Source organism: Miscanthus floridulus, chromosome 8 (assembly GCF_019320115.1).
Source record: "Miscanthus floridulus cultivar M001 chromosome 8, ASM1932011v1, whole genome shotgun sequence".
In the NCBI taxonomy this organism is placed as follows: Eukaryota; Viridiplantae; Streptophyta; class Magnoliopsida; order Poales; family Poaceae; genus Miscanthus; species Miscanthus floridulus.
In genome coordinates this window covers 218857469-218929557 of record NC_089587.1, presented here as the reverse complement: position 1 = coordinate 218929557, position 72089 = coordinate 218857469, and the positions used below count along the sequence as shown (strand labels likewise).

Genomic DNA, 72089 nt, shown 5'->3' with positions numbered 1-72089 from the left:
GCACTCCTGCTCTAGCTGGAGTCACGCATCCTCGATCTCCCGATGTTGGGCTTTCAGTTTCTCCACTCCGATGCACGGTGGGGCGGCAATGTCCCCCTTGGCCTCATCACCGAGGTTGTTCACCGGGGTAGCCTCCTCCTCGGGGATGCTTTTGACGTGTCCCTCGGGGGTACCCGTCATGAAGTATTCCTGAGAGGGGTGATGGCTCCCCCTACTGGAATGAGAGCCAGAGAGCATCCCTAGTTCCTCTAAGAGGAGGTCATGGAGAGATTCTGTGATGTGTTTGATTATCCCCATGAACTTGTTGTTCATGGGGAACATGATCAAGCGCTGTGCCACAAGGTGGCTAGCGGTCGCCGCGGCGTTGCAGAGACTGGATGGAAACGCTATCAGGGCACTTTGTGTGGGGTGTTCTAGAGAGAGGATGATGCGGCATGGGTCCTCCCTAGATGGCTAGGGTCCAAGGGAGACACCGAGCTAGCGCTCAAGCCTCCCGTAGTTAAGGCCGATGGAAGGGAGAGGTTGGATGGTGGCGTGAGCCAACGCCAACTCTCCTCCCACCATGATGACGAAGTTCAGGTCACCGAAGCACACGTGTGTGCTCGGGACCCAGCTGATTTTGTGCCTAGCCATCCGTGGCCTAATGTTAATGTCGGAACGCGCAAAGGTCCCCTATCTGGTGCACCAACTGTTGGTGTTTCGAGTAAACACCAACTAGTAAATTTGTATTTATTGCGTGTTAGGCCCGAATGGTGTGCTAAAAGACACAAGGTTTATACTGGTTTGGGCAAAATGTTCCTATGTCTAGTTTGCTGGCTGCTGCTCATGTTATTAGCACTGAAAGGTTCATAGTTGGAGGTACAAATGGTCGAGAGAGGGAAAGGTCCCAAGTCTCTGATGGAAAGGTTGAAAGGGCGCTGAGAGCTTGGTTGCTGCTCAGCCATGTGTTATGTGTTGTATGGTGTGTTGAATCGAATCCGTCTCTTTAGTGGGTGCCCTGCCCTCCCTTTTATAGATCAAGGGGGAGAATGGATTATAGATGAGAGAAAGAAGAAAAACTAGAGGCAAAGAAGGTCCTTCGAAGGTGCCAGGTCTTCCTTTTCCTTTGAACCTGCCCTGCTAACATAGGTAGATGGTGCCAGGGATAGCACGTTCGTTGATCCTAATAGGGCCACGCTCTAGCTTCATTTAGTAAGTGGTCATGTCCCATCCCACTCTAACTGGGTGGCGCGACACGCCAGGGTGCCGAGCCACAACCCTGCGAGGAGCAGATGGCATAGAGGCCCCATGTTTGTTACTGTAGATGACATGAGTTTCCTCCTGGACCGTAGTGGTTGTCATATGTTTCCATCAGGATTCATGTCCGAGGGCAAATGCCGGTGCCCAAAACACTGTAGGACAAATGTCGGCGCCCACAATACTGTTTGGGCTCTGACATGCCTGGAAGGGCTTAAAGCGCCCTGTCTGGTCATATCCTAATGGTACTTTGCTGTAGGTGTGCAGGGTATGGTCCTCGGTATTGCGGTTGACTTGAGTGCCCTGCCTTATCTACGCGTGTAGTTATGAAGTAGCAGCGCATAGATGTCGGGCGAGGTGGAGCCTGCCCTCGGACATTAGGCGAGGCAAAGCCAGCCCTTAGACGTCGGGCGAGGCGGAGCCCAGCCCCTGGATTTGGGTGAGGCAGAGCCTGCCCCTAGACATTCGGTGAGGTAGAGCCAGCCTTCCGTCGTCAAGCGAGGCAGAGTTTGCTCCCAAACATCGAGCGAGGTGGAGTCCAGCCCTCAGGGGTCGGGCGAGGCAGAGCCAGCCCTTGGACGTCGGTCAAGGCTGAGTCTGCCCCTAGACGTTGAGCAAGGCGGAGCCAACCTTCAGTCGTTGGGCAAGAAGTGTAGTTGTGTTCTTGTCTATTCGGAAGCATCAACGTTTGATGGTTATTCGCTCCTCCTCTTTGGGTACCCCAGTATTCAGTCCCTGACAAGTACATACCTTAGTTGTCCATAACACTACTACCTGAAGGATTACTGGAGCATTTACAAAACTTGTAGGAGTTGCACAAAATATTTGCAACACCTACAAAAACATGCTCCTTCTAATATTGTAACACCCAAAAATTTCAACTACAAATTAGCAATTAATTTTTGAGTATTTATTTAATTTTCTATGAATTTTTAACCTAGGCTAAACAATAAATTTTGGATAAATAAAATAAACTATAAGGTTTAGAAACATGTTTGTTGCATTCTTGCTGGAGCATTTTATTTTTGATTGAGTGTAGGGCTAGATGGTTTGAAGATAAATTCAAATTTCATTTGAATTTGGCTTAGTTTTGAAAATTAGAAATAGAAAAGAATTTGTTTTTGAAAAAAAATCACCTTTCTTCCTTTTGAGCCCAACCCAGGAACCAGCCTGACCCTTTCTCCTTCTTCCCTTCTAGGCTCGGCCTACATGGTGGCCCAGCAGCCCTACCCTTTTCTTCCCTTCTCCTTCCCATTTTCCCCCACGCGCTCACCGCACTCTTGTGGCCTGCTTTGGCACCGCACGGCCCAGCTCGGCTTGCCCCGCACACCCCGGCCCATAGCGCCCACCAGCCACCCGCCCACAAGCGCTCCCATCTTTCTCTCGCTGCACCGGTAGCCCTGCATGTCAGCGCCCACCTCCTCCCTTTCCTTTCTTCTCCTCGGCGCCTTTCCTTTATTCACCGCTCGCCGATGGCGCTGCCCGACATGGCAAGCTGCCGCCGTGCCGCATGCAAGGCTGGGGGCCAATCCCGCCTAAGCTGCTCCGCTCTCTTTCCATCCACCTGAACCCCCGCCTAGCCTATAAAGCTCCGAGCCGACGCCCTCCTTCTCCCCTTCCTCTACTCACACTCACCAGTCATCGTCGTCGCCGTCAATTCATCTCTTCCGTGCCTCGGACCCCGACGCCGATGACTCGCCGAGCTCCGCCGAGTTCTCCCACAGCCATACGTAATGTCGATTTCATGTTTTGGTCATGGAATGCTCAGAGTCACCCTAACCGTGCTGTGGTTCTCTCTCCAGCCACCGCCGCCATCGATGACCCACCATCGGGAACCCGTACCGGATGCCACGACCACCTTCAATAGACTCACAGTGAGCTCCCCATCCTTCCCGTGCTTTCCATTCGCCATCTTGCACACTAGAACGTCCGTACCAGTGACCTCTAGACCCTGCTGGACATGGTGCCACCGTAGAAACGACTCACCAGCATGTACTCCTACCTCGGAATTGCATCTATCATGTTCGCGAGGTCCGTAGATCGTTTAGGTGTGCTTGGGTTGTCTCGAGATGGCCAAAACCACCGTACCAGTGTTCGCCGCTATTCCCACCTCGTCGCTGGCCATGGCGTGCTCGCTAATGTTACTATACAGCAGCGTAGGTCATCCCATGCCTCTTGTGTCGTCGGATCAGTTCTGGACGGCCTGAGATCTAATCCGTACCGGTTGGATCATAACCGGTCCACCGTGGACCCATGGACCGACCCACTAGTGCCGCGTCAAAGAGTCTACCACTGCCACGTGGTGCACTGAGCCAGTCCGCCGCACCACATGTCGGTCCAGTCAGCTGACGCGGTCAACATCCAGTCAAGCCATGTGAGTTTTGTAGAAAAGCCCTTCTCTTTTTGGTGAATCAACCCGCAGTCCGTAGCAGTTCAATATAATTACAATTCAGCCCTATTTTTATTCGTTTAGGTCCTTGTATTTTCCAAAATTAGTACACGTAGTCCAGGCACCGTGTATATTCATATTTTTAATTGTTTTAATTTCAAAAATAAGTTCAGTTTATTTACAGAAAAGCTATTACACCTTATTTCATACTGTAACTTTTGCATTTTAAGTCTGATTTGAGTGATTCTTTTGCTCATGTGTTCGTAGCAGTATGGAGAATAGTTTTATAAGCTTTTCAACTTATGTTTCTACTATTTGGTGTATTGTTCTAATAGAAGTATAATTATATGCATGTAATGATTGGAATGATGCTTGATTAGTGATTTGGAACACGATTAGAGGGTGAGCCATTTGAGGTGACTAAGGACCCACAGTAGGACCAATAGTACTTCTAGGACAACTTTGAAGAAGGCAAGTGTACCAAAGGCCCCTTGTACCTATGAATTATTACACTTCATATTCATGCATGTGTCTAATTTGATATACCTTTAAGGACTTTATCTAGATGAATTCTTGTACCACATATCCTTGTTACCTAGGGTTTGGATATGCATTTTGGATAGATGCTGCAGCGCAAAACATAGAATAATAGTTAAACATGACTAAAGACATTATGAAATGTGATAACTTGAAGCTTTTTAGCAATAGATAGGGGCTAGAGTATGGGGTTGAGTACTCTTGTGCCTCTCCCTAAGGACTTAATCCTAAAGCGGCCACCCGAGAGGTTTCATACAACCTCGAGTGTCATATGGCTCTAACTTTAACCTGATAACTAGATTGAACTAGCTTATCTATAGCTTTTCATAAGGGCTAGAGGGGGGCACTAGTTGGTATGTTTCCTTACCTACTAGGGTGTGTGTACCGTGTCGCGTGCCCACGCATGCCACTCCTAGAGGAGATACACATACGGCTAGATAGCTAAAACCTTAGCAGCTATGACTTGTTAGTGCAACTAGCTAAGGGTTACGTAGTGAAACCTTGCCACACTTCCTAGGTAGAGGTGTAGTGGGTTTTACAAACCTCGGCATTGGGAATCATGGCTCGGTGGGTAAAGTTGTACAATTTCTACAGAAATATTTGACCTGTTATAATAGCCGTGCTCACGGATACGAGCGGTCTGGATCCTTCATGATTAGTGGCTACTGTGGATGGTTAGGGAATTGATATAAACTTGATGATACTTTAATATCACTTGGGATTAGGGATTGTTCACTAAAGTAGTGATTCAGGATGCTAAAACTTGATCAACTAAAATTGCGAAGCGCAGTCAAGCGGTGTCAAGCCTTTGAGCCTCATAGACCCCTTTGTTATACTTGCTAAGCGTGGTGAGCTTACACTTGCTTTACATCCAATGAAAATCCCAAATGGGTAATAGGTAATGGATATGAAGAGTTTCCAGAGGATGTCTTGGATTACTAGAGAGACGTTCACCAGTTGGAGTCCCTATGGTAAATTGGGCTAGAATTTTCCGCTGTGTGCGTAATAATATTTCCATTGAGCAAACTTTGTATTAACATTGTGATGAGATATGAGATGTAATAAGTACTTTACTTTGATGCTATTACAATTTGTGATATATGTGTGTGTTTGGACATCCTGGGCGCACATATATGAGTACTTGGTTTTGATATGCAAAATAGGGTGCGACAAATTGGTATCAAAGCTATAACAGACTCTAGGATGATCAACCTAGTTAGAAGTGGACATTTTTAGGATCACATTATCTTTATTTTACTACCTTTAATTTGCTAATTTTTTTTTGATTATATTCTATTCTTTATCTGTTGCCAAAAATTATTTTATTCTAACACTCAACCTTTTCATTCTTATAGATGGCCCGCACCAAATTGACACCCCACAAGAGGACCATCGTGATGCCCACCAAGAGGACCAGGTTCACATTTGGCAAGCGTGTACCTGCACAACTGGTGGAGGCTTTGAGGAACATGAAAGAGGAGGCACCTATGGAGGTGCCCATGGGGGAACCTCTGGAGGACGTGCTGGAAGATCCCATGGATGAAGAAACAGAAAAGGGGCCCATGTTTGAGGAGCCCATTGAGATAGAGGAGTCTAAAGAGGATCCTATGGAAGAGAATGGATAGGGTGGCAAGGAGGGAGCTGGTGACCCTAATGATGGAGATGATTCTGATGGTTCTCATGGAGGTGATGATGGTGGAGATGGTAATGGTGGTGATGGTGGTGATGATGGAGGAGACGGTGGAAATAGGGGTGATGATCATCATGATGCATTGTTGGCTCAAGGGTGGACCACGAAGATCCACTATGATTTGGAGGGTGATGCCTACTACCACCCCAAGCTTCTCGCACTTGTACATTGCTACCACGTTGGATGCATTGTTCAGTACTGGACGGAGCATTGGACCCACCCTGACTACACCAGCTTCTGGGAGACAGAAGTGTACATTCGTGAAGGGACTCAAGTGTGCTACATCCACCATGCCATCATTGCATGGCTCACACATGCCGCCGCCATCAGAGACGTAGCTTGATAGGCATTGGTGGTCAACCGTGATAGCCACTTCGACGACATCGCTTGGGAGGACGACCGTTATCTTCCCCGCCATCGAAGCGGCTAGTCCATTGCAACATTGCTGCACCACTTGGAGAGGTGAACCTGAGGCTAAGGCCTACCTTGTTATGCTTGGCTCAGACCAACAGTGACTTGGATTAGGCCCTAGATGAGCTCGATGTCATGGGGAAGGTATATCTGCAGCTTGCCCGTGAGAATGCTATACTAAGGCAACATCAAGGAGGTCCAGATGTGGAAGCGTCATGTGTACCTGCTCAGTCGCCCCTGATGAACAGAGGAGAATTTGGAGACCCCAACACTAGCACCAACGTTGACCCGTACCCATAGGAGGAAGTCTTAAAATATGTAATAAACACGCGTAGATGCGCAAGAGAGTGTTTAATTTCTTTCTTGTAATGATTGAACAAGTGTTACTTGCATGGTTGAATGTTTGTCATAATGAACAATGTTGGATTTGGATTTTTGATGTGATTGTGATGACTTGTGGCCATGTCCACGGTCATTTAGTTAAGGTTAAGGTTTAAGGATATTATGAATAAATAGTTGGGTTTCATTTTATCATGCTATCCATTTTGTATCATTCTGAGCAGTCCATATTTATCAGTTCATATATTATGTTCTAGATGTCCAATGGTCATGAAAATTTTATGGAGCAAAGTAGACTTCTACATCTTTCATTTGGCTCTGGAATCACTAAATTCTAGAACAGTACTGCTTGTAGTCTATTTTTTACTAAGTAAACGTCAGAACCTAAAAAAGTGTTCTAAATGAAAGTTGTAGATAATTTTATAAGATTTCTATAAAGGTAAAATGTGCAATAAGATGATAAACAAAGAGTGATATATGCTCATTTTACTACACTACTGTTTGTCCAACTTGCCGGAAAAGTTCAGAACAATTATGTTTTTGTGTACCCTACATATACCTCTTGTCTTGATCTTGTGGCACCTACTCCTGTTAGACCATTATGTTTTAAAGGTTATATGCTTGTACATGTGAGACTTATATGATGCATCTATAGATGGTGAACACCAGGAGGAACAACCAAGGAGGCAAGGACCTGCCACCACCTCCTCCAGTCACTATGGAGCAGTTGATGATGATGTAGACATAGTTGCTTTAGCAGATGGCCCAGAACATGCAGAACATGGGGCATGGGAATGGGAATGCACCCTGTCACATCAGAGATAAGAGGGGAGAGTTTCTGAAAGGACACCCACCTATGTTTAAGCACTCCACTAACCCACTTTAGGCAAATGACTGGCTACGTGCTATTGAGAGGCAACTAGAGATTGCCCAGTGTGATGACAAGGAGAAGGTTCTATATGCTTCTGGATAGTTGCAAGGAGCCACACTAGATTGGTGGGACTTATTCCACTTTGGCCATACTAAAGCTAATCCCATCACGTGGCCTAAGTTTCGTAGTGCCTTCCGCTCTCACCACAAGCCTACTGGACTGATGAAACTGAAGAAGAAGGAGTTCTTGGCTCTCAAGCTGGGGAGCATGATTATTGCTGAATATCGTGACAAGTTCATACAATTGTCATAGTATGCACCTACTAAGGTGGATGAGGATGAGAAGAGGCAGGAGCTGTTTAGGGAGGGTCTGAATGATGGTCTCCACTATCAACTGTTGTCTCATACTTTTGCTAGCTTTCAACTAGTGGATAAGGCCTTGGCGATTGAGAACAAGCGCCGCCAGATGGAGGACAAGAAGAGGAAGTTCCATGGACTACAATCCAGGAGCAACTCTAACTTTGGTGCCAATCCTCAACAAACTCAACCATAGCAGCGCTACCAGGGTCAGTCCGGTCTAGTCAACCACAACCAGCAACCCTAGCATGCACAACAACAACAGCAGCAGTAGCAGTACAAGGCACCAGCTCAGCGCTAGCAGCAATCCAACAATGCTCCCATGGGGAATAATGTCCCCAATGCTCCGTAGAAGAATAGCGCACCAAAGGCGCCAAATGCAGTTAATGATAATAGATGCTTCAATTGTAGAGAGCCAGGACATTTCTCAAATAGATGCCCCAAGAGGATGACTAACATGCAGCAGAATTATCTTAGGGGAAAAGTCAACCATGTGACTGCTGAAATAGCTCAGGAGGCACCGGATGTGGTGATCGGTACGTTTTCGGTCAACTCAAACTCAGCTACAATACTTTTTGATTTTGGTGCTTCGCATTCCTTCATAGCATATACATTCATAAAGAAGCATGGTATTCCAGTATGTGTTATGAAGAAACCCATTTTAGTAAACTCACCCGGAGGGAAAATGAAAGCAATCTGGATATGCTTAGCTGCTTGTCTTAGCATAACGGGGATAGAATTTCAAGCTAACCCTATAGTCATATACTCATCTGGTATTGATGTCATCTTGGGCATGGATTGGTTAAGGTCTAAAAAGGCAATCATTAATTGTGGAAACAGTTCTGTGAATCTTACCACTCCATCCGGAGAGAAAGTCGAGTATGTGGCAACACAGTCAACTATAGAAATCAGTCGGGTTAACCAGTTGGAGGGCACAACCATAGAAGATATATGGATAGTAAATGAGTATCTAGATGTCTTCCCTAAGGAGTTACAAGGTATGACACCTAAACGAGACGTTGAGTTTATAATTGAACTTTTACCTAAAACTATACCCATAGCTAAGAGACCTTATAGAATGGGAGTGAATGAATTAGCAGAACTGAAGAAACAATTAAGGGAATTACTAGATAAGGGTTATGTCCAACCTAGTTCTTTACCTTGGGATGCACTAGTACTATTTGTAGAGAATAAAGATGGTACACAGAGAATGTGCATAGATTATAGATAACTTAATGAGGTCACAATTAAGACCAAGTATCCACTGCCTAGAATCGATGACCTATTTGACCAGTTGAAAGGAGCTTATGTTGTTTTCCAAGATTGACCTCCGATCGGGATACCATTAGTTGCGGATAAGACGTACTGACATCCCCAAAACTACTTTTGTGACCCGATATGGACTATATGAGTTCACATTCATGTCCTTTGGTCTGACAAATCCACCTGCTTACTTCATGTATCTGATGAACAAGGTATTCATGGAGTACCTTGACAAGTTTGTTGTGGTGTTCATCGATGACATATTAGTCTACTCTAAGAATGAAGAAGAACATAAAGAACATTTGAGGTTAGTGTTGTAGAAGCTTAGAGAACATCAACTCTATGCTAAGTTTAGCAAATGTGAGTTCTGACTAAAAGAAGTCTATTTCCTTGGTCACATAATCTCCAATGGAGGAGTAGCAGTAGATCCCAAAAAGGTTAGAGATGTGTTGAGTTGGAAGCCACCTTAGGATGTTAGTGAGATTCAGAGTTTTCTTGTTATGGCTAGGTACTATAGGAGATTCATTGAGGGATTCTCTAAATTAGCCAAGCCCATGACTGCTCTGTTAAAGAAGAATTCTAAGTTTGTATGGTCTAAGCAATGTTAGGATAGTTTTGAGGAGTTGAAGAAGAGAGTGACTTCTGCCCTAGTGCTTGTCTTACTAGATCTTACCAAAAGCTTCTCTATCTATTGTGATGCATCATGGCAAGGTCTAGGCTATGTTCTTATGCAAGAGGGTAGAGTTGTTGCCCATGCATCTAGACAGTTGAGAAAACATGAGTTAAATTATCCGACTCATGATCTAGAGTTAGCAGCTATGGTACATGCTCTCAAGATTTGGAGGCATTACATGATTGGTCATAAGTGTGAGATTTATACGGACCATAAGGGTTTGAAGTATATATTCACATAGTTAGATCTGAATTTGAGGCAGCACAGATGGCTAGAGTTAATCAAGGATTATGATTTGGAGATACACTATCACCCAGGAAAGGCTGACGTGGTAGCAGATGCCTTGAGTAGGAGGAGCTATGTGAACATGGCCTATACAACTCAACTACCTAAAGAGTTGTGTGAGGAGTTTAAATACCTGAATTTGGGTATTGTGGCTAACACCATGGAGTTAGAGGTAGAACCTACTCTAGAACGAGAGATTCATAAGGGATAGCTGAATGATGAGAGGATCAAGGATATTGCTGAATGTATAGTGATTGGTAAAGCCCTAGGATTCCACATGGATGATCAAGGGATAGTATGGTTTGGCAAAAGGATTTGTGTGCTAGAAGTAAAGTATATTAGGGAGTCTATCTTGAGGGAAGCTCATGACTTGGCTTATTCCATACACCTAGGGAGTACTAAAATGTATCTTGATCTTAAAGAGAGAGATTGGTAGTATGGACTAAAAAGAGATGTAGCAGAACATGTGGCCATATGTGATACGTCCCAAAGAGTAAAGGCAAAGCATCAGAGGCCAACAGGTTTGCTATTGCCTATGAAGATACCCAAGTGGAAATGGGAAGAAGTTGGAATGGACTTCATAGTGGGATTACCCTGTACACAGAGAGGATATGACTATATCTGGGTAATTGTAGACCGTCTGATAAAAGTAGCACATTTTATTCTAGTTAAAACAACTTTGTTTTGGTGCAAAGTTGACAGAGCTATACATAGAAAGGATTGTATGTTTACATGGAGTACCAAAGAAGATTATTTTAGATAGGGGTACACAGTTCACATCACATTTTTGGCAGAAATTACATGAGTCCATGGATACGAAGTTGAACTTTAGTTCAGCTTATCATCCTCAGATAGAAGGGCAAACCAAAAGAACAAATCAGATCTTAGAGAATATGCTAAGAGCTTGTGCTCTATAGTATGGGACAAGTTGGGACAAGAGTTTGCCCTATGCCAAACTCTCTTATAATAATAGCTACCAGAAAAGTCTTAAGATGGCACCGTTTGAGGCATTGTATGGTAGAAAGTGCAGAACCCCATTGTTTTGGAATCAAACAGGGGAAAGTCAAGTCTTTGGACCAGATGTTTTGCAACTGGCAGAGAAACAAGTACAAACCATAAGGCAAAACTTGAAGGTTACACAGTCTCGACAGAAAAGCTATGTTGACACGAGAAGAGATTTGGTGTTTGAAATTGGTGACTTTGTTTATCTCAAAGTTTCATCTATGAGAGGAGTTAAAAGATTTCATACCAAGGGAAAGTTGTCACCCAGGTATGTGGGACCATTCAAGATCATCAACAGAAGAGGAGAAGTTGCTTATCAACTGGAATTACCAGAACAGTTCCCATGTGTTCATGATGTCTTTCATGTGTCGTAACTTAAGAAATGTTTGAGAGTACCTAAGGAACAACAACCTTTGGAAGAACTAGATATCCGAGAGGATCTATCATACAAAGAATATCTAGTAAGAATCTTGGAAACAACGGAGAGAATCATAAGAAGCAAGATAATAAGAATGTGCAAGGTTCAGTGGAATAGACACTCTGTGGATGAGGCAACTTGGGAAAGAGAGGAAGATCTGAGATCTGACTATCCCAATCTCTTTGAACCATCCAAATCTCGAGGACGAGATTCATCTTAAGGGGGGTAGGTTTGTAACACCCAAAAATTTCAACTACAAATTAGCAATTAATTTTTGAGCATTTATTTAATGTTCTATGTATTTTAACCTAGGCTACATAATAAATTTTGGATAAATAAAATAAACTATAAGGTTTAGAAACATATTTGTTGCATTCATGTTGGAGCATATTATTTTTGATTGAGTGTAGTACAAGATGGTTTGAAGTTAAATTTAAATTTCATTTAAATTTGGCTTAGTTTTGAAAATTAGAAATAGAAAAGGATTTGTTTTTTAAGAAAATTACCTTTCTTCCTTTTTAGCCTAGCCCAGGAACTAGCCCGGCCCTTTCTCCTTCTTCCCTTCTCGGCTTGGCCTGCCTAGCAGTATAGTAGCCCTCCCCTTTTCTTCCTTTCTCCTTCTCGTTTCTCCCACACGCGCACGAGACGCTCGTAGCCTGCTTCGACACCGCGTGGCCCAGCTCGGCCTGCCCCATACACCCTGGCCCACAGCGTCCGCCAGCCGCCCACCCGTAAGTGCTCCCTTCTTTCTCTCGCTGTGCTACTGGCCCCGCATGTCAGTTCCCACCTCCTCCCTTTCCTTTCTTCTCCCCGGTGCCTTTCCTTTCTTCACCGCCCGTCGATGGAGCTATCCGGCATGACAAGCTGCCATCGTCCCGCATGCAAGGCAGGTGGCCAATCCTGCCTGAGCACTCCGCTCTCTTTCCATCCACCAAACCCCTACCTAGCCTATAAAGCTCTGAGCCGACGCCCTCCTTCTCCCCTCCTCTGCTCATGCTCACCAGTCACCGCCACCACCATTAATTCATCTCTTTCATGCCTCGAACCCCAACGCCGATGACTCCAAGTGCTTCGTCGAGTTCTCCTGTAGCCATAGGTAATGCTGATTTCGTGTTTTGGTCATGGAATGCTCGGATTCACCCTAATCACGTTGTGGTTCTCTCTCCAACCACCGCCGCCGTCGATGACCCCCCTCTAGAACCCGTCCCAGACGCTGCGACCACCTTCAATAGACACATGGTGAACTCCCCATCCTTCCTGTGCTTTCCATTCATCGTCTTGCACACTGGAATGTCGTACCGGTGACCTCCAAACCCCACCGGCCATGGCACCACCGTGGAACCGACCCACGAGCGTGTACCCCACCTTAGAATTGCATCTATCGTGTTCACGTGGTCCCATAGATCATTTAGGTGTGCTTGGGTTGTCTCGGGATGGCCGGAACCACCGTACTAGTGTTCGCCGCTGTTCTCGCCTCGCCGCCGGCCATGGCGTGCTCGCTGGCATTATTGTACAACGGCGTAGGTCCTCCCGTGCCTCCTGGGCCGTTGGATCAGCTTTGGACGGCCGAGATCTAACCGTACCGGTTGGATCATAATCGGCCCACCATGGACCCATGGACCGGCTCCACACAAAGTTAGGTGTTTGTTACTTGAACCCAACACTTTGCTGGGTAAAAATGATAGTTAGCTTAGTACCTTAGTCATTAGAGCTAGCTTAGTAGCTTAGTATGCGTATTCTTATTTCCAGAGTTGTTGTTGCATAAATGCTAAGTGTTGCATCATCATCGCATGCATGTAGAGAACGAGTTGGCGGAGATCGTGACCATCAGCGAACACAAGTTCGAGGAGATCGTCGTGGAGTACAAGGATGAGATTCTCGTGCAGGAGGAAGTCCCGGAGCCGCCACTGACTGACTTAGCTAACACTGCTCCTGCCCAAGGCAAGCCCCGGTCAATAACCCTTATTTTTTATAATCACTAAATATATATATATATGAGATGTGCATTTATGTTATAGAAATTTTATGGAAACCACATGCATAGATATAACTGTCCTATGAGTCCTACTAGTACAGGTCCAAGTAGCTGCTATGCTTAAGTTTTAGGTAGCGTGAGTAACCTGCCGTTACTCATAATAGGTGATTATTATTACTCTCATAATAAAATGATGAAAGGAAAAATGGAGACAGGGCAGGGATATGGTATGGGTATTGGTGGGTGTAACAGGTTGTGTCCCGTGGCCAACAGGGCTTAGCTTGGTTACACTGCTTTCCATGTTTGTGTCGATTAAGGACCGTCCATTGCTGTGAATGATAGTCAGGTCACAGACTTATTATCCTGATCACATACTTACTTATGGGAGCATGAAGGCTCGTTACGCTCTTGTCGTGGGTTCTGGCTCTTTTTGGACCGACAGATTACAGGCGGGGACAAGTGGAGGTCTAAGCACCATACTAAGATCGAGTCTTAAGTGTGGGGGCTTGGAGTCCAAGTTTGGATGGAGACTGGGACCCCGTGACAGGAGTAGAATGGGTTGGTCTTGTTTGTGCCTGGGGTACAAACGAGGCGTGTGTTTCGAGGTACCCAGCTGGGATACATTCGTTCACAAATCACCGTTTTTGTGAGACGGTATGACTTGGCTATGGTCTAGCACTATAGTAAGAACTGGAAGATGAAAGATGGTGACATAGTTCTGATTGATTAACCCTTGCTTGAAAGTAGAACATGTGCTTACCTAGAATGGTTAGCTAATGAAGTAATCATGACAGCTAATAAAACTTGACTGTAAGAATAAACTATTAGTAATGCTTTTCTCAAACAAACAAAACAACAAACCCATATTGCCTATCATACTCCTTGGAGTCAGAAAACTATTCCCACTAGTCGGGTAAATCTTGCGAGTACATTATGTACTCAGGGTTTATTTTACCCCTATTGTAGGTGCAACTTGAGGAGTAGCCCTTGTGTGGAGGATTCTTCTGGTGGGCACAGACAGATTCTTGTATCATTTCCATTAGAGGTTTATTTCCATTCCACTATTTAATTATTGCACTCTGAACTCTAGTATTGTAATAAATAATTTCTAAGAACTCTTGTTGTATGAAATGGACTAAGTATTGTAAGCTCGTACTCATTACTGGATTCTGGATGTAGAATGTGGATCATTTTGAGTTCTCCCTTAGCGTGTGCTCGACAGAACTGTTCGATATAGCTCACTTTTGAGGTGCTTAGTGTCTAGTGGAAGATGAGCGCCTCCAAAAGCATGTTATTTTGGGCTGTTCTGCCACATTCAGTAATCAGTAACTTTGTTTTTAATCACTCGGTCCAGCTCAATGAAACAGAAATACTTGAATTGTCTACATAAGTTATTTGATTAGTGAACCCGAGACCAAGTCCCAGTACAATGCTTTTAATTAGCAGCATGGGAACATTATTGCCTGCAGCACCATACACTGAGGTAGCGATGATTTGTAATTGTAGATGAACCTACACTACTAATTAAGTGCAAGTTAGGAAGCGAGGAACATATGCTGCATATGTGTAAACAAATGTAGCGAATGATTCGTACCTTGGGACTCCATGATGGTTGCAATAGTTACCTCATCCTAAACATGAAAAATCAAAATCTCTGTTGGACAAAGCAATTTACAGCACGGAAATAATTTATCTAGGTACTTGGAAAAAACCCAGCAAACAATGTTTAGGCCACAGGCCGCATTACAAAGATGGAACTTCAACAAATGTTCTCAGCGACACAATACAACTCAACATCAACGTAGTACGAAGTGAAATAACATAGACTGTCATAGTAGGTGGGCTTGTTCGGATAACATCTACTTGGATCAGGTCCTCCTATCCTCCCAGCACATCTGCACAAAGTTGATGCGGCCTTGTTTTGTTTCCATGCCGAGGAAGTTCTTACGGTGTAGTATGTTCATGTAAATAATTAAAGCCTGAGCATAAACAACATCGGACTCTTCCAAACCATCTTTTTTCATAATCTTCACCACTTTGTCCATCTCCTCTTCCTGCTTGCTCATACGGGCCTTCTGGATCTTATGGTCTTTAATGATGTCGGTCAAGTCATTAAGGCACTCATCAATGGAAGCACTCTTCTTACTACGTGGGCTGGTGATAGAGAAATCCCTAGTAGATCTCTTGGAGAACTGACCAACACTCTGGATACCTATGGGGTCCGGTGATATCTTGTGTGGACTACCATGGCTGGCATTACTGGGTATTGTCTCGCGATGATGGCCACCAGAAGACAACAACAAACCCCTGTCGCGGGGAGTATGTCCCCATAGAGTTATCAATTGGTCAAGGCATTTGGGCATTTTGGTACGTTCTGTAGCAGATTGGCTATTTTTCTGCATGGGTGCCATAGGTCCAAGGGTTAGAATAAATAGAATGGAACTATCGGAAGTTAGTACCCCGTTGCCACACTCAAAGAACGAGGGTCAACTGTGATGCCTCCTGTAGTCAGGTCTCGACCTAAGCCAGTGTGGGTTTGCAGGTCACGCCAAAGAAAATATGACCGCTTCATTTCATTGAACTTGTTGTGCAGCTGTTTCTTGTCATACATCAAGCCCATTGTCTTAGCGAATGCTGGATACACATTTGCCCAACCCATGGTTGTGAGGCCTCGCTGGTTCTAGTGCAATAGTTTTTTCTATTCTATCACTAGTTCCAGAAAGGTCCTCATGGTGGCGTCATCCCAGTTAGCATGATCCGTGGACATCTGTTGCCATGTTTAAAATGTAGGGTACAATGAACATAGTATAGACACAAAAAATAGCAGCTCTTAGCGTGACAAATAAGAGAGTTAGGGCGAAAGAAATGCGGACATGCCTTGGCAAAATGCTTGGCGTGTTTCGAACGAAGGTTGTAGTGCCTGGCTTCAGGTGAAGAGCACGATTAAGTGGAGGACACTGCTAGTGTCAGCAGCGTTGAGAAGCACTTATGAGCGGTGCACTGAAAGAAACAAACAAAGAACACCTTGTCAATGAAAATATGTGTACAATGGGGAACCATAGATACAAAAGCAGGCCCAAAAAATTGGCAACCCATTTTGTGTTACGACATAACTAATTGTCATATCAAAATTGCATCCGAGACCATAGACACTAAAGCAGCAAGAAAAAAACAGTAGTAGCTACTGTAATCATTGAAATGATGTGAAGTGGTGGTGACAAGGTGAAGCAGTATGAAATAGCAAAAAGCAGCTCATAAGATTTTAAGGTTGACAAATCATAATTTGAACAGATAAATATGAAGGTTTTGTTTGGCTTTGAAGGGTACATAATCATCACTAATATCAAAGGATCAACTAAAGCAAGGTGCACTCCCCATCAATTAATCCATTACAAGATTACATAGGCACTGCTCATACTACCACAACCAAATTGAGAAATGGTACACTTAAAGAAAAACGGTCTTCCACGAGTCTATGCATGTCATTCCAGGGAGGTGAGACGAGCATTGGAGCTCACATCCCCCACATACCCTCCCCCCCACAGACAAACCCTAGAAAACAAAATGAAACCAAACTACAATTGAACCTACAACCTGAACATGAGTTACAAATTTAAGATGGCAAAACTACATTCAGATCAAACCAAAACTAGACCAGCACACAAAACAAACAATGAATAAGAACAAAAGAGGCGCGAGAGAACATAGGTCAACATAACCTATGAACCGATGGACGGCTAGGGGTTCGAATCCTAGGAGGCGGCGGCGGAGGGGAAGGACGAAAGGGGCATGGGGAAAGTGGTGGCAGGGCGCGGTACGGAGGCAATGAGTAGGGAGAGTTGGGACGCAGGTTTACTAGAATGAACCTAGGGACACCAGATTCGACGAGGCGGTAGGCGATTCCGGCGATCTGAGATGCAGCATTTGCGGGTGGAAAACGATTCTAGGCTACTAAGATGGAGATCCGTGGGCGGCGGTCTGGACTCACGTGCAAAACAAGAACGTGGGAGTCAGATCCGGAGTGGGAGGGATGACACCAGATGCGTAACCGGGTTTACCTGTCGCCGGCGGACGGGCGTCGATGGCGGCGAGTTCGGGGAGGGATGCGAGCAGACGGTCGGCGTGGGAGGCTATCGACGACGACGGTGTGCCCTCACGGCGTTGCTAGGCGGGTAGTGATGGATCGGCTTACAGTGGCCGGGACAGGCACGGCGAAGCGGAGGTCACGGCCGTCGTGGCTGGCGCGGAGGTGAGAGGCTAAGTGGCGCGCGAGCGGAACCCTAGCGGCTATCGGGGGAACGGGACGACGAGAGGGAGTGCGAAGCGGAGCTGAGGGTCGGCTTGTAGATCAGCCGTTCGGCTGGTGCTAGGCCGCTGAACGGCTGGGCTGTTCAGCCTAGCCAGCCAATTAAAGCCCAGCCGAACACACCGTGTCTCCAAACACTGACAACGGTATGTCGTTCCCCACGTTCCCTGACTTCTGATGTGATGGTTTTGTCAGCCTTGGTTTTTAGGAGTATTTTTGCACAAATGTTTATTAAAAATAATTTTAAAGTATTTTCAAGAGTTTCCAAAACCCACTCCAATCTTGATTTTTTAGCGAGATTGAAAAAACGCTCTCTAACAACTCAATCTTTCCGAACTTGCAAAAATCGAACCAACTATGCGGAAATATTTGCACACGTATCGGTTAGCTAATTTGGAAGCTGAAGGAGGTGGGGTTGGGGGATAAGGATAGTAGAGGCAAAGACTTTGCAAACTATCAGAGGAAGCTAACAAATATGCTTCCAACTTTTTTTAGCCACTTACAAAACTTATTGATTTAACATCTGAAATTTTTTAAGAACTTTTGGAATTGCTCTTAGCCGGTCAGCGCTCTCACAATGGCACTGTTCACACAAACAGTGTTCCAAGATAGAACAGTATTTTTTCCTCACAACAATCAGCCGGAACAGTATTTTGGTTTATTTTTCAGTCCTGCCGAACAGGCCCATAGTTTATCCATATTTTTTTTTTCTTGCGAGGGAGCATAAAGCTAGTACTAGTACTAATGTTAGCAAATGTAACGATATAATAAATATGTATATAAAATGCAAATTAGCGGACAATCATAATCTGGACTTTTATAAGCTTTGTAAGCTATCTATGTAAGTGTTCGGCTGCCCGTTTCTGGTTGGCTGGTTTCTCTTTTTTTTTTTCGGTCAGAACCGTATTTTTATTTCACTATTTTCCAGCGGGTACAGTAAAAACAGCTGCTACAGTGCCCCATTAATGCGAGCCGAACACTCGGTAAATCACCTCGCTGTAAGCTTCTTAAAACTTAATAAAATTAAGTACGAGGCTAGTACTATAGGCCCCTCCGTTGTCGTGGAAAGATCGCCAAACTTTTGGGCAAAAGTACAGTGCGAAGAACAATCTTTTCCAAGAAGCACAGTGACAGCCATCCTAAGCACAGCATTATTACAAGGAAAAAGGTGCCGTTCTACAAACAACGACCAGTTGTAGCGTCGTCATTATAGAGGCTTTTTCTCCCGCATGGTAGGGTTACGCACAATAATTAATAGGCTTCAGAAATTACAAGCCGTACCTGACTGGTCAAAGTTGGGGGAAAAGGGGGGGCAAGGGCAATGCGACGATGCGACGATGCTCGGCTGCTCGCTGACACCAGCCGATGGGCCTGCAACTGTGGCCCACTTTTGGGGCTCAGATAAGCCAACCACTGTCCCGGTGAGACCGTGAGAGCGATCAATGGCCATCAGTGCATCATGGCTCAGAGCCTCAGACAGCACACACAGGGAAACACTAGTTACTCTGCGCATAATGATGATGATGTGCCTTGACCCATCAGCGAAGGTAAACAGAAATGTACTGTAGGAGTATAGTACTGCTTCCTCCGTAAAAAAAAAAACTCGTTTTCTTTAAAAAAATAACTGAATACAATAAAGAATACAGTATTAATATTTGCTGGTTCGTTACCATTTACGAACCGATCAGAAGCTGGCGCTTGAAGCTGTACAGTAGAGTACAGTCCATATGCAGGAGTTTTTTTTCTTTCTTTCTTTCCTTCTTCCCTCAGTTCTCCTTCATATGGGCCGTCGAATGTCCAATGCACATGCACGGATGCACCTCAGCGGCTCAGCCCTTCATGTTCTCCGTCCTGTTCACTTGGCTGATAGGCCATGGCTACTGTTGACTAATTTATTGTGAGAGAAAAATATTATTCATTGGCGGAAAAAATACGGCTTAGAAGTGAAGCAAACGGATCGTCTGTTTCCTGTAGCGTGGAACAGAGAAGGGAAGTGATGAGTGATGGCTGACGAGGCCGCTCTTTTGGCTGTGACAGATAAGGGCAGCGCAGGGCAGGCAAAGGCATGCACGGATTGAGTTGCACAGCACTCTTTCGGCTCACGCAGCGATCCACTGTAATCACAAGTACAGGGTTCCTGAGTCTTTTATCTGCTGCTTTGACCATGTGTTATGCCGACAAAATCTACTGTACTTTGAACTCTTTTTTTTTCTTCTTCTGCTGAAACGCAGCTGGTAAGGAAGCAAGCGCCCTCTGTGTTGGTGGGCTGTGTGGTTGATGAAGGGGCTCAACATGTAGTAGTAGAGATTAGAGACACGGTACGTACTCCCAGATGAATCTTGGAAGCACATGTTGGTTTTTTTTTCCCAGATGAAACTTGGAAGCACATGTTCTGCCTGCCACCGTATGATTCAAGCATGCCTGAGTGCATCATGCTGCCAAAAGCCCGAAAAAGGCCACTAGTCGTGCCCCTTGCCCATTCGAAGAGAACCATCTTCCTGCTCCGGCGGCCAATGGGCAACCACGAACCGGATCCAAAATGAGTGCGTGTCCAAACCCTGCACTTCCCCCATTTTGACCTCGGTTTCCCTTCACGCAGATGAAATGGAAACGAGCAAGGGAAGGAGTGGGAAAACCGCATCACCCCAGGGGCCCAGGCCACGCTCAGAAGCAGCACTGCAAGTCTGCCACAGCTGCAGCGCGCATCGCTCGCTCACTCACAGTCAGAGCACATGTTTTGTCCCCTCACGAAGCGACCCAAGCAGAGCAGGGAGGGAGTGTCTCTGTCTGTGCGTGTGTCAGGAGAGTGAACTGGAGGCCCCCTTGCCTGTTGGCTGTTGCCTTGCCTCGCGGCGTCTCCTCTTTCCCACTCCCCTGCATGGTGAGTCAAAGAAGCGGTCAGTCAGATCAGATGGGGGCGCAGGCCTGGTTATTTCGCAGAACAATACGTAGGCCTTGTTTAGATCAGCTCGAAATTCCAAGTTTTTTCACTCTCTTTTCATCACATCAATTTTTGGACGCATGCATGGAACATTAAATATAGGTAAAAAAATAACTAATTGCACAGTTTGGTTGTAAATCACGAGACGAATCTTTTGAGCCTAGTTAGTCCATGATCGGATAAAGTTTGTCAAATACAAACGAAACGTGCTACAGTGCCCCAATTATAAAAATTTACAATCTAAACGAGGCCGTACGTTCAGTGACTGCACGCCTGCGACCCATGTCGCCGTTCGTACGTCCTCGCCTCACCCAGGCAGCCAGGCTCGCTCCCAGCCGGCCAGCCCCAGGCACCAGCACTGGCCTCGCTGACGCCTCCTATGGCAGCATCTGCCAGTGCGGCAGGCAGGCACGGATCAGACATCAGGACCGGTCACTCGCTGCCGCTGCCTGCGCGCGCGCATGCATGCACTGCACTCCTGCACGCTTCCGGTCTGGTCAGGTCAGCCGTCAGCCAGTGGGCGGCATGCAAGTGTGCTGCCTGTCATGCACGGATGCTTGGACGGACGCTGGCAGCGCGGTCAGAGACGCATGCAGGCGCTCCCATTCCCCCGTCCGCTTTTGCTAGCTGCCGCGGCCAGTTGTAAATGGAGATGCCCATGGTTAGTGGTGTTGGGCTAGTTGGGGGCGTAGCGACCCAAACCAATACCGGTGACGATGTGACTGAAATTTTTTGAACCCACCGCATGCAATAATGTCACTGGATGTTTGTGTGCAACTGATACAGCACTAGTATTTCGAATCAGCGAAAACACGCCATTTAGGGAGTGTTTCTGTTTGGACCCATGATTAGCAATGTTTAGCTCTCCCATTTGGCATCATAAACACCCAAATATGCTACTCTAACTGTGCTAGTACACTGGCGCTCTATACAGTAATAGTATGTGTGAAGTGGAGTCCTGCCTTGCTATGGCGTGTTCAGAAATGCACCGTCTTCAGCTGTGCTCAAATGGGAGGGCGAGAGCAGGAATTCCCTGCGATGATGTACAATACAACAGGACCATGGATGCCGCGTACAGACTGCATAGCGCTACAGTCCAGCGATACAAAGCGCCGCTCCAAACACTGTTGTGCGCAGTGCTAGTCTATGCAAAGGTGAGAAAGGAGAAAGATGGGCATACATTCAGCAAGCAGATGCACCAAAGGACCGCCACCGGCCACCGGCCAAGAAAAGATGCCAAGGCGGCAAGGCAAGGCCCAAGGCAAGGCGTGCGTGCATCCATACATGATACATCACCCGCGCACCTGAGCCTGACGAGTGGAGGCTGGATCAACGAGCGTTTCAGCATCCATGACCCCCCCCCCCCCCAAAAAAAAAAGGAGCGTTGTTGGAAACACTCGAATGTGCAGGGAAGCGAGATCGGTGGCGGATGAGCTGGCGCAGCGCAGCACGAGCGAGGGGGACGACGGTGTCACAGTGGGGCGCGCACGGTGGAACGCTTTTTCCGCGGAAACCTGCTCCGTGGGGGGACGGTCGGCAGGAGGCGGCCATGACCCAGGTCAGCAAACGGGCTCTTCTTGCCGGCAACCCAGGAGCAGGGTGCATGCATCATCGTCTGATGACTCCCCGTATCAGCCATTTGCTGCTCGGTCAGCTGCTACCACTTGAGGTCCAGGGCCTATGGCCAAGGACCACGGCGCATCCATCATCCCCTCTGGACTCGCGCTCACACCTAGAAAGGCCGTGATCCGTCATCCCCTCTAGAGTAGGCAGCTGATTCGCAACGGCCGGCCGCGACGCTGGTTGGTGCGGTGTGGCTAGACGACGTGCGTGCCCACCTGTCCACCACGTCCCTACCACAGAGGATCCGCGGTCTTCGTAGCCTTCCGCCGGGTTCGACGGCCCTGGCAACGTCTGGCCCGTGAGAGGGGAGCGAGCCGCAGGCAGTAGCATCAGGAGGCAGTCATGTCGGGCAGGCAGGGCAGCGCCTTTCCAAGCGCAGCTTGCGCTCGTCAGTCTCACACTCACAAAAGGTTTCTCGAGTCGATCGATCCCCACCGCACTGGCCCGGACGCGGACGGTACACACTGACAAACGGACACGGGTGACGACCGACGAGAGCGGTGCCATGCCTCTCGCTTTGTAGCGCGGTCTGCGGCATGGCGACCCTGCTCAGCGGGCAGCGGGCAGCGGCAGCGGCAGCGGCTGAGCCGGAGGGGTGGTTAGAAAGACTGCAGCCTGCAGGAGGAGGGGCAGACAGACGGGCAGTGTGACGACCACTGGTTGAATGAAAGAAAAGCGCTTGGTGGTGCTGGTACTTGTGGCAGGCACATTCACTGCGCCCCTGCGGCCGCCTGCCACCGCCCCACGGGGCAAAGTCCTTCCCCTGTGCGCACGCACGAACGTGCACTGTAGCAGGCAGCCATTTCTTTCCTCGCCTCCTGCCTCCTGCTGCCTCAAAGCCTCCCCTCCCGCGTTGGCGTTGCGTTGCAGATTCCAAAATCGCCAGTCAAAAGTGCCATTCCGTAGGCTAAAGCATGGCTGCCGCTGATGAAGCAGCAGGCTTTGGAGGATGATGAGTCACTGTCCTGAAAGAAGGCCGGGGCCTGGGCTAGAGGGCACCTCCAGTTTGGGCTTTCTGTCTGAATCAGTACAGCATTTGCCGTGAGCGAACTCAAGGCCCTATGGTTAGGCAGTCAAGCATTCCGAATTTCTGATCCAGGCTCGAAAACAAGACTCTTCTTTCGACGCTACCAGCCAGCACCTTGCCGACACTAACGACTAGGAGTAGGCTAGTAGCTACAAGCCTGAAAGAATGGCAATGCTGCATAAAGTATGGCTGCAAATTCACCATACCGATCACTTTCCTGCACGTTGCGGATTCGTGAAATCGGATCATTAGGCTGATGCTTTCATGCTTAGACCATCATGACACATTCAAGTCTGTATGCTTTGATACAAGATGCACTTTGACACTGTATGCTTTGATAAAAATACCACACGTTAAAATACAGCTGGAGATAACCGCGCTTTGGCACGGTATAACTTTTGGATTCTTGGCATAACACATTCAAGTCTGGAGATTTTGCCGCAGACATGGTTCCATTACAGCACAGGCATTGCAGGAACAATCCATAGAAGGCTTCTTATTGGGGCAGTATCACCTACTACAGCCTACAAAACCTTAGATGGTGGATCACCGTACCAGACTATAACTTACAACAGCTATAGGCATTCTTCTTCAATACCCATAACTGGATCCTGACATCTACCATTTTTTTCTGACAGTATATGGCTTCTCCTTCCAGCTCTTAACACAAACACTGCGCTGCCAAAGTGACGAAGGCAGCTCATTCTTTCTAAGCCGATATGTACAGTTTAGCTCAACATCTAAAGGCTGCAGTGCAAATAGATATATCACAACTGGATTAGATCATGGATGTAGTAAAACTTTAACTCTGGTAAAGAATGCTAACTAAAGATGAAACGGAAAAAATGCGCCAAAGCTGACAGCAAGGATATCACAGGGATTTTCTTTGAGCTATCTGACAACAAGGAAACAGTGTTTCTGGAGAATATCAAGCTATAAACCAAAAGCTATGAGCCCCGGTACTAGCCCTGTGCCCATGGACACTTGAAAGTACAGTAACCAAGTTTCGAGCAGCGACTACTTGTAACTTCGTTATTTTGGAAGCAGGTTACCAAGGAATATTGAGTACCAGAAATCACAAATCTAACAGTATAGATCAAAAATACAAAGGCATATACTAGTCCTCACCTTGGCAAGATGAGACAGACATTCAAGTCTGTCAGACACTTAGTCCTTCTGATAAAAGGAGAGAACTAGGTCTGTCTGTACTGAGAACAACTGCGTGTCCACAAAAAGCTGTCAACAAAAAACAAAGCACAATGTACATTAGTCAGAACAGTGGATATGGGCAAGAGAGAGCTATGATTTGAGCATGCCAAAATTTGATCCCTACAGCTGAATCAAGAAAAGAAAAGAGCACCTGGCATTGACAATGTTATTTACATATTTTATTGCTTGGGTGTCACTAACATGAATATGCAAACCAAACACTCCTTTAAAGGCAAAGGAAAGAATGTAATTTAGTACCTTCATAAAAGGCCTATCCCGGATTGGGAAAGAACCAATAAAGCTCTCTTTTAAAAGTAAGGAAACCTATGCAAAGAAAAATAGAGTCAGCAGCCAGCATTCTGACAATTGTATAAGCATGCCAAAAAGTATACCTAGTGATACTATACAACATCACAGTTTTTACATCCAACAAAAACTGTAATGTGGTATGGTATCCACAGTTCATACCAAAAAAACTATCCTCAGTTCATACTAATAATTCGCATATATATAGAAACAGAACTAAATCATCCAGGACAAAATATCAGCAAAGGCAGGAGAACAAACCTTGTCATTGTTAGATTGCACATTAGTAATTGTATGAGATCTCAAGTTCGAGCATAGTGTGTCAAGGTAGTCTCTAAGCACCGCCAAGAAACCTTTGGCCGCTTCCACCTGCATGCTTAAAAGGTTAGATACATATAGAGAGAAACAGAGTAGATACACTTTAGAGTCTTGACTGTATAAAAGAACAGAATGCTTTACAGGCCCAAAATGTTATATAACTACAATGAAAACAGGCTGCCCTGACTAACTCTAAATTTTGTTGGAAAGTAATAGACATAAGCTTATGGATCCTATACTTGCAAGTCAAAGCAAAACGAAAGGAAAAATAAGGCAGACAATTTATATGTCCATTCAATCACTCCCAGAGAAGTTCAGAAAAAGCTTAAGGCAGCAAAATAATAATCATCGAAAATTACACCGCTGTACATTTGAAAAAAAAAGATGGGAGAAAATCGGACAGATCATGAAGAACTAGTAGATAGCCAATACACAACCTGGGCATCTGTGCATTCGTAAACAGGACGTTTTCTTGCAAGATAACTTTCGCCAACAAGTATTGAATGATACGGGCGCAAGGCAGAAAGCAACTCTCTGTGCTGTGGTAGTTGCGGAACTGAAGAAGATTTAATCTGGACACCACAAGGAATTCTTGTGTCAGCAACCCTTAGCATCCAGTGATCAATCATGCTACAGCAACGTTCTTAAAAGGCAATTAAATGGCTGAGAACAGAATGAGGATTCGGAGAACATGAGTTAAAGTGCTACTCAGAAATTGTATGCACCAGAACTGTTAGTATACATCATTGTGAATAATAAAAGTTTATTTCAACAATTAGAGAAACTTAAGAATATTGCCAATCCCAGCCTACAAACTCAATATCGGTACAAAGTCAACAGAGTTAGACCTATTTCTTCTAACCATTTACTCCCTGCGTCCCAAAATAAATCTTCATCTCGCATTCCGAGGAGTCAAATAATCTTAATTTTGACCAAATATATATACAAAAAAATACTAATATCTGTGATACAAGATAAAACATCAATAGATTAATCATGTCATATATTCTCATAAAGTTATTTAGAGATAGAAAATATTGATACTATTTTTTTATAAACCTAGTCAAAGTTGAGATTGGTTGACTTCTCAAAATACGAGATGGGACGGAGGCAGTACAATAACTAAAACCTATCTGCAGTCGCGCAGATGATTGAACTCCAGAAAGTGACATGGCAATGAGTCTATGTACCTGATTCCTGTTGGCATCAATGACCACGGCATTTGGTAGCCTGTTGAGCACATCAGATGTCTTGTTTTGTACACCCACCTAAAGATGACAACAAGCAGTTAATTCTTCATGGGATATGTACATAAACTCAATTGAAATAGAGAGTGATGAGACAAAACATAATCACATTCACATGTGGAGTATTTTATATCCCTCCCTAATTCCCATCCTCACAAGCAGCCTCTCCGCAGATTTTGCGGGGGGGGGGGGGGGGGGGGGGAGGCTTGCCTCGGTTTTTCCCTTCCCCAGACCCCACTCATGTGGGAGCCTCCGGCAATGGGTCTGCCCTTTTTTTACAACCGCTCCCCCCCCCCCCCCCAACCCACCCACCCACTCAAAAACACAGGCACACACCACATTGGCACATTGGTCAAAGCAAATAATGTCAACAAGATCAGGAACTCACTATGTATGGAACTGGGGCATCCAGAAAATCCATCATGTCATTAGGCAAAACCTGGAAATCATTGATGGAACAGAATACATGAATCAATAGTAATTATATACCTGACATGAAGGCCAAATTTGACAAAAAACAAAAAAAAATAGTACCGTCATGAGGAGACTATGCCACCGATACGGTCGTATTAGAGGTAAGATGGACAAAACTGAAGCCGATAACATACCCTGACCGTAAGAAATTGCTTGAGAATGTTAGTGCCAATTTTCAATGGTTTCATCAGCAGACAAAACAAAATTCTTCAAAACTTTATGATTTTCAGGATGTTTTTCTTCCTAATATTCCTCTTTTTATAGATAGACTCATGAAGGGATATTAATAAATGAAAACAAAATTGAACAAGCAGCCAAACCAGAAGAAAACGAAATTGAATGCTTAAAAAATGCCAAATTGATAAGGCTTGGAACCATACCAGATTAGAACAGACAATAACAATCTGTTTCTCCAGGAGTGCGGCAGCAAAAAGTGTCATTACCTGCCAAAACTATTGTTTCAGAAATTGTACAACAATGTAATGTACCTTTATATAATCTACTTTTTTTGTTCTGAAACAGATAAAGCACATGCCCAACAATGAAGAAGGCTAGATCACAGATCACATTTCAAAAAGAAAAAAAAAGAAGACACAATGATCCTGTACAAGGTACTACTACATATTTTTAATGCAGAATTGCTACAAAGGAACAGAAGATAATGTGAAGAAAAAGGCATTACACAACCTGCGTGCTACAGATATACATCAGTCAATTGGAAATGCTCCGTGTTACATTAATCAAAAGAGCATGGTCTCCCAATCACTGTTCCTCGTAAAGCCAGGGCCCTCTTCAATGTTGCAGTTGATGCCATAGTCGGAAATGGGGAGGAAATCTTGTTCTGGACAGATAGATGGTTGGATGGGCATACCATGGCTGAAATAGCGCCTAACTTGTTCAAAACCGTCCAGAAGCGAACAGCCAAAAGGAGGACTGTGGCTCAAGCACTGCATAATAGAAGCTGGGTTCAAGATATTAAGGGAGCTCGTACAGTAGAGGTCCTGCTTGAATTTCTCCACATTTGGGATATGGTGGATGGCTTTATTTTGCAACCAGAGATTCCAGACCGATATAAATGGAAGTTAACGCAGGATGGTTCTTATAGCAGCAAGTCTGCCTATGCGGCCTTTTTTGTGGGCTCCATCAAGTTCGGTCCGTGGAGAAGAATTTGGAAAACCTGGGCTCCCCCGCGCTGTAAATTTTTCATCTGGTTAGTGGTTCATAACCGGGTTTGGACAGCCGGTCGCCTAGCAAGGAGGAATCTGCCCCATCCAGAGTCCTGCCCTCTATGTGATCAAGTGGACGAAACAATAAACCATTTGCTAGTGGGCTGTGTCTTCGCTCGACAAGTTTGGACCCTGATTTTGCAACAGTTGGGGCTGCTGCAGTTGGCACCACAGCCTACTGTCTCTTGTTTCTCGGGGTGGTGGAAGAGATCGATTGCAGCTGTCCCCAAGGAAGTGTGTAAAGGACTCAACTCCTTGATAATTGTGGTGGAATGGGAGATCTGGAAGCATCGCAACTCTTGTGTCTTTGACAACAAGAGATCAAGTGTTCAGGAAGTCATTAGGGCTGTTAGCTCGGAGGGAGGACTCTGGTGCTCGGCTGGAGCCTCCAAACTCCATGAGCTTGTTCTCAGGTCGCTGCCTACTGGAGCTTAAAGCTCAGAGGCATTTGGTCGCTTCTACAGTTTTTTTGTGGCGAGTCTGTAACTTAGTGTCCAGGGTGTGGTGTGTGTGAGTTGGGTCTCTTGACCCGTGTAACATTTTTCTACCTTAATGAAATGACGCGCAGTTCTCCTGCGCTGTTCGAGAAAAAAAAATCAAAAGAGCAAAAAAGAAAAAGCTTATGTAGTAACAAGGTTACTAGCTTGCTCTTAGAACACAACAAACAAAAACTGATGCAGCTAATGCGATTGTCAATGTATTGTGTTGAAGTCCATTTTTACAGACGTGTACATCAAATAAAAAATGCAAATATGTTGCAAATGATTTGCATCATCTATCCAAAACTTAAAAAAGGACAATGTTGATTTACTGGACATGAACACCTGTAGATTTGAAAGATGATGTTTTCCTTCTAACTAGAGTATCAAGCAAGAGCGATAAAACAACTAATGAGTTTCTAAAAAAGAATTATATCATCTTAGAATAATACGATACTTACATGTTCCAACCTTAGGCATCCACAAATGGATGCCACCGCCCATGTGGATAAAGCAGTCGATTCCTCCTCAGCAAAGAGTGAATTCCGCATCTAGAAAATGGATGTGACATTAAGGCATACTAGTCTTATATTTCAAGACGCTATATGTCATAGCTTCATCACAAGTCCAATCCTCATAATGTGACCATGCATCAACATACCTCAGCAACCTCTAAGCTTGTATCACGTGACCTAAGCTCAATAGTAGAACCAGCAATGTGAAGAACTGTTTCACCTGGCCGGTGAAAACTCAAAGGATGCAAATGCTCCAATGGATGAAAAGTAAGTGATGAACCCCTAGCAGGACACTGTAACTGGTAGTATTGACAGACAACTTGCAAAGAACCATATTTTTTTGCCTGGATAAAACATTTAAGTTAACAAACAAAACAAAGACACAAAACAAGGAAAATGAAGCAGTTGTGCCTGAGTTCATGCATAAACCTTAGCCCACTGCAGTATGTTGTTGTGTCTAACTAAGTCTCCATCACCAATGGAAGATGGCTCCTCTGAATCCGATTCCTGGGTGTCGAAATTTCTGCCTTCAGAAGGAGAACCCTGTGAACTGCAGCAAAAGATGGTAACTATTTTGTGACTCTAATCAGGCATTGGTGATCATGTACACTAAGCATTACAAATGATGATTGTTTTTAGCTATGGTCAACAGCCAACATCAAAAGTAATCAAGTAAAAGGATGATTTCAATCAGATTTAGAATTCAAGAAGCAGCACAATACATCTATGTCAACCTTCACTAGTATTTAACGTCGGGTGTGTGTGTGTGTGTGTGTGTGGGGGGGGGGGGGGGGGGGGGGGGGGGGGGGGGGTTCAGTGTTGACAGGACACCGAGTGCTAAAGTGAGGAAAAAGGTTAAAGCATTTCTCACAAACATGAGTGAACAAATAAACTCATACAGTGATAACATACCAGGACTGATTTGTGGGCATAGCATACCTTGGAGATGATTCACAATCTTCACAAAGGCGAGATCGCATAAGTGGTAAAATAGTATCAGTAATGAAGAGATCAAGCTCCTCATCATCCACATTTCCCTTCGGAGAATCATCACAGTTCTTTGCACCAGATTCATCCTGGATACCTGATGCAGAATCAAGTTCATGATGCTTAACTCCAGACTCACCAGATGATGTATCTTCGGGAACAAAATGATCAGACACTTCAGAAACATCACAACAAGTGACAATTTCTCTTTTAAGATCACTCTGCTCTTTATCACAAGAACTATTTTGCTGTTGTTCTTTAGAAACAAAGTCAAGCTGGTTCTCTCTACACCCAGAACTGCTATCAGTGTCAGACAGCTCCTTTGATGAAACTCCCATGCTAGATTCAGATGATTTATCCACATCAGTTGTGTTACTATCTAAATACTGTTTCTGTGCTGTAACTTCAGTTCCTTCACAGATATCGTTCTCACAGGATTCCTCAAGCGATAAGGAAGTTAGCATGCTAACACCATCTGTGAGCCACTCGAGACGTTCTTCCATAAGAATACTGCATAAGAAAATAGTACATCAATAGTGAGACTGGTAGCATCAAAACTTCCAGGATTAGCACACAACTCTATGCAACTAAAATAAATTACAAGCGTCAGCTGTCAGTGCACTGCACACTAACCTAAAGCTAAATATAAACACAAATTAGATGTTTGTATAGGTGTCAGAATTCAGATACAATGAATACGGTAAGTCAAAAAGATAGCAATATGATGATTTCACAAAAAAAAGTACCTCTGCAACACCCCAAAATGCAGTTCAAAGAACGGAAGCCTGGACAGGATGCAATAACACCGGGGCGTAGTTATCACGTATCGACTCCGGCGTGGAAAGATGGGTTTGTCATTCATGAGCATCGATACCAACTTTGATGGTCTCTGTACGATCTCTTCAACCAGCACACAGCATCCATATAATGCAGAGTTATCAGCGACCTGCAATCTCTCAATCATAAGCCACCTGGTACAGCAAAAGGATGCAGTAGGGAAAGATGTATATGTATACCTGTAGGCGGAACACAAATGATTGGTTGCTTTCTTTAAGCTGTTCCTGAAATGGATAATAATAATAAAGATTATAAGACTTGAACACAAAAAGGACCAGATGATGGCTTCTTGCAGGTAGAACTAATGAGATGAGTTCTATGGCAGAGGAAGTAAATCAACTGAGCTTTTGAATTACTATGGTCTCAGAAGTAAATAATGAATTTGTCAGCTAAAGAGATATCTACTGATTGAAGCAAAACAAAGTCACAGACATAGCGGAGTAACAGTCACCTGTCCCAGGAGAATTTCATTCAGCTCACTGAATGAAGGAGTACGTTCGACAGCATGAACCTAGTAGACAAATATAAACATCGGTAAATTGTCCAATAGCTTAACAAGAAAGGTAAAATTGAAAACATGTTAGACAGGAAACTAAACAGACTCTTGACTTAACTAGTTCCTCCTACGGCTTAGTCTGATACTGATAGCATATAGCAATACACTGCCAATAGCTACTTCATACAAAAAAAGAACACCTGAAGGTATGATCCCATCTATCGTGTTCAATAACTATTGGAAAACACCATAAGCTCGTTTATGCTCATTGATCAACCTTTATATCCTCAAGAAGTTTTTGCATTTCTATATATAATTGCAATATTATGTAGACGACTGCTATTATGTCACTCCTTGCCTTACATATGATAACCTTAACCAGATGGCAAATTCTAATAATATTAACTGAAACAAACTGTTTGGAGGGAACACCAATAATGTAGGTATGCTACATTAATTTGGTCCAGGGAATCACTCAACTTGTAGGCCATGAGAAACATGAAGTACAAACTGCTACGAAATGCATGCAGGATATAATACAGGAGAAACGGAAGCTGTATCAAAGATCCAAGAACCCAATGCATAATCTTTATTTAACGAACAACACCCGATGTGTGTGTTTCTATTGATATAGAAGAAGACAATATAATAACATGGCCCTGAGAGACCATAATCAAGCAACTAAAAAGAAAAAAAAAACACAACCAAACAACAAACAGCATGTCGCATGCAGGCAACTGCACCATCCACCACATTTCCAACCGCAGGAAAGCAGCCCAGCACTGAACTGGACGCCGCTCTGCATGACCGTCCGCCACTAGGCAAAAACGAATGAGCCGCAAGAGCCCCACACGTTTCCAACAATGCCAAGCCACATACCACAACATGGACTCCCGGATGCCAGCTCGCCAAGGAGTGCAGAGAGGGAGGGCGAGAGAGAATAAGGATCCACTTCTCTCCCGCACAAACCCACTGTCGACAGGACAACCAAAAGCACCACCGCCACCGTAGATGGCGCCGATGGCAAGGTGGAAAGGTGACTGGAATGAGACCCCACAAAGGTGACGCCTCTGGAATACAACGCCAAGAAAGACACCACCGTCGCCCACCCAAGAAACCTGGACAGCACCAAGGGCTTGTATAAACTCGATCCGTTCCAATACGTATGGATTGAAGGGGTTTGCTACGTTTCCAAACAAGCCCCAAGGGGGATGGTGGTGCCTCGACAACGCCCCAAAGGGAGAAACTCAGTGCTCACAAGCATCGCCAACCTGGACACCACCACTGCCTTGCTGCCACAGCAACGACTCCAACCACGGAATCCACCACCACCAAACAACCAACACAGCACGCGGTGATGCGGATGCCATTACACCGCTGTAACCGCATTAAAAGCTGCAACCAACAAGCATGGAAGCCAACACCGCGCCACCACACACTGCCAACCCCAACGCCACCACGACCTCATGCGCGGCTCCCTTTGTCGCCACTGCGCCACCACGAGCAGGCACCTTTGCCGGTGAACTCTCCACATCGCCCCAGCCGCCACTGATGTGTCCGTCACCCACATCATGGCCATGAGCCACAGCACCAGCCATACCGGTGACCGCCACAACCGCAGCCACAAAACCACAGCAGCACACTCAACTGCGCCGCCCATGTCGATGCCGCCGCCGCCGCTGAGGCCGAAGAAACGGATGGGTCCGGACGCCGGCTCACCGGATCCACCCTTCCCCAGCGAGGATGTGGCCCACCATGCCACTGCCGCCTTCCAGGTCACTGGAGTGGGGCAAGCGCTCCCCAACGAACGCCCAGCTGTGAAGACCCCGCCACCACCATCCTCGCGGACCTTCAGCGGCTCCCTCGGGCAAGGGTGACACAAGAGAAGGAAGGGCAGCTGGGTGGGTGGCGGCACGCTGGTCACCGCCTGTGTTGCCCAGTGTCCCCTCAAACTTTTCTTTTTCACCCCATTCTGTTAAGCTCCCTTTTTAGGGAATCTACAACTGGCCTGAATACTCGGGGTGGGTGTACAGCCCAATGCATAATGATGGATAAATGCAAATAGTACTAGGTGGTAAGAAATCATGTGTTCCAAGAACAAGAAAGGAAGACCTGAATACTGATTAAACTCTTTATCACAAATCAAGACTAAAGTTAATGCAGACCTGTACACCTCCGGGAAGGCAGAAAGAGAGGGTATCCTTGTACTTGAGTGGAAGAGGCTTCTCTGGAGGGTATGCATAAAGAACCTAAGGGAAAACAAATAAAATCAACACAAGGATTTATTTTTTGATAAACAATGGTACGCAGGTCCCTGCCACAATGTATTACTCATTAGATCAGACAACATGAAACAGTAGGTAAGATGAATGCTAACCTGTGGTTCCAAATTTGATATTGCGTGAACTTGGTGGCTATTGCTAAATAAATTTCTTGATCTCTTTCCATCTTCATCATTTCTCCCTAGAGCAATGTTTTCCAGCTCCTGGATATCTGCGTGAGGTGGAAGCCCAACAATCACTATGCTCTCGAACAGATGTGATGGTTCTCTGATGCACCTATCACCCTGTTCCAAGAAACAACTTTGAGAGGTATGTACACCAACCACAACAACATAGACATTCAAGCACTAACTATTGCGTCATGCCGTCATGCAACTGTAATTATCACATATGAACTCAGTGAGAGTAAGAGAGTAAAGAAAATAGCATCCCTATAGTTAATGCAAAGTTTAAGTGCTATGATAGTAAGAGAGAATGAACAAACTCCAATTTCCAGATCATTTAAAAAACTAATATCAAACTGGGGTCTAGTTAACCATGTTTCACTCTTTCCTAGCAAATAGAACAGCAGGGCTGTTAGGAGTAATCTTGTCACATAGGCATATTAGTGTTAGACATGCTATAGGCCTAGATGGTTCCTGGATCATGAGAGAGCTACATGAAGACAGCAGCTCTGAAATTTCTAGTGCTAGCTAGTTGAGTTGGTCAACTTGAAGTTACCACTGCAGGAAGCAACAAGCAAACTGCTGGGGTGAAAAATAGAGCAAATTAAATTTTACTTCTAATAACTGTAACAGCTGGTTGCTTAGCCAGCAAGTAGGGTAATGTGAGCTGTGTACTATTAGGTCGGTTGCTGTAGCAGTACTGTAGTAACCATCCGCCCTTGAAAGTCCTACAAAGGGACAGGATATGGCGCAAGGTTAAGTGAACATGTACAGATTCTACCCAAACCTATCCTACAGAACATTTCCACGAGAGAGACTTCCTGTCCTGCAGCAATTGATCAATTTCAGAGCAAAAGTTACCACTTCAACTCGCATGGAGAGTCATGACAGCAGCAGTGATGGAGCTTCCAATGAACAGTTCAAATTTTTTAGAGGCATATACAGAGAACATCTGTATCCTCTCTAGCTATGTTCTTCCTCCTCCTGCCTCACTCTCTTCCTTCTACCAGAAGCTTCTTCGTGATGTATCTCTGATCCTGATCTAATCCCCATGCTTGCTTCGAATTCCATTCTTCTAAAGGTTGTAATTTGAACCTCAAATATGTTACACTCGTGTTCTGCTTATGAATTAGGGGTTGGCAGTTGGGGTTGCTAACACAGGAAAACTCCTGTGTAGGAGAGAGTTTGAGATATAGAGAAGAGAGAGCTTGGTTCTGAACATGAAGCTAGTATATGGTGTCTAGTAAGCTAGTGTGCATGTGTGATAGCATAGCTTGGTTGTGAAGATCAAGTGAGGTGTGTAAGCTTGTAGTGTGAAGCTATAAGATCAATATAGTGCAAACTTGTGTTATTAGCTACTTGTGTGATTGTAAAAGAGAACAGGGGCTTCACATCAATCAATCCCAACTTACAGCTCTGACTAGTAAACTTAGTTATTTTGCATAGTGTGTACGACAACAAACAGACAATGAATGCCACATAGGTAGAGTGAGATACACACCAATGACTTCAGCTGGTACCTCGACCACTGCCGCTTTTGCGTTGTAAGCACTTCTGGATTGTAAGTTCCTGACAGGTCTGGTGAGGACGAAAACCCTTTCATGATTTTCGAAAATTGCTGCTGAAGCTTCTGCATTGGGCTGCCACTCTCGTCTTTGGATGAATACACTACAGATGGTCGTGCAGACTGTGCAGTGGCAGCCGAAGCCACAGCAATAAACGCTCTTGCAACCTCTTCGGTTGTTTGAATGAGGTTTGACGTGTTGAATTTAAGACCCTCTGACCCATCATTCTTGTCCACCATCCTAAATGCCTGGTAATCATGCAAGCACGAAGATTGCCATTTCAGTGGTGTGACCGAGAAAACGGAAATTAGTCATTATTCATTAGTCATCACATGGCATCAGGAAATATGAAGAACAAGCAAGAAATAATTCCAAGGTCACGTTCATGGTCCAGTTATAGCATCTATCCAACAAGCAAGCTGATAAGCCATGCTATCAGTGTCAGCTTAGGATCACCTAATTCCAATCATATAAAACTCCTGCCATCCACAGAACCTTTAGATGTTCACTTCTACTAAAAAACAGCAAAACATGGCAGCTAACCGGTAACGGAACAACATGAAACAAGCTATGTCTCAATCTAATATGCAGCCATAAAGCCACCTAACAACTAACTGCATGTACTTTGCAAAACTAAAAAGCTCCCCACTGAGAACACATCCCACTTTTCTGAGAGGATCACCCAAGAGCGATGGCGGAATCTCAAAAGTAACAACAAATCAAACGAAAGCACATAACCCTACACTGCTATTAGATTCCCCGCTCGCAGAGTGACAGGGACCAACTCTCTGGTGCCTGGTGGAGAACTGAAGATGCCTATTCACAGTTTCACACGCCGCTCCCAAAGAGGAAAAAAACTAACAAAAGCCACACACATGGAGGTCGAAATAATCGGCCAGAATTGCTAGTTGACTACTCCAAAATCCGTCAATCCAGTGTTCACACGGGGGGAGGGAAATCCGCGCACTCCAACCCACCAGATGCCTCCAAAAATTAGCAGCGGCGGCCGGGGAAGCAGGAATCAGACCTAGGCCACCGGGAAAAAAACGGCAAAACCCACCGAGAACAAATCGCTCACCAGTGGTTCCCGCGGCGGAGATGGAGATGGGTTTGACGCCTCGCCCCGCGCTGATCTCTTCCTCCTGCTGCGTGCGGCGCCGCCCAAATAGACCCGGACAAGGATCAGGACCAGCCGGCCAATGGGATGGCCTCCGCCTCCCTCTCTCTCCCTCTCCTTTTTTTTTTCTTCTTCTCCCTCTTTTTTCCCCTCGTTTAATGCTTCGATTAACTATGGCGATTCGTTATGAAGAGACTTTTCCCTGTGTGCCATTATAAAAGATCGTAATCCCCTGTGTGCCCCTGAAAAAATTCAGCGGTCTTCAGCGCCACTACTTCAACTTTTTCGTGTCCTCTATGCCACTTCCGTCAGTTTGGACGCTAACGCCGTTAAACTGCAGGTGTGAAAAGACGAAAATGCCCTTAAGTTCAAATATGTTATTAATTTTTTTTGAGCATCTTAACGACTTCAAATGAAAAAACTCAAAACTAGAAAGTTGTAGATCTCGTCGAGATCTATAATTTTCATATAAAAATTATTTTCATTTAATTCCGCAAAAAAAATATGATTTGATATGATTAATATATTTTAGAAAAATCATATTATTTTTTTTGCGAAATTAAATGAAAAAAAAAATTATATGAAAATTATAGATCTCGACGAGATCTACAACTTTCTAGTTTTGAGTTTTTTCATTTGAAGTCGTTAAAATGCTCAAAAAAAATTAATAACATATTTGAACTTAAGGGCATTTTCGTCTTTTCACACCTGCAGTTTGACGGCGTTAGAGCCCAAACTGACGGAAGTGGCATGGATGACACGAAAAAGTTGGAGTAGTGGCGCTGAAGACCGCTGAATTTTTTCAGGGGCACACAAGGAATTACGATCTTTTATAATGGCACACAGGGAAAAGTCTCCGTTATGAATCGCGCAGATTTAAGCGACGCGATTTGGGTGAGTTTGGACAAAAGAGAGAGAGATTTCGAAAGCGAGTTTTTTCGTGGCGGAGTGGGACTCTGCTGGAACTGGGACTCGATCTGCTGCCGCTGCGCGTGGGCTCCGGGCTCGGGTGGTCTCATATGCGGGCCCAGCTATGAGGAAGCAGGGTTCTAGTCGAGTTGACCCGGACTATGTGGCTTCCTGTGTGGGCGGGTGCGCTCCACGCCACTTCTTGCGACGCGTGGCCAGCTCTGGGTGGAGCCAGCACCAGATACGTGTTTTTTTTTATATTTGCTGGAATTTTTACTGCTATATCTTGTTGAATTTTGATCCGAATAATTGACTAATTGTTTAGGCTTTTTATTAGCTGTTCAGCCAGGCATAGAAAGAGCTTCCAATGACGTACGTATATGTAGTGTTCAACTAGTCTAGCTCCAGCAATCAATTTTGTTGTCTTTTGTTCATTGCTTGATTAAGATAACATCCAGCGATTAACTTTGTTGTCTTTTGTTCATTGCTTGATTAAGATAATACGGCATCGGTTTTCCAGTCGTTTTCTGCTCGGCTCCTACCGAGCATGGCATTAGCTGTGTTTTGGATTTGGGAAGACGGGAAAATGCCTTGTGGATATCAGGATATGCATGCTAGGGATTATTTCCTGTTTCTATGTATGGACCTTTTGGCTATAATTTTCTTTTTGGAGCTCATAAAAAGCAGAAGCTAAGGATTGATGAGTCTCCGTTGCATGTCAGGTTATTTTCAGCTTAAGGCCTTGTTTAGATGCGGATATATTTGTTTCAATCCATATGTGTTGAAGTTGATTAAAATAAAATTGAACTAAGTTTCATTCCATGTACACATGCATCCGGTTCACCACACCCGCACTCATCTTCTTTGTACGGTTCCGTGCAATCCATCAAGGGATTTGTTTTAAGATAATGATCCATCATACATACTGAAGTCCAAGTGAAGATCGATCGACCAATGAGATGGAGTAGGCAGAAATCAAAGCGGTCGTCGTTGTCACTATTTTCACTAAAAACTGGTGGATTGACGACTGTAACCAAGGATCCAGGGATACGTCAAATCGAGCTTTTGCGTTTCGACCTAACGCTGCCGTTTATTCTGAATACAGGGCCAGCCAGATCTCAATGCCAGAAGTCCTGCTACTTCTACACACTCTGGCAAGGGTAGAAAAAAACAGCTGTGCAGAGCCGTTACCCTACGTCCAGAAGCCGGATCCATCCAGGAACTTGTCAGAGCCGTTACTCTGACAGTTAGATGCTCCTGGTAGTACGCAAATCTTGCACCTCACCTCCAAACGGTACGCGTGCTGCATGCAGGATGCGCATGCGACCACGGAGTCGGCACGGCACATCTCTGCTTTGGGAGGACACCCAGAAAAAAATGGGACGAATGATCGTGCCAGGCGGGGGGCCACGTGGTCATATGGACGGCGGGCGACAGCGATGCGATGCCGTCCGGATGTCGTTTCCTCGCTCCTGAATCCTGATCTCTCCGTCTCTGGTGGCCTTTTCGTTTTCTTTGGCCCACGCCGTCGCCGCCGCGCGGGCCCGGGCGTGATGCGCGGGCCTGCTCTGCTGCGAGCCCGCCTAACCGGAGATGCGAGCGTAGGAAATCGTTACGCGCACTGGTCTCACTCCTCCTGCAGAACTGACGGCATGCTCGTGCCGTGCCCTTCTTCTAGATCTTGCAGCGACCGACCTTACACTTGAGCTCGGCCCTCGGCTCGACCTACTACGGTACTACCTGTGATTAAGGATGGCAACGGAGATATACCCGTCGGGTATCGCTGGAATGTTCTCTTCCCCGCTACGAAGAATTCATCCCGTCCCCATCCCCATTAACTGTCTCGGGTATAGATTCTTGCCCATCCCCATACCCGTCGGGTATCGGTCGGGTAACAGATACCCGACGGGTACTGCATACCCGATAAACAAGGACACTTGGGGTCGCAGCTTTACAATCGGAGACGTTTCTTTTTCACCCGGGTATAAGTGTCGGAGTCTCGAAGATGCCGAGGAGAATGAGCGAGGTTGCGAGGAGGACGAGCAAAGGTGTCAGAGAGACCAAACTGAGGAAGCGAGAGGCACGAGCGCTCGTGAGACAGGCGTGCTTGTGCTGCTGGCGGAGATGGTGAGAAAAAATTGAACGAGGGTTCCTAGAACACACAAACTATATATATGACTGTTCAGATTTGGACCAAAATACCTATGTTGAGTTCCTTTGGGCCTAATACTCGCATGACAGGTCAAATAGTCGGGTTCCCCAACGGGTAACGGGGACGGATAAACAGGGAACGTTCTCGTACCCGCTATACCCGTCGGGTATGGATTCTTTACCATTTAGATGCCCGCGGGTAAACATATGATCCCATCCCCATTCCCTAATGGATCAAATACCCATCGGGTATCGGATATCGGGGCCCGTTGCCATCTTTACCTGTGAAGACGGCTATGGTCTCAAACTGCACTTTGAACGTCAACCTGAACCAGAATAGTACGTTGAAAATCTGAAACGGAAACGTCGAAAAAGTCAGAGGCTCGAAGCAGTTGGTACTGCTACCTAATACATGCCGGCAAGCGTTCTGTCAATTTTTTTTAAAGCCCGTGTTGTCACACTGAACATATCTGGTTCCTGGTCTGACGACGCTGAGAATTGAGGCTTGTGAGCGGAGCATTGTTGCATGCACCTTGGGTGGCGCATGGCATGGCGGGCAGTTGACGCTTGTGGACCCTCGTACGTTATTGGACGGCCTGATGCCTGGGTGTCACCGTACCAGTTGCCTGGACCTGGACCTCAGTCCTGAACGGCGGGGAGTGGACATGGGTAGGGTAGCATAGCACGTCGTGCTACGAAAGTCGAATGTACTGGGCACGCTTCTGAATTCCGGTTGCCAGTTTGCCAAGCCAGGACAGCAACGTACCGTAATCTGGGCCTCGTTTAGATTGCGAAAAAAAGTGAATCCGATGAATAGTATCATTTTCGTCTTATTTGACAAATATTGTCCAATCGTGGACCAACTAGGCTCAAAAGATTCATCTCGTGATTTCCAACTAAACTGTGTAATTAGTTATTTTTTTTACCTACATTTAATACTCCATGCAAGTGGCTAAAAATTGATGTGATGGAGAGAGAGTGAAAAAACTTGGAATTTGGAATGCATCTAAACGAGGCCCTGATGAGATCATGCTGCTCGCGACAGCACCTCCTTGGACTCGGAGGTTGGGACTTGGGAGCCAGCCAGCGCTTCCTAGGTAGGCCGTGCCTCCCCAAGTTCAGAAACCAGAGCCTAACTGGGCCTACTACTCTGCATACCTGGCACTCGACAAAGATGCGTGCACGTTTTGCTTTTGGCACACATGCACATACTCCTACGTGACAAAGCAGACGGAATTTATAAGAAGAAGAAAGATATGCATCTCCTGCACACGACACGATACACCAGGGCAATTGTTAATTTTGGTTTGATTTGTTGCAAAAAAGGGAGAATGGACGGCGCATGGGCAAACGATTGGATAGAAGAGTTTGAGCACCACGCGTTCACGCCGAGCTAGCTACCTTTACGTACGATCACTACCATGCCCATAAAAAACTAACGCCAGGGCCTTTTCGCGTGAAAAGGAACACACTTATTTATTTCTTTCTTCATTTGTACAGTATATATCATATCATTACCCCGTTCGCTTCGCTGAAAAAACAAGCCGAAACACTGTTCCAACTGATTTACTGTGAGAAAAAACATTATTCCGACTAAAAAAACGAGCCAAAAAAACGAGCTAAAAAGTATGGATTATAAAAAGAAATCAACAGGGCCCATGTCAGCAAAGGTTAGCGTCATGATCGTCGATGACTTGGCATACTAGCTGTCAAGCACAGTATTGGGATTCGTACTCTATCTGGTTTTGGCCTGCCGCGCTGCCCGCTGCGTGTCCCCAATCAGACGTTATATCTTACTCCCCCTCCGTCCGCCAAAGGATGCAATCCTGGGCTGCTTCACGTGTCCGGGAAAAAATGAAATTCTAGAGTACCGAGTGCGTCTTTAGTTTGTGAATTTTGAGAATTTGGCTATCGTAATATTTTTGTTTTTATTTGACAATTAGTGTTCAACCATGGACTAATTAGGCTCAAAACGTTTATCTCATAATTTTCAACCAAACTGTGTAATTAGTTTTTTCGTCTACATTTAATGCTCCATATAAATATCGCAAGATTCGATGTGATAACTACTGTAGCACTTTTTTGGAATTTGGTTGAAACTAAACCAGCACTGATGCTACTGTCCAGGATATCAAAGACTAGTAGTACCATGGTAGGAGTAATCATTTCATCAGGCGTAGCAACAGTGTGGGAACGGAGAGAGCTGTGCAAACGTGCTGTAGATTCCCAAGCTCCCGACAATGATTTGATTGAGGACAGATACCATGTTGCTGAAGGGTTATCGGTTCTTTAATCGCTTCTAAAATTCATGTCACATCAAATATTTAGATACTAATAAAAAATATTAAATATAGATTAGTTACAAAATCAATTACATAGATGAAGGCTAATTTGTGAGACGATTTTTTTAAGCCTAATTAATCTATCATTAGCATATATTTACTGTAGTACCACGTTGTCATGGACTAATTAGACTTAAAAGATTCGTCTCGTAAATTAGTCACAAGTTATGTAATTAATTTCATAATTAGTCTATACTTAATACTCCATGCATATATAAGCATTTAATGTGATAGGAATTTTAGGAGCAACGGTAGGAACAAAACATGGCCTAAGTTTCTCCTCGACATCCGAGAGTTTCATTCAGTATATCGAGGTCGCCATATATATATTTTTAATTAACGAAAAAGAGTGCCGTGTCAGCCTCCATTTGACGGATCATTAGGCCATACCTACCGGATGCAGGAACATGACCGCTTCCTAACTTTGATCATTACGCCATATCTATGTCAGCCTGCCAATTATGATCAGATTACTTGCAAATTGTGAGTTCATGAAGTAACAAGTCTGTTTTTCAAAAAAAAAAAAAAGTAACAAGTCTTCTGTGCATATGGCTTCTTGTTGCTAATAACAGAGTAACAGATTGACAGGTCTAGAAAAGCAACAGGACTGACACTTCATCCAGGGTCCAGGCCAGGGTTACTGGTGTCTCCTGCACAACTGTGATGTCAAACAATGACGCTCTACCAACCGACTGGTACTAATTTATCAGCAGCCCCAGCACCACCTGCATAAGCAGAGGAGGGGTTGGTATGTTCTGAAGTCTGAACTGAACCCCACTATGTCCAAGTTGATCTCTCCCCTCTTGGTTTTCTTCCAAGGTTCAACGACCAACCACTTCAGGAGCGGAAAGAAAAATAGAGGCGTTGGAATACTCATCCAATGATCCAATCCAGTAGGGGATATTCGTCGTGGTAGGTTTGTACCGATCGCTCGGTGTCGAGTGGATATGCATCGATTTCGATTGGATAATTTCGCCTGACCTTTTGCTTGGACAGAGACAGCAGCAAAGGCTTTATCCACCAGTTGCAGTTCTGTGCGGGAGCTAGCAAACAGAGGTTCAGCGACGAAGCCGGGGAATCTCGGCGAGAAAACGTCGTGCTATGGATCTTCTGGGTTGCCAGTTACCATTACCAGGTCATGCAGCCGCTTATTATGCTTTACTGAGTTACTGGTAATTAATGATCAAAAGTTAGAACATCTGAGGCAAGCCAACTCTGACAAAGATCCGTAAAAAAAGGACTCGTAATAATAACAGTGAAAAAAGGACCGTCTTAGGGGTCAGCCCAATCTTACGTCCATGACGCTTGTGTTGTGTACTTGTACTGGACCAGCCCAACTGCTTGTCTCGTACAGTCGACCATCCCATTCGGCCCAACCCTACAGCTTCCAAACAAGCAAAACTACCCCAAACCCACCTCCACCGTTCCGCCAACCTGTTTCAGTTTTATCCCTTCCATCATGTTTCCTCCGTTCTAAATTATGAGTTGTTCACATTTTTCTAGATACATAGCAAAAGTTATACATCTAGAGATAGTGAATGTCGCGCCCCGATACCCGTCCTGTCAGGAACCGATACCAAAGCCGACGGGGGTTGTTGAGCTGACGACTTCGAGGCCCCCAGGAGCGCACTAAGCAACTCCTCTTTAAAATCTTTGCGTTGAGTTACACTCACATACCCGATACAAGGCTTGACAGACCACCCAATTGGTTACACACTTAGTTCTCAAACGTTCGAGTGAAACATTATTAACAATAACATAAGCTTAAGGATGTAAATCTACTAAACAGTCTACTATTTCCATTCTACCGGCTAACTCATTCTAGGTTACATCTCAGGTCTCTCAGTTACGCACCGGGATACACGCAACTCATCTTGGAGGCGCCCGCTCCAAGGTCTGTTAACCGTGGCATTCATCGGAGATACTTCCAAATGAATGCCTTGGCACCCTGCAAAACAACTTTATCGGCCGCACCGTGAGTATATTGCGTACTCGCAGGACTTAATTCCAACGTATAATATTTGGTAGATGCACAGAGTGAATATCAGGCATTTGTATAAGTGCGGAAAGCAATGATGTTATTTAGAGTATGACATGCTATACTTAACAATAGGTTTAAAGCATTTATCGTTATAACAAAAGTGCTCATAGTCCATCATCCATTCTACCATGGGTATAAAAAGAAAGAACAACCGAATGGTTTCGTCCTGAAGGACTCTAGGCTTTCAAGACTCTACAGAGGTGTACAACTATACCCACATGAAGAAACGGGACGAACCTCCATATCTCGTGCACCAGAGATAAGGGTTGCCTCATGTCTCCAACCTTTCTCTAATCCGTCCCGAGTGTCACATGAAAGGTTCAACTGGGTTCCCGGTCAATGTCCCGGACATTCCCAACCGGCGCCACCCCCTTGCCAGTTTCACGGATAAACAAGTCGCAACTAGTTACTCGGCTTGTCGACCCCATCCACGACATGTGGTCTGTACGAGTGGTTACTCGGACTTACGTATCCCATACACGGTCCTTATTGCTCCACAAGCTATGTCATCTGAGATCCCACACTCACGACGACCTACCCCTCGCATGAGCAAGATATACAAGTTATCATCAAGATTATCAATTTAGGGACATGGTATTATTCCTTAGCCAGATTAGTAAGGTAAGTCAGGTTGTACCCTCATTGGTTTTAGTAGTTAATTATCTAGGTGTAGCATCCTACACGCGCGAGTATGAGTTTCCTTCTCATGCTCGACTTCTACCGTTACTCCAACAACTAAGCAATAAGCATTAAGCGTTCCCATTTCCATTGTTTAGATGAGAGGCTTATAATAGATTATTAAAAGACTCTAGGTGTAAGGTGGAAAAGACCATTATCCAACTCTACATGCAATGCATAACTCATAATGTAACTTGATAAGTATCCAAAGTAGGGTTCATAATAGTGGGGTGCCTACCTAGTGGTGCTGCTGATCTAATATAACGAAGCTGACGATGACGACTTTAAACACGTTCCTCATTCGAGACGGTCCTGAAAGAATACAAGAGATCGACTAAGAGATACATCGACGATCGGGGCGACGAGGAGGAACATGGGTGGATAGGATTAGGTTACCACTTTAGAACTTAGAGAAAGGCATCTAACTATGGCTCTACCACCGCATTGGTTGTGACTAAGCTCCCTCGGTTGCTGGTTGGTTACTCGGATAGGTTGCTTAAGCAAGCTCATTCTTCCAGTGACTGGCGGACACTCTGTCCTATCGACGGACACTCCGCTATATTGGACACCGAGTTGGGTTGTCTCTGGTCTGGCTCTGTACTAGTTGGCGGACGCTCCGTGGAGTTCACGTAGACTCTGGTAGGTTTTGGGACTTAGGTATTTCTAGGGCTCTTTGCCCACATCGGATAGTCCGGTCAAGTGACAGACTCTCCGATACGAACTGGGTGCTCTCGGGTTGCTGAATATTTATCTCTATAACTCAACGGATGCTCCGTTGTGCTGTTGGGTACTCCCTGATACTTACGTTGCTCTCAGCATGGGTTAGCGGACACTCCGCGCAATACCGCGGACACTCCGCTGTGCTAAGCTGGCATGGGATAAGGTTCCTTAGTGGTTTCTTAAGGGCTGACAGACACTCTGTTGAGTTGACGGACACTCCGTCACACGAGCGACAGAACCTATGCTCTAGGGAAATCCTAGGTTTCAAGCTTAGATTTGTGGAGTTGTGCTTCTTGCATGTGCCAAACATCCCTATGGTAGTTTAGGTGGCTTACTAGGCTCACTATGGCTAGGTTGTAAGCTAGTCTCACTAAGTGTGGCTTAGGACTTAAGAATTAAACCCAACTCATGAGATAAGAGATAAACCTTGAGATTGAGGTAGAGATCCTTGGCTCAGAGATTAAGAGCTTCCATAGCCAAAAGATTGGAGATCCAACTCTTCTTCCATCCAAGCCTCCATCATTTCCAACCTCTCACCAAAAACCACACATTAACCACTTTGGGGGAAATCCACGAAATGAGAGCTACTCTCATGAGCTCACCATGACTATGTTGAAGATGCTGATGGAGTTCATGGGGAGGTGCTGATGCTTCTCTTCTTCTTCCTCCTCTCCTCCTTCAATCCCCTCGCCATTCCTTTTGTCTCTCTAGTTCTAGGGTTCTTCCTTTTCCTTGTGAGGTAGAGAGAGAGAGTGTGTGTGTTTGCAAATGAATTGATAAGTGAGAGGGTGAGTGGTAGAGTGCTCCTTCAGCTGGTGAAGTGTTCCAACTCGTATTGACATGTGGGTCCAGGTCCATACATAAGAAACAACTTATTTCCACTTAACCTTGTTCTGTCATAACTCTTGTCGGATGGTCCGGTCTTTGCTGAATTGACTAAGTCCTTGGGTGAATGTTATCGATGACCATGGTATCATGATGGGGTATGTCCTTAGGACTGATTGGGTGTTGATGATGTCAATAGATGGTTTGCTAATCCATGTAGATGTTCTCTTCCAATCCGGATATGAGCTTGACTATGGTTATTCGGGGATTCTCACAAGGTGCTTCGCTGGGTTTTTTACATCAGGCGTCGTGCTGCACGTTGCGAGTCCTCATGGAGGGTCAATGGTTGACTCCTTCCAATAATCAAGATGGTTGCCTAGGTTGCAACGAACTCGGGTCGTTACAGTGAATATCTATATGCCAGAATAACTTATAATCTGAAACATATGGTAGTACTTACTAGGTCTATATATGTCTGTATGTTGGAACATGAAAAAAATCATCAAATACCATTTTAATTGGGGATGAAAATATAAGAAATTCCAACGCTTTCAGCTACGTCGAGAAGGCAAAAGAAATCAAATATGAAAATTTTTAAATTTGGGCGAGATGTTCACCATGGGTTTCGCTTGGTGATTCTTTTACACGTGTTTAACCTTGCAACCTCTCTAACACATGTTTTAGTCCTGAAATTGTGTTTTCATCAAAACTAAAAGACATGATATAATGAAAACATGATCCTTATAGATGCGTCACCGCGCCGCCCGGCAGGCAGTACAGACGCCTAATGTCTACTCCACCCAGTGGCGGATCCAGGATGAGCATCTCAGGGGGGGCTAATCAATAGAGATTTAGAACAAATGTCGAAGATTAATGATGAAATCACATTTTTCTACAGTAATTCTACAGTAATATCAATGCAAAATCACTCTCCCGGGGGGGGGCTGCAGCCCCCCCCAGCCCCCCCCCCCCCCCTGGATCCGCCAATGACTCCACCCAAACACAGGTCTGCAACATGCACTTGGGCTACTCCACCACTCTGCTTCGATTCTGTCCCTAGCCAGAACGCTTGTCGGTGCTATCGCAGCTTCTTTGCTCATGGGTTGGGAGTTGACGAGTCGGGATCAACTGGGTGCGAAGACTTGCAGCTAGATTTGAGATAAGTGACGAAGGCCTTTATGGGTTACTTTCTTATGGGCCTTAATAGAAAGTCTAATTGTAAGAATCATTCACCCGACTCTTTAGCCATTGATTTGCTTGCCCAAGCCACAACTCCTCTTCATCTCCAACCTCTATAACACTCTCAAGCACCTCCTAATTGGCGGAGCTACCTCCTAGATCCGCTCCTGACTAGTAGCACTCTGGAACTACTTTGACAACCTTCGGATGCATGTGTTCCCTTCGAGTGTTGTCAGTTCTTTATCCCAAAATGTGAAAATAAATAGGAGCTCCCAAACTGCAACATAGACCGGTACGCTATGCCATGTTGCTTTCTACCCCTTTGGTTGCAATCTTATTATTGGTGAGTACGAAATTACCTGCCTGTTGAAACAAGGTAGGCAATGAACTCCTCAGATATTGCTTGGTGAAGGCAATGGTGCTTCATCCTTCCTGTCGCACTTGTGCCAGGGCCCGGTTGCCATGGCTCTAAGTAGGCTCTCCCCCTCTCTGTCGGGCTTGATCTCCTTCCTATTATCCACTTCGGTTCATGACATGGATCTCCCTGGTCTCAACTTTGCTCTTGTTAGAAGTAAGAAGTAATAATCTGGTGTAGGTTTGGTCTACCAGTGACAAGAAAACTCTTGGTGCTGAGTCCTTCTCTCTCGTGGATGCTTTTGTTTGTTGTAAATTTTGATCCTCAGAGGTTTTTGTGGTCTTTCTTCTTCGAGCCACGATTGGCCACATTGCTGAACATTTTAGATTTACTTGTTTAAGTGATCGGGTTTTCAAGTTCTATGTTTCATCCAAGACAGTGGGCTTCTTCATCTATAATCTAGAATCCATTGGATGTAATTTATACAATATAAACTTCCATCTATGTGGCAATGGAGCCATGGAGGTGTCATTTTGGTTCGGGAATCTACATACTATGTATATATAGGAAATAAATATAATGCATATGGCTTGGCTTTGATATAGTATTTCAAGCCATGGGAAAAGATATATGTGGTGTTCCAAACATGGGCGAAGATATATAGTGTTTAGATGTGCAAATGCACCCCTAAAAAATGTAAAACAATTAGTTTGTCTGAAATTTCACCATATATGTACCCCTTAAGCAAGTGCACTCGCTCTAATTTATTGTAGCTTCGCCATTGGTTCCAAGGCTAGTAGTCGTTAGTGGTTTGGTTCTAGTCTGTGTGCTCCTCTGTGTCCTATGCATTCTGATTGAGATATACTAGATGAAGAAGCGTGTGTTGCGGGAGGCAATTGGCCCCGTCCAAAGGTTGAACCACCTATAGATGCGGGGTGTGTGTGTGTGTGTGTGTGTGTGTGTGGGGGGGGGGGGGGGGGGGGGGGGGGGACGGAGGGGGACCCCAAGCTTCGTTTCTTATTGTTCCCTACAAGATGTCATTTGCGACCGTGAAATGCTTCTATACTTCGTTGCATTTGACTGACTCTGTTGTTCTATAGGCTATCGTTACGGTGTGCAAATGGTATTTTGGTTATAGTTGTCGTTTTTTGCTGTTCGATGTATCAGCCGCAAGAGAGATGGGAGGGAGAGAGATTTTTTTGTCATTGACATGTAGATCGCATATAAATAAAGGGGATGTGGTTTTAATTCTCAAAGAAAGGGGATGTGCTTTCTCAATCTGATAGAGCTCATCTCCCATATAGTATACAACTCAGTTTTCTCGCTATATCAAGCTTTTTAGAAAAGGAAAAGGAATTTTGTGGAGATGCTCTTAGACTACAAAATGTAAGGTAGTTTAGTCTATCTTAAGCTTGGTCTATAAAATCGCGACAATATCTATAACAAAAGAACTGCCACCATGAAGTATTAACAATGCATTTATTTGGTACCGTCTCTTGCTACTCAAAGCTGGTCAAAGTCTCCCACAACTAAAAAGAACAAAACGTGAACAATTTTTTGTGCGACAAAGTTTTGGGGTCGTCGTTCCCTCGTCTTGCGATCCTACGGCTTCGTAGAATCAAAACGCCGCGCAAACACCGTGACCCAATACAAGGAAGGATCTACTCCATGCAAATACAAGGAAGGTGGGACCCAATCACCATCGTGGGACTCCGTGCAAACCAGAATTGCCGCGACCCAATACAAGGAAGGTGGAACCCAATCACCATCGTGAGACTCCTTGCCTTATTGACTCACAATCACATTCTTTCTCCGCGACCCAATCATCATCGTGCGTCACAATCACCTTCTTTCTCTGTGACCCAATAACCATCGTGCGTCTCGGCGACATTCTTTCTCCGCGATCGGCCTCCGCAACTTGAGACCCCGCCACCGTCCGTGACCAAGTCCGTGAGACTCCGTGCGCCGTGAGACCCCGCCACCGTCCGTGACCTGCGCCCCGCTGCCTCCGTGACCAAGTCCACGACCCCTCCGTCTCCTCGATCTCCCTCGCCGGGCCAGCACGCCATGATTGCGCATGCTCGCGTCGCCGACATCTGACCTAGAGCCTGCGTCGCCGGCAGGACACCTTGGTGAACAGGCATCGCCGCCCATCGCCCCGCGTTCAGGCAGCCCTACCACCGGTGTTTGTGGTGGCCTGCCATCCTTCCTACGCACCAGAGACGGAGCCGACGTCGTCGACGTGGACCTATGAACACCCGTCGATCGAGCATCACAGCCCATCGTGAACGCCCGCCGCCCATTCCAGGTGCTGCTGATTGACCTACTATTCATTAACCGATAATTCAATTTTGTTTTGCATCCCACCTAATGTTTATAGTCCGGCAATTGCTTTCGGAAGGATAGAGAATTCAGTTACATGTGAATTGCTTTCATCGTCTGTTTATGGCCAGGCCACAGCCGGCCAGCAGACACCCCCGGCCGGCTAGGGGCCAGCCCCGCCCGGCTACATCTAGCCAGCGGCCGACCAAAATCCTAAAACCAGGGCCAGGCAGCCACGGCCGGCCAAAATTTTACAATGCATTTTTACTGTTTTTAGGCAGCAGTGCAGCACCAGACCTCTCTCTGCTCTTTCACTTTGTGCCAACAGCAGCAGCCATCTCATGTCCCTGATCTACAGGTCAAGTAGCAGCAGCAGCTAGCCCAGGAACAGCAGTTTTCGCTGCAGCAACTGTTCGTTCAGTAAGAGGAGCTGTGCTCTCTATGCTCTACAGGATGAAGTTTACAGCATTAACCACAGACCAACTCCGCTTTGTTCTTCGATTTCTTGTGACAAACACATTTTATTTCCTTACAGTAGCACCAGCAATATCTGTGGTGTAGATCATCAGTTGGTTGCCACAACAGGTTGACAACAGCAGAGCTCTCAGGTTTGCACTGCTCTTGTGCACTTGCATTTAGAGTTGCAGGTGGTTCTACGATTTCTTGTGACAAACACATTTTATTTCCTTGCAGTAGCACCAACAATATCTGTTCTGTAGATCATCAGCAGGTTGGCACAGCAGGTTGACAACAGCAGAGCTCTCAGGTTTGCACTGCTCTTGTGCACTTGCATCTAGAGTTGCAGGTGTGCGTTTAGTTTATTCTGGGCAATGTCTTTTTTGTACTACAGTAATTCAACCATTGCATTGCTTTGAATATTGCTCTTTTGTCTTGGTTGATATGCAGTGGCAAGCATGAGCTTTGGTTTAACCATTGTTCCTTTGTCAAATATTTGAGTTGCAGTTATTTATGTTAGAACAAGCTTAATTGGTTAACAATATATTTTTATGTGTTCGCTAGCTGCAGGGTGCATGGTAGTTGTCAGTGCAGCAAGATCTTTGAATTTATCCTCGGCGGATTCTAGCCACCTCTCTATTGCTTTTATTTGAATCCATGCTTGATAATTAGTGGTTTGATTAGGCTTCTAGCTAGAGCTATTTTCAGTGAGTTATCTTGCTTGTGTTTAGTACTTCTCAATTAGCTCTCGGTTTAATGTTTCTGATATTAATTAGAGCTTTGTGAACTTTGAAAAATTCATAATTATTCCTAGGGTTTGATAATAAGATTTCATTGATTAATTTTGTTTCCTATAATTTTTTTTAGAGTATAGATATATACAGTACAGAGAGTATTGTCCTTATAGTAATAACTGCTCTCCTGCTGTATTATCCTATAAAATATAGAAGATTGAACCAATTCAGATGATAACTCTTGATTATTCTTCACAAAATTCATACTGTCCTGTAACAGCCTGTTTCAGGTATGCATGAGTTGCAAAGCTGCCAAATGAGCCATGCCAATTCCTGATGGTTCCTTCTGCTATCTCCCTCCCTCACACGGTTTCTCTCCCACCACCAGTTATTCAGCAGCATAACTAGCAAGCACTGCTTCTCACTTGGCAGCGCCAGTATGTGCTCCACACACTGTTTCGCATCCGACAAAACGCTTAGCTGAATCCTGAAAGACTCCAGTCCTAGTTCACGCCACAGTTTCTTCACCCATTTGAACTTGAAAAATAAATGAGCTCCATCCTCATCTAATGTGTTGCATATGCAACAGCAAGTATCCAAGTCCATGCCTCTCCTTTTCAGATTGCATTTGAGAGCCAGGGAATTGTATGCAAACCGCCACATAAAATGCTTCGTTCTGTTTGGGCACTGAATTTTCCAAAGTTTACCCTACAAGCCATTCCTCTCCACTGAGTTGCTACAGTTCGCACCACCCTGGATGCTTTGCCGCTGCTCCTTTGCACAGAAAACACAATAAGCCGATTTGACTGAGAAAATACCTTTTTGGTCGAAATGCCAGGCAACCACATCCTCCATCTCTGTATGTACAGGTAGCGCTAATATAAGCTGAGCATCTTCTTCACACAAAGTGTCCTGAGAATTTCTTACAGTTTTGACAATTTGTTTGGTTACTTTCCTTCCTTCCTCCTATTATGATCACGACGTGATCAAATGATGCAATCTTAAATATTCATGCCAGAGCGAGCATTAAGCAATGCAAATACAGGTGGGGAAACTCTCCCCCCCAGTGAACTTGTCAAAAAAAATTGTTTGGTTACTGTCTGTTGTCAGATAAGGACTGCTGAGCATCCCTGCAGCCACCTTTTTAAAGTGCCTAATAAAACTCTATAAAGAATCCCCGACGGTAAAGACAACCATGCCACTGCAAATCTTTTCATCAGTTTTTAGTGGTTCAGAGGAATTCTGTAATTTGCATTTCAGCCAACTTGTGCCTAAGGTACCGTATAATAGTTTTCTTAGTTTGGAAAGGAATAATCTAAAACATGCCACTGCAACTCTTTTTATCAGTTTTCAATGGTTTCAAGGGGCGAGCCATCTACTGATCTTTGCTGCCCCCTAATCCAAAGGTTCTAGCTTGGTCTTGCCAAGCTTGGCACTCTGGTTCTTCCTCCATGTGCACACCACTTTTTTTCTTCAAAAGTCAAAGCACTTCCTGAATACATTTCTAAGTAGTAAAACATGAACCCAAATATTCAGATATAGCCACGATACTAAATTATGCTTCAGATGGGTTGCTTTTGTTTTCGCTACTAGCTTACTCACTATTTGACAGTTTACCACTTTTTCTAACTTATATTGTTGGAAATATTTCAGTGTTGGTTTTGTAAGCTAGAATATGTTGAATTTCAGTGTTGGTTTTGTAAAGCAGTTCAATATTTCAAACATCTTAAATTATGATTTCTTTACAACCTACAAGTAGTTAGCAGTTACTCTTCAGATAACCAACTGAATGAAGTTCAATTCTGCTCTGGATTTGTCGCCCTGTTGCCTTATAGCTCTGTAAGATAGATGGAATGAAGTATGGTATCTCAATTCCTTACATGATCTACTATGCTTCAACTGCTAGGACTTGAAGGCCAAATATGCCATAAATCGGATATGTGTTTTCTTTCTAATGTCCCACCATTTGAGTTGCAAAAAAATACACTCCTTGTATGTATATATGGTCTATCTGGATGTATGGATTTTGATATACGGCAGATCATTTTAAAGCACTGAGACATTCGAATGATGCATGCATATATCTCTTTACTAATAATATATATAATCTGATTTGTTTCATTAGTCACAGTAATTTTATGTTTCGAATTCCCAATAGCATGAAGCTGGAAACAAACCATTTATAGTCTTTTCTTTGATTCTTTACTTCCCCTACAACCACCTAGCTTGCACTGCTTTTCACTTGTCCATATTGAATTGGGCACATTATTTCAAAGGCACGGTATTGCTAAAAGTGACAGGTAGTGTTGATGGACAGACCAAGGCCAACCTGTGATCGGGTACTTTTGGGGGACCTTACAAATACAACACACGGAGGTATATAAACTTTTATAGCCTCTCTACATGTTCTATGTTTATATGTTTTCAACTCCACACCAAACTTTATTGAAAGGAATCATACCCGATCGGGGTTGGTGCCACTAGATGGGATCGTAATGAGCAGAAGAGGCAGATTGAGGGAGAACAATATGCAACAATGTCTGATGAAAAGGGGAGTGAAAGAAACAAGAAACCCCGTCAGAGGTATAAGATGAGTAACCAAGAGAATGTTGATCTTGAAAACAATATGGCTGCCCATTCAACAGGTATGGTGGTATTGCTTAGTGTTATTTTAATTGTCATACGCGTTATAATTAATAACAATTACTATGTTTAAACTTGCAGATGTGAATTCCAATAATGAGCAGACGAAAATAGTGACCGGCTCTATAGGCAGTCAACCTACAGTAATGGCTTACAACAATTATCAGGTTACTTATTCTGCTAATAAAAGTATTTATTGGTGCGGCGACTGAAATTGTCGTTGCAACATAGTTTGCTTGTTGTATGGTTCAATTTTAATTATATGGTTATATTTATAGACGGTATGGAACCTTTAAGTTGCATTGGTGGCACTGATGACGTGCATGACAATGACAGTGAGGAAGATATTAGCACTATTCATGAAACAGGTACACTTTTGTATCCATTGCCTGATATTCTTGTGAATCATGCCTGTGTTAGTTTCTTACCGTTGTGCTTAGACACCATCCTAGCGTGCGTTGATTAAGATGTCATTCCATGATATATAGGTTCTGGATATGCACCCAGTCCCATCAATCGGCTTGTCACATGTCCAAAAGAGTGTAAGTGTGATTGTGATAGGGCACGAAAAACTGCAATGTCTCCTGAACAAATGGCGCTACTGAATAAGAGATGACGTGAATTGTATGCACAAAAAAATGCATAAAAAGTCTGCAAAGATGCTACAAATGACTCCAAAGGAGACTTCCCAATAAACAGGTATAACAATAATATTGATTTCTTTACAGCAAAAAATTCCGTGGTGTCGTAGGATACTTACTATATCAATAAAATTTTAGACGGTCCTATCCCTTTAAGCATTGGAGGAAACGAGGAATCACCCCTCCTGGTGATATTGATAACAGTTTAACTGAGACGGATATCAACATTGTTCATAAAACGGGTACGCCTTTATAGAATCTTGGCTTTATTCTTAATTACAAAAGGAGTTTGAACACCATTGTAGCTGACACTATTGTGTAAACTTTATTATCATAGAATTTGAATTACTGTATGTCCTCCATCGATGAGACATCGAGACCGTACTTTTTCTTATTACATATAGGTGTTGTAAATGCATCCAATTCCATCGACAATATTGTCACGTGTCCAAAAGAGCGTAAGCGTAAACTAGATAGAGCACGATGGGCTGCATGGTCTCCTGAGCAAAAGACACTAATAAACAAGAGGCAGCGTGACTTGTATGCGGCAAAAAATACAGCAAGAAAAGTGCAAATGACTACACAAGAGAAGAAGAAAAAGCAAAAAGAGATGAAGAAAAACTACAATAGGACGGTGAGAGAACACCGAACCAACAATGGACTCATTAGCCATGGAGAGCCCTCACTTTACCCCTCAGCTTATTTTTCCTTCTTCACCTCAATCGCCTAAAACGCCTTCACACGATATGGAAATACCCGAATCGAGGGGCACGACTATTGACATCACACCATCTGTAGTTCAAAATCTAGAAGTCCAGACCCCTGAATTGGTTGCGGCGTAGACCATACATAGGCATCGAGTGACCACTGGAGAGAGAAATTCCCATTTATCCCATCGCAATCGGGTTTTTGAAGCAAACATTGGAACAAGGGCTAGAGGGTGTGTGGATGGAAAGTGCAATGATTCAAACGACCTGACTCAACCGAGTGGGGTTTACAACAGTAATTAGCCTTGATCACTATATATTGTTGGTACTTTCACCTTTGCTCTCCTATTCCAAAAACTCATACCTTTTCTTACTACAGATGGTGTCACCAGGAAACTCCAGTTCCACCACCTAATAATTGCATAGGTACACAGACACAACAGTCTATAGTTGACGGTACCTCTTCAATGCCTCCAAATGGTGCACAAGCTCATACGCCAGACTCTATGGCCGAGGATGGTATTTTCTTTATTAAATTTATCCCTTTTTTGTTCTTTTTGTATGCCATTATGTTTCTCTCATCAAATATGTGGCTGTGTGGCACAGACTATGACGAAGATGCCATATTTCAGGAGGACGAGGAAGAGGATGAGGCGTACTTTTTCACCAGACAAGGTACACCACGTAATAGTCAAAACATTCTTTCAACGCGTAACTCATCAACATTTTGTCAGAAGACGAGGAGGGAACCGACGTCGAGCACAATCTCGACATGGATGAGCAAGAGAACAGTGAGCCTGATGTCCCGAATCCATACGATAAGGTTTATGCTATGTCCCATCAGAGTCGCACATGCTACCATCGGTGCCGAACTACGAGCACTGCAACACAAAAAAATCGAGGGTGAACCGCTCGAATTCTGTTGTCGGGGTGGAAAGATTCATCTTTCAACTCTTGAGACACCATCAGAGCTCATGAGGTTGTGGTCAAGCTCAGACGCTTATGTTAGGCACTTTCATGCAAACATCAGATATTTCAACAACCACTTCTTTTTCACTTCGCTGTACTACCACCTAGATCGTGTGGCCACTAACATACGAATCTATGGTGTCTACACGTTCCATGCCCATGGCCAGATTTACCATAACATACGATCATTTGGTAAAGAAGAGGGTATCGAAAAAGACACCTAGAGCTTTATTTTTACAACGATGATCCGTCCCTCGAGCATCGGATGAGCAAGTGCCATGAGCAATGCTCCCAAAAAGATAAAGAAGTTATAGAGCAATAGGTTAGGATCTTTAATGGGAATCCTTACTCTCAGCAACTAAGGAGTATGGGACACATTGAAAACCTTAAGGATTACTGAGTCGAGTTGAACCTTGACTAGCGGCTTGAACAGAGAACATATCACGTGCCAGTGACATCAGAGGTGGCCACTGTCTGGGTTGAGGGGAGTGAGCGTCATGGCCAATTCAAGCATAGTGTTCTCCTATAAGGGAAGGATCAGTCTATACATGGCATATGCTCATATAATGCATGCTATGACCCACTGTCATACCAGTTGTTCTTGTGGTAGGACCACCTAATCTAATGCCTTCCAGGAGTACTTATCTTTCATTAGACACTAAGTACCCAAGCGAGGACTCTAAACTATGCAGTTTCATCGAGCACACCCTAAGGGAGAACTCAAAAATCCATATTTTCCATCAGGATCATAAATGAGAGAATAAAGCTTACAAGATTCTTAAGTCATTTCTTACATCACTTTATTATAGTACATAATATAACCTCAATTTATGATAACAGCGGAATATAACAATGTTATCAGAGTTACAGAGGAAGCAAGATTAGTTTAATAACATGGTGGAGCATTAACATAGTGGATATTTTTATACAAGAAATGCTAGTAGATTTTACATCTTTTCTTATAAAAACCTTTAGTGAGAGTTATAAATAAACACTACGGTCGCAGCATGAAAGAAATCCTCTCTGAGCCCACCAGCAGGTTTCCACACACAAGAGTCAGTTCTAAGTATCCTCCGATCATCTACAATAGGGAGAATAAAACCATGAGTACTCGATTGTACTCAGCTTGACTTACCCGACAGGAGGGAAATAAAAGACTCCAAAGATATGCAAGGCTATCTAGTTTGTGGGTTATTACATCTATAGGAAGCATTACTAAACGTGCGTTCTTATAGTCAAATTTTATTAGCAGTCTTTATTAGTTCATTAACTAACCATTCTATGTAAGCACCTATGCTACTTTCAAGCAGGTGGTGAGCAATCAGAACCATTTTATCACCTTTCAAGTTCCAGTTCTTACTACAATGCTAGACCATAGCCAAGTCGTACCGTCTCATGGAAACGATGATTCATGAACCAATGTATCCCAGCTAGGTACCCCGAAACACACGTCCCGTTTGTACCCTAGGCACAAACAAGACCAACCCATTCCACTCCTATCACGGGGTCTAGGTCCCCGTACAAACTTGGACTCCAAGCCCCCACATTTGAGACCCGGTCTCAATATGGTGCTTAGACCTCCACCTTTCCCCGCCTCCAATCAGTCAGTTCGAAAACAGCCAGAACCCACGGTAAGAGCATAACGAGCCTTTTCACTCCCATAAGCAATCATGTGCTCAGGATAATAAGTCTATGACCTGACTACCATCCACAGCATTGAATGGTCCTCAATCGACACAGGCAAAACAAGTGCAATCCGAGCCTCGCTCGAATGCCTAACTAAGTCCAGATCCAAAGTACCATTCCATCTAGTCTCCAATTAATATTCATATATATTCCATGTGATAGTAATATAATAACAACAATAATATCTTTCATACCTCTCGTGAGTGACAGGTAATCACTTGACTTCTACCGAATCCTATAGCATAACAATCTACATGATCCTGACATACTAGTAGGACTCATAGGATAAAGATATATATATATATATGCAAGTGGTTTTCATTCAACTCCTTAAAACTTAATGCACAAGCATAAGATAAAGTACAGAATAATAATGGTTATGCACCGGGACTTGCCTGGGTAAGATATAACCAAAAGTTAGCATTCCATCATGGTGACACAATCATCAAGGCATCATCTTTTCCGCTACTTCAGTCGACTCCATGATCCATTGTTGTTCCTATTATGATATACGTGGATGCAACATAGAGATGCAATTAATCAATGATAACAACTCTAAAATACGAGCTAGCTTTAATGACTAACATTCTAGTCTACGTATCCAAGCCATCAAGTAAGGCTTTGTCTCTGGAAAAATGTTTTAATTCTAAAATCCCAAGGTGTTTCAGTATTTTATTGATTAAACATATATTTTCAAACTTGGGCTCATTTAGCTACCTTAGCAAACTAATTATTATGGAGCTACAAAAATTACAGTGAGCAACTAATAATGTTAGGAATTTACTGTGAAAGTTTCAGAGCCAACACTATCATCAATTTATCAGAAAATTCCTTCAAATTCATAACTTATAATATTAAGCATCTCAAATTAATTATATAACTCCTAAAAATATTATAAAACTATGTAAACAAAGCATACTAGCAGATATATCATGATTTTAGAAACCTAACAAAATTGGTTTCACAATTTTTAGTTAACTACACAATTTTATATTGAATTTACAAGTTTAACTTAGAAACTAAATTAGAAAAAGGCATTAGAAAAAGGAAAGGGCCAGCAGCGACCCTTTCTGGCCTGGTAGCCCAGCGCGGTGCGGCTGCACGCGCGGCGCAGCGACCCTGCATGCTGTGCACGGCCCAAGGCCGAGGCACCCGCGCGCGACAACGGCTTTGTAGAAAAGCCCCCGAGCTTTTAGATAATAACATGACTACTATGCACACTATTCCTACCTACAACGGTTTTTCAAACAAACCCTCAGATGTTTTTGCCTTTACCACAGGAAGGTCCCTGGGGAGCCCCGCGTGCACTGGCGTGGCGGCCGACGGCATAAGGCGGTTACACCGGGCAACCTAGGCGTTCTACAACGGAAGTAAGGGGTCGACCATCATCTATAGCTAAACACGCAAGGATGGGTAGCGGTTAAGGACTCTAAGGCGCACTATCGTGGGCTATAGTGGTCAGTAGCTATCCACGGCAGCGGCGTGAGTGTTCTGGTGAGCCTATGCCCTCATGGAAAGGTAGAGATGACGGAGAAGCATTATTAGCTCACCGTGGTGCACACTATAGTGACGGTTGAAGCTTGGGAGCGCTGTGGCGATCTGACCACGTGTGAGCCACTGGGGCGGTGATGCTCCAGGATGGACACCCACGCGTCACCACATCTCCGGCAAGCGCCCTGGTCAAATGGCACGAGCACCAGATAGAGGAGGTCAAAGCGAGATCGTGGATACAAACAATTGAACCCATTCGAACCTTACCCCAATTTCACTGGCATGATAGCTCACCTAGCCGGTGGTGAGAAAAACACCAAATTGGTGGCCAGTAGTGCTCGTTTGTGCCAAAGTGAGGGTCGAGCACTGAATCAAGGCGGGGTATCACGAACCGTGCATATAAGCTTGCGAAGCGACGTGGCTCCGTTGGCGGCAAGGTGGACGGGGCACCGGCCTCAAGGCTCAGACAACCTCGACCAAGGCTGCATTAAATCAGCGGGAGCATCTGCACAGTGAGGCTCAGAGGAAGTGTGCCATGGGTTGCTGAGATGGGACTGCTTGGTCTTGGTAGGACACGGACGATGGTAGTGGAATAGTGGTCGCACGAAAAAAGCATTGACACCGCGACAAAGGGCAGCAACATGACAGAATAGCGGATGCAGACAATGACTCGGTGGTAGGTGGATCAAGCAGTGAGATGGGTGCCACATCAGTCATACAGCGGCTATCGCGGCATTAGCTTGGCCCACGCATGGCCTGGCCGGCAGTGCGCACGCGACGGCCACGCCGCCGCAGCCCTAGGCCAACTCTGCCCGACGCGTGGCCGGTAGCTCACAAAGCCAGCCACAGGCACGACCATGGCCATGGGCATGACCACGGTGACTGCAGACACAAGCCATGCAATGACGAGCGGTGATGTGCACAAATTTTGAAGCACAGCAAAAGCTGCTAACAATCACGATCGAGGTCCAACTACTTCCCCTAACCTAAAGTCGATACTAACACCCAATTGATGAAGCAAACCTCCCATCTAAAGAGTGACTAGAGAGGTAGATAGGGAGGTGCCAACATGAGTTCGTCATTGGAGTGCCGGTTCACGAACAGAGCGCCAATCAACATGGTTTACAGCGCGTTCCAATGAGTTCATGCATAGAATTGCATCTATGCCTTGCCTAGAGAGCACCATGAACTGGAGGCGGTAAGTGTGAGTGGCTAGCACTAATCTGACTATGGCCGTCTGAGTATTAACGCACAACTACGCACCCAGAGTACTGATTCTATAGGCAATAGGAATATCCATATGAGATATATTGTGCCTCTGTGCAAACCCCATGCCCATGAATGAATATGATGCACTAGAATCAAACAACACATATGCTGGGTGTGAATCAATGGTAAACATACCAGCCATCATAGGTTCATTCTACAAAATCTCCTTAGCCTCAGTGAAGTGGACTTGTCTAGAGCGGCTTACATGCACCTTCTTCTTGATAATCGTCCTCTTAACCAGACGAGAGTTGGCTGAAGGCTAGGAAGACTGCGTAGGCTGGTTCTGTGGACACTCCCAAGCATAGTGGCCCTCCTTGCCACACTTGAAACAAGAACCAGATTTGTTCTCCTATCCCTGATGAGGCTAAACCTGTTGTCCCTAAGGCTGCTGTTGCACCTACTGAGTAGGTGCACGATACTGGGTAGGAGGTGCCTAGTAAGCCTACTGAGACTGACAGGACAACTATCCACCCAGAGAGTGATAGGACATACTCTTGACAACCAGCACCTTCTGAGCCTATGAGTGACTAGAAGATCCAGGGATCAACCACTTGCACTTCCACTCCACCTGAGAATCACGCTGAAGTCCCTCCATAGCAATGGCTGCATTCATCAAAGCATGAAAAGTCTGATATCCCCCTGTGTACAACTCCTTTTGCAAGATACAAGAGAGGCCACGGAAGAAATGGCCCCTCTTCTTCTCATCGGTGTCTATATGGGTCCCAGTATACTGTGCAAGATGGTTGAACTTGTTTACATAATCCATCATAGTCATACTCTCTTGCTTCAGATCTAGGAACTCAGTCACCTTCCTATTTAGCAAACTAGCAGGAATATAGTACTCACAGAAAGCAGTGGTAAACTCATGCCAAGTCACACGGTGGTCTATCGACTGCATGGCATTGAAAGTATCCCACCACACACTGGTAGACCCTAGAAGCTACTGTGTGGCAAAGCGCACCTTCTGCTCTTCAGTCATAGTGAGCAGCTAAAACTTCTGCTCTAGAATATGAAGCCAATCCTCCGCATCTAGAGGCTCAGCAGTTGGCGTGAATGTGAGTTGGTGTGTCTTCAGGAAGTCCTAGTAGGAACAGGGCCCCATGGGAGCATGGGCACCACCCTTGTTCCCATTGTTGCCACCGGGGCCTCCATGGGTGAAGCCACCAATAGCCTAGGTAAGCAACTCCAAGGCACGAGCTGACTCATGCTGATGAAAGGTCCTTGTTTGGTTTTGGTAATTGAGTGACAACCTAGGTGGACTAATATGTGTTTATGTGAGATATATGGGTGATTAGTCCACAAGTACATGTGTGTGAGCAACGTATGCCATGACGGTAAATATGGCTTAGATATGTTGCAAGGCTCACACATATTTGCCTGGTCATAGGTTGTGTAGAGAAGTGCTTGACCGGGTTTAGGATAGATGGCCGTACTATCAAGAGGGGCAAAACTTGTTTACATATCGGTCATCTAGTGTCACTCGAGTGATCTGACTTTGCATTGTTGCTAGGATCAAGTGGCGCGACAAGTTGAGTGGTTGACTCCTTGAAAAATGTTTGTGAAAAGCTAACACACGTGCACAAGGTGTTGTACACTTGGTGGTGTTGGCACATTTGCAAAGGAGAAGAAGTTTATGAAGAAAAGGAGTTAAATACGCTGGTCACAGGGTGACCGGACGTGTTCGACATGAATATCGGATGCATCTGGTATCTGACTCAGGCGGTAGTGTTCCCGACGCAATTGGATGCGTCTGATATCGATACCGAACGCATCCGGTATTCTGGCCAGGCGCGAGGAGAGTTGCCAAGGTGACCGGACTCTAGCTTGTAGCAGTGACCGGATGCTGAGCAATCACTGTTTAGCGTTAGGTCGTGGTGACATGGGGCATGGGTGTTGGTCCAGAGAGGGCCAGACATAGGGGCGTGTCCGGCCGGCCACACCAGACGCGTTTGATTATAGTTGAGCGGCTCTAGGAGCTCTCTATACTCGACTGGACACTGCCCCTCCTACATCTGATCACTTTGCTGCAGTGCGTCCAATGCGTCGCGCCTGAGCGTGTTAGAGAGAGCTATTGGGCGGCAACAGCTACTTCATTTGAATGGGACACGTGGCGGTCAAGAAAGTGATTGGACGCAGTGATCGAATGCGTCCAGTGCACATGACCTGCGTGTCCGGTCGTCCTAAAATCTGCCCAGTGAAGAGGTAACGGCTATTTTAGCCCATGGGGCTATAAATAGAATTGTTGGTTGGCCTTTGGCCAAGAGCTGAGCACCCTTGAGCCTTGGTGGCTTGTGTAGGTGTGCTTAGGAGCCCTCTAACTCACTTGAGCTTGTGTTACCTTCTTGCTTGTGTAGCATAGAAGTAGCTCCCTTGCGTGACTAATTTGGTTTGAGTAACCTTATTAGTCACATTGCTGAGTTTGTGTTGCTAAGAAATTTGCGCTCTATATTTTATCTTGTGTAGCCTTGTTATGGAGCATTGCTAGTGAACTTAGGTGGCTTTGTGCTTTTGCTTACTAGCATGTGTAGGAGCTCTCTCGTTGCTTGAAGTACTAATGGCATAGGTTTGTGTGACCTTGCTTTAAGAATTGGTTAGGTGAGCTCTAGCTAGCCCGACACCTTTGTTGCCCAATTAGGATCTTTATAAGGTGCTTGTGAACTTCGATAGAGGGATGTAGTCTTGGCTAGACTGATTGTTTTAATTCTACATTTGTTTCGGTTAGTCAGCGCGATTAAATTTAGAAATGACTATTCACCCCCTCTAGTCCACCATCTTGACCCTATAGCTGAGCAGCCAGCATCTCCGTCATCATCTCCGCATGGGTTATTGGTGGTGGTGGTGGCGGAGGAGGAGCCAGAAGTGGGGCCTCATGGCTGTCCCCATTGGAGTTGCCATTGTCCTCATCGTGATCGTTATCACCTTGGTCTGCCCTAGCGCTGGTACTCCCCCAACCAGACCTCAGGTTCATCTATAAACAGATAAGAACCAAACATTAGGGATAACCCTCTAGATTAGGAACAAGTGACTTAGAGAATGATAAGGCTTTTATTAAAGCATTCTTTTAGGTTATCCTATCAATTCAGTAATCCAAATTTGTGTAGCTGCTAGATAACTTAGTTAAGTACATCTCCACCAAATTTTGTAGTATTTGGATCTGTACTTTGGGAGATATGCATTTTTCTTTAAAGAGTATAGAATCTGCCAGAAAAGTGATAATTATTGAATTTATTTGGAGTCACTTTGATTGAAAGGTCCTCAAGTTGGAAATATGTTTATAAGTGTTTGAGGTACCTAAATTTGGTTTTGAGATGATCTAGAAGCATAACAAGCAAAGAGTACAAGGCCATTTGATTGTGGAGTGTACTTTGCACACATTTGGTATCAAATTGGAAGATCAAGATCAAACTCAAGATAAAGATGAAGTTTAAGTTCTAGTGACTATTAGAAATCATTTAGTAGAAAGAAAATGACTTAAACAAATAGAAAGAAAAGGACTTAAAGAAGGAATCAAGGTTACTCATCAAGTTAAGTTCATCACTTGGATCAATCAATTAAGTCATTTCAAGTGAGTATCAAGGATGGTTCTTTGGATAGATGTCACTTTTTCCCTAGTGTAGGGGCTTGCCATCTATGTGTAGGTAAACCAAGTGTGGTACTTAGAAGGCTAACATCAAAGTGGTGATCCGAGGGACATTAGAGATGTTTAGTTGAAGCAATCAAAAGGGTTGATCAAGAAAAGCAAGCAACACCCACAAGAGAGCTAGTCATGATATTTCAAGTGACATTCTCACATTGATGCTCTTATGCAAGCAAAGATGAAATGAAGAAGTAAGCCAACCACAACAAGAAAGTGCACTTGATCATTAGTGGTTCTCATTTCATATGGGTGAAGAATGGACTCTATCTATGATGATTGGTCTTCACCAAGCTATAAATTGGACTTCACATTGCTATTGTGGAGCTTAATTGGAAACTAGTGACTATCTCTACTCCAAGATAGTAAAGGTATCATTGTAATGTGCATGATCATTTTATCCCTTACTAGTATGCAATTAGTGCATATAGTTCATACTTCATAGGATCATGCATAACAAATAAAAGTTTTAAATTCATAGCCTACCACTATTGCTTGAATGATTAATTGATCTAGTGGTTAGTATATGAATTTATTCATGATCTAGTGAACCCAAGTATTTGATTTAATTTGGATTACTAACAAGTGACAAGTGCAACATTGGCAAGATAACCCTTGCAAGAGGTGTGAAGAAGCTTGTCATTGGTTCAAAGTGGACTTAGAAGCTTAGGCAAATCAATTTAGTCAAGTCAAAATTAGAAGCTCATGATAATGACAAGAGTACAAGCACAAGACAACAATGCAAATGGATATCTAGTTTGAATTGTTTCAAGTGGCATCTAGACTCAAGTATTCCATCAAGAATTCATAAGTGGTGTCTAGATTAACTTACAAGTGATATCCTACACATGGTAGTCATGATAATAGCAAATATTCAAGAAATAGTTTTTATTGACTAGTCAATCATATGCGTGGTATCACATCTCTACACATGATATCAACCATACAAGAAGGTGGTTCCACAAGTGATCCTCAACTTTAAGAGATCATCAAATGAAGAATGCATTCCTCACTACAAAGAGCTCAAGTTTATCAAATGGATGACCTATGAAATGACTTAGGGGGAGGTGTCCCACCAATTGGTATCAAGGTCAAAGATCCTATGTGTGGTATCTCAAGAAGCTATACAAGTGGTGTGATTCCAATAATCAAGTGATGTCCATAAAAAAAATGCAAGATTCAAGCCTCAACCATCTACCCAAAAGCAAGCCTTTGCATCAATGAGAAGCACACCTTTTATGGAAATTGATGCCAAAGGAGGAGAGATTGTATAAAGATATGAAAGCTTTGAGAAAGATTGAGACAAAGAAGTAGAGTTTGGACATGAACATAAACAAAGAGGGGGAGAAACATTGAAGAATGTGAAAGGATCAAAATTATTGGACAAGAGAAGCACACAAGTAGGGGAGCAAGCTCATGAACTTTGATTGATTTTATTTGATAAGTGCATATTCATGTGCTTGCTTGCATTGCATAAGCTTTTAAAATTCAATATGCATGCTTGTGTGGTGTATGCTAGTTATAGAATTTGATTGATGATGAAAACTAGCATGCATAGGATGATAGCTAGACACTTGGTATGCTTTTCAAGTAATGCTAGTACCTTGCTTTTAATGTTGATCTCACAAGGTATCTAGTGCTTTTATTTCCAAGTGATATTTAGCTAACCATGGTGCTAAGGATGAACTTAAAAGTGCAACTCCGATTGGTATCATGCTTCAAAGGTTTACTCTATACACATTAGCATCATTTGGTAGTAATTACTATCCCATAATTCCAATCTATGCATATGTGTGAGCTTCAAACCAAATACTCTAGCACGTATGTAGGGGGAGCTAATACTACCAATTCGGGTTTGTGGTACTTGTCCAAAATCATTTACACATGGTAAATTTGCTTGGGCAAGCAACATGAATCCAAAAGAGCTTAATTTCCATATCTTTATAGAGTTATCATCAATTACCAAAAAGGGAGAGATTGAAAGGTCCTTGTTTGATTTTAGTAATTGAGTGACAACCTAGGTGGACTAATACATGTTTATGTGAGATACACATGTGATTAGTCCACAAGTACATGTGTGTGACCAACGTATGCCATGACAGTGAAGATGGCTTGGATATGTTGCAAGGCTCACACATGTGATGAAGGAGCTCATTGCATATGAGACATGACATTGAGTCATGTGACTAAGGTGGAGAAGATCAAGACAAGACTTGTCTTGATCGACTAGTTGCAAGCGTGAAGGGCAAGTTGGAGGTTTGGAGTGATGGACCATGTGGCGGTGAAGCTTGAGCAAGACTTGGCACCAACGGACGAAGGCAACGGTGAAAAGCAAGTGAGGTCAAGATCGATGAACCAATACGGTCATGTGATGATATGAAGTGGATCATATCATTTGGTGATTGGTTGGTGCATGTGTTGCATCAACAATGGAGGAGTTGGAATGGAATACGCATAGCAAAGGTATAACCTAGGGTATTTCAATTCATCGGTCATAGGTTGTGTAGAGAAGTGCTTGACCGGGTTTAGGATAGATGGTCGTACTATCAAGAGGGGCAAAACTTGTTTACATATCGGTCATCCAGTGCCACTCGAGTGATTTGACTTTGCATTGTTGCTAGGATCGAGTGGCGCGACAAGTTGAGTGGTTGACTCCTTGAAAAATGTTTATGAAAAGCTAACACACGTGCACAAGGTGTTGTACACTTGGTGGTGTTGGCACATTTGTAAAGGATAAGAAGTTTGTGAAGAAAAGGAGTTAAATACGCTGGTCACAGGGTGACCGAACGCGTTCGACATGAATACCGGATGCATCCGGTATCTGACTCAGGTGGTAGTGTTCCCGATGCAACCGAACACGTCTGATATCGATACCGAACGCGTCCGGTATTCTGGCCAGGCGCGAGGAGAGTTGCCAAGGTGACCGGACTCTGGCTTGTAGCAGTGACCGGATGCTGAGCAATCACTGTTTAACGTCAGGTCGTGGTGACGTGGGGCACGGGTGTTGGTCCAGAGAGGACCAGACGTAGGGGCGTGTCCGGCCGGCCACACCGGACGCGTTTGGTCATAGTTGAGCGTGAAAGCATCTAGGCTCCTAGTTGGGTTTCGGTGATTAATGACAATACAAGATTACTATGACTAACGTGTGTTTTGTAGAGGCAATTAAGTTAGGTCATGGTAATGAAGATCGATTAGGCAATCAAAGTTGTCATGCCCCCACGATGGAAATCGTTTTGGTTTTTAAAGGATGGACAACAAGGTTAAGGATGACTAGTTCTAAGTGTCGATTGGAGTTGGAGAGACACTTAGAGTAGTTTAGGACTTTGTTTTTCCTTTGGCCGTACTATTAAGGGGGGTATGGACGGGTAGCTTAACCTAGTTGAGTCTAGTGAGTTAGGTGTGGTGCACACTTGTTAAAACTAGCTCTAGGTAGCTCCTATGAAGCCCTTTGATCCCATGGAGCAAACTTCATTCACAATTGATCGAGAGCTGGAAGTGAATGGAGGGTCAAATACTGACCGGACGCTGGCTCCGTTGCGACCGGACGCTGGCCGCAGGGTCCGGTCAGTTCATTTGACCGAGAAGAACAAGTCTGGTGTGACCGGACGCTGGAAGGTCAATGTGACCAGACGCTGAGGGCCAGCGTCCGGTCGACTCCAGTAAGGGTCCAGACTTGAGAAAGTGTGACCGGACGCGTCCGGTCAATACTGACCAAACCCTGAGGGTTCAGCGTCCGGTCGAGTCCAGTAAGGTTCCAGTAAGGGTTTTATGCGACCGGACATGTCTGGTCAGTGCTGACTGGACCCTGCCAGCGTCCAGTCAACTCATTACTACTGGTTCGCGGGTTGAACTGACCGGAGCGTCCAGTCAACACGATCGGAGCATCTGGTCACCCCGCAGAAGCTCATAACGGTTCGTTTTTCAGGCTGCCTTATAAATAGAAGCTCCACTCGTGTGTGGAGGAACTTTTGCTCATTCCAACAGCTAAGAAACACATTTGTGAGTGCCAAGAAGAGCAAGGTCCTAATGAGGTGTTTGTGATTTGAGAATCCAAGAGTGAAACCTCATTAGTGAATCAAGAGTAGACAAGTGTGCATCCATCTTCTCATTAGGCTTCGCGTGGTCAAGTGAGAGTTCGTGCTTGTTACTCTTGGTGATTGCCATCACCTAGACGGCTTGGTGGTGATTGGGAGCTTGGAGTTCACCCGGCGGAGCTTGTGGGTGACCCAACTCAAGTTGTGAGCGGTTTTGGGTGATTCGCCGCGACGGAGTGTCGAAGAATCAACCCGTAGAGAGCACTTGATCCTTGCGTGGATCAAGGGGGAGCTACACCCTTGCGTGGGTGCTCCAACAAGGACTAGTGGGGAGTGGCGACTCTCCGATACCTCGGCAAAACATCGCCGCGTTCCTCTCTCCATTTACTTTGAGCAATTCAATACTTGTCTTTACATTCATAGAATTGCCATGCTAGAGTAAGTTTGGAACATAGGTTGCAAGTCTTTTGTGTGTTAATTTGATAGAAACACTTTTCTAGGCACAAGGGGTTAATTGGGCTATCCGTAGGATTAGATTATTGCAAGAAAATTTAGAATTAGCCCAATTCACCCCCCCCCTTCTTGGGCATCTTGATCCTTTCAATTGGTATCAGAGCCTGGTGCTCATGTTTTTAAGCTTAACCGCTTAGAGTAAGATGTCTCACGGGGATGGACCTCCTCCTATCTTCGAGGGGGATGATTTGCCATATTGGAAAATTCGCATGGAGGCATACCTAGAAGCTCTAGACGTTGGAATACTTAGAGACGCCTCTCAAGGGTTCCCAACACCTAAGAATCCGACACAACTTCAAGGCGATGAAGTGAACTATGAAAAATGGAATGCAAAGGCTCGCAACACCATCTTTAGAGGTCTTTGCAAAGATGTGTTCAACCGTGTAAGGAACCACAAAGACGCCCATGCACTATGGTCGGATGTTTGTGCGCTCCATGAGGGAACTAAGAGTGAGCGTGAGGAACGCTATCATCTTGTGATTAAAAAGCTAAATTCATTTGAGATGCTTCCCAAAGAATGTGCTAATGAGATGTATTCACGTTTGAATGTTCTTGTAGAGGAAGTCAATGGGCTTGGACTTACTCAAATGTCGCCATCCGACGTTGTGAGAAAGATCTTGAGTGTCCTCCTCATTGACAAATATGGCCATATTGTGACCGTGCTACACCAAGGTGATCTTTCCACCGCTACACCGACACAAATCTTGGGAAAGATCAATGCTCATGAGATGTACATGCACATCTCCCCACAAGATGGCTCATCCTTTACAAAGAAGAAAGAGAAGGACTTAGCATTCAAAGCTAGCCAAGATAAGGGCAAAGCAAGACTTGAGTATGAGAGCTCAAGTGATGAAGATGATCAAGAAAGCCTTCCTCTCATGGTGAAGAAGACCACCAAGATGCTAAAAAGGCTAAACAAGAGTGGCATCAAGTTTGACGGCAAGAAGAAGAAGTTCTTCACTAGCTCAAGAAGAAAGCCAATCTCCGAGATGGATTGCTACAATTGTGGCGAACTTGGCCATCTAGCTCATCAATGTACAAAGCCCAAGAAAGACAAGTTCAAGAACAAGAACAAGGGCAAGAAAGATGACTCAAGCAATGAAGATGATGATGAGAAGAAAAAGAACAAGCCATACAAGAAGAGAGATGGCAAAAAGAGGGACTTCTACAAGAAGAAGAAAGGTGGAAAGACCTACATTGTCAGTGATTGGCTCACGGACATTGATTCATCAAGTGGATCATCCGATGATGATAGTGACGATGAAAAGGTGGCCGCCATTACTATTGATCTTGCATCTTCACCGCCATCATTGCCATCATCCTCTACACACCTATGCCTTATGGCCAAGGGTGAACGCAAGGTAACTAAGAGTGATGATAGTAGTGATGATGAACATGCTAGTGATGATGATAGCGATAGCGATGATGATGACTCACCTACATATGATGATCTTGTCAAAATATTAAGAAAATACACTAAGATCATTAGAAAGAGTAGAGCTACAAATGAAAAGCTTGATGCTAAAATGATTCACTCTTAGCTAAGTGTGATACATTGGAAAAGGCTAATGATGAGCTTCGAGAAACTAATGATGCTATATCATTCAAACTCAAGGAGCTCAAATCCTCCAAGAAAGAGCTTAAAGATAAACATGATAAACTTGAGTGGGTGCACAATGAACTCATCACTAGCCACAACAAGCTAAAAGATGAATACACTACTCTTAAGATTAATCATGATACTCTTGTTATTGCTCAAGAATTTTTACCAAATGAGCCACATGATGCTACTAACCATGTTGTCAAGATTGATATAGCTACTTCATGTGATGATTTAATTGATGAAAGCATTGAGCATGGATCTAGTAGCAAAGGCAAGCAAGTGGTTGAGTGCAATGACTATGATGAGTATGTCAAGCTCAAGAGTGACAGTGAGAAGCTCATGAAAGATCTTGAAGAGATGAAAAGTCACAACACCATTGTGCTAGAAACTCTTGATCATGACAAAGAGTTGATCCTTGAGAATGAGAAGCTAAAAGAAGAAAACAAGAAACTCAAGGAAGAGAAGAACAATGATATTCTTAAGGAAGAGAACAAGAAGCTCAAGATGGAGAAAGAGCATCTCAAGGTGGGATTGAGCAAGTTTGCTAGAGGCAAGCATCTCCAAAGTGAGCTACTCATGAATACCGTCATGAAGATGGATAGAAGTGGCATTGGATATATGGCAAGTGTAGAGAAGATGAAGGCCCAAGCTCAACACCAACAATCAAAGCCAAAGCTAAAGCCAAAGAGATGTTTTGAGTGTGGACAAGAAGGCCACTTTACTCATGAATGTCAAACTCCACCACCACAACCCTTGCCCAAGCATGCTAGACCCTTTGCTTTCAATGCTCACTACATGCTTAGAAAAGATTCTAGTGGAAAGATGAAAGTCATATTCTTAGGACCCCCAACAAGAGTAGGCCTAAGAAGATTTGGGTGGCTAAGTCACTTGTTGAGAAGGTGAAGGGACCTCAATAAGTTTGGATCCCTAAAGCTTGAATCTCTTGTGTGTAGGTGAACTACAAGACCAGTGGAAGTCATTGGGTTGTTGATAGTGGTTGCACTCAATATATGACCGGTGATCCTCGTATGTTCATCTCACTAGATGAAGAGGTAGATGGACAAGAGAAAATAACATTTGGAGATAATTCAAAGGGCAAGGTTAAAGGATTGGGCAAAGTGGCAATATCAAATGATCATTCCATCTCCAATGTGCTCTATGTTGCTTCACTGAGCTTCAACTTGCTATCCGTTGGGCAATTGTGTGATCTTGGCTTTCAATGCTTATTCACCGAGAAGGAGGTTGTTGTATCCAAGGTAGATGACAATCAAGTGATATTCAATGGATTTAGATACAACAACTTATATCTAGTTGACTTCACCTCCGAAGATGCAAACTTGAAGACTTGCCTATTCACCAAAACAACACTTGGGTGGCTATGGCATAGAAGACTTGCTTATGTTGGGATGAGCTCACTCAAGAAGCTTATGAAGAATGATTTGGTGAGAGGGTTGAAGGATGTGAAGTTTGAGAAGGACAAGCTTTGTAGTGCATGTCAAGCCGGCAAGCAAGTTGCAAACACTCATCCAACCAAAGCTTTCATGTCAACCACAAGAGTGCTAGAACTCCTACACATGGATTTATTTTGATCAACAATATACAAGAGTTTGGGAGGAAATCTCT

The 72089-nt window shown here is 44.5% G+C and overlaps 1 protein-coding gene and 1 long non-coding RNA gene across 7 annotated transcripts; one reads left to right on the top strand and one right to left on the bottom strand.

Moving 5' to 3' along the window:
* Nucleotides 1–23621: 23621 nt before the first annotated feature.
* Nucleotides 23622–36726, bottom strand: LOC136478185 (uncharacterized). Of its 3 annotated transcripts, XM_066476529.1 has the most exons (20): nt 36526–36726; nt 35384–35695; nt 33814–34002; nt 33602–33685; nt 31392–31451; nt 31120–31164; nt 30850–31049; nt 30056–30613; nt 29546–29666; nt 29263–29460; nt 29063–29152; nt 27277–27339; nt 26957–27031; nt 26811–26861; nt 26366–26443; nt 25613–25747; nt 25119–25226; nt 24810–24875; nt 24471–24578; nt 23622–24089 (listed from the first exon to the last, which is right to left on the bottom strand). In XM_066476529.1, exons 2-19 carry the CDS (start codon nt 35684–35686, stop codon nt 24510–24512), a joined length of 2493 nt encoding a protein of 830 aa, XP_066332626.1. In that variant the 5' UTR covers nt 35687–35695; nt 36526–36726; the 3' UTR covers nt 23622–24089; nt 24471–24509. The 3 variants fall into 3 exon arrangements, with proteins under 3 accessions (XP_066332626.1, XP_066332627.1, XP_066332628.1); XM_066476530.1 differs by lacking the exon at nt 24810–24875; XM_066476531.1 differs by lacking the exon at nt 36526–36726 and having other exon boundaries at nt 35403–35651.
* A 12910-nt stretch (nt 36727–49636) lies between these two features.
* On the top strand, nt 49637–56065 carry LOC136475007 (uncharacterized). 4 transcript variants are annotated; one of them, XR_010763067.1, is made up of 12 exons: nt 49637–50072; nt 50445–50506; nt 50622–50694; nt 50780–53652; nt 53729–53921; nt 54001–54086; nt 54198–54287; nt 54408–54618; nt 54699–54802; nt 55647–55786; nt 55874–55942; nt 56005–56065. It is a non-coding gene; the product is annotated as an uncharacterized lncRNA (long non-coding RNA). The 4 variants fall into 4 exon arrangements; XR_010763066.1 differs by having other exon boundaries at nt 50445–50694; nt 50780–50852; nt 53571–53652; XR_010763065.1 differs by having other exon boundaries at nt 50445–50694; nt 53761–53921.
* Nucleotides 56066–72089: the final 16024 nt, after the last annotated feature.

Bases quoted from the DNA above. Each gene is read 5' to 3' on its own strand.
- LOC136478185 (XM_066476529.1), bottom strand. From the start codon at position 35,686: ATGGTGGACAAGAATGATGGGTCAGAGGGTCTTAAATTCAACACGTCA. The intron at 27,032-27,276 runs GTATGGTTCCAA...TCTTACGGTCAG, and splicing joins TTATTGTCTGTTCTAATCTG to GGTATGTTATCGGCTTCAGT. The intron at 24,876-25,118 runs GTTTGTTCTCCT...TTCTTTGCATAG, and splicing joins TGCAATCTAACAATGACAAG to GTTTCCTTACTTTTAAAAGA.